We start from the raw sequence: 71,273 nt of genomic DNA, 5'->3' as shown, positions 1-71,273 counted from the left end.
TGCTGACATGAATTATGAAAGAAGAGCTTTGTGCTTAGGGTGATACAAGGGTCTCTCACTCTTGACGGTTTTGGTGTCCACAAAGGGACAGAAATATAACTTTTTCTGGGGTCCAAAGGAAGGGCTAGAGGTGTCTAATTTCTGTGGAGATGATCCCCTAGGGGTTTCATATGATACAAGAAATTGACATTAGCATCCCCTCAAATCTCCCTGCATAATTCTGATCTACTCTTCACATGGTTATCAAACTAAGCATTTCCCAACACAGATCTCTATGTGTGACTATCCCATGCTTACTAAATTTACGATAAAACAAAATAGCATGGACTGGAGAAAGGCTCAGTGGTTAAGGCACTGACTAATAATACAGGCACGAAGACCAGACTTCAAATCCCCAACACTCATGGGTGGGCGTGGTGGCCGGCCTCTAGTTCTACCCTTGGAAGGTGGAGACAAGGGATCCCCGGGTCAAGCTGGCGAGTGAGAGTTTGCTGTAGTTTAAAAGCAGGAAAACTTTTTTAGTTCAGACCCAATAAACCCAGAGTTCGTAATAACAGCACACGGACTCACAGACTTTTATAATTGAGAAAGACCTCAGAGATAACTAATCTAAGCTCCTCACGGGTTTCTGCTTGAGTATAAAATTGGACACAGCTTAGGATGCTCCAAACTCTTGTTTTATTCAGTTTGGTGGTGTGATTTATAGACCAATTACAACCTGCCATGTGAAACAAACTATCAAATTTAAATGAGTCAGTAAGCACTCTGTTCAATCTGTGAGTCGTTGTATATAAAGAAATTGTATTTCTTTATAAATATTTTACATTTGTAATATTTACTTGGTAGAAAAATGAGACCGGATTTCTGTTCTGTTACCTAAAGAGGTCTCTGGGCCAAATGAGCACACACAGCATGGCATAGACAACCTCGATCCCAAATTAAGACGAAACCCTTTTTCTTCCATCTCTCCTTTATTTGCACACCACTGCTCCATCCCATTGTCCTGGACATACGAGGAGAGAGTGTGCTTTAAAGCTTCTGTCCTCTGGTCCAGTCAGAAGGTCCCTGGCTCCCAAACCACTCAAAAGAAATAACTGGTGGGAAAGAGGACATTATTGGTGATATTGGGAGCTTTTCCTAAACTTACTTTACTGGGGGACCCTGACTCCCGAGGGGAAAATGTCTGCAAAGATACTACTGGGAGCTCAGAGGAAAATATTATGTTCTAACCTTTTAAAAATTATTCCAACTATTAAGAAGAGTCCCAACTGTATTTTCTTTAAGCCATAATCTGAAAGGTACAATGATTGAACCAAGACAAATGGAGTGCCCTAAGCAAATGTCATGCCATAGATTTACCTACGTACAAGCCATTGGCATGGTTCAGGTCAGAGGTTAATTAAAGACATTGAAAGGTCATTCTGTGATTAGGTGAAGGCAGACTTTTAATAGGGCATCAGTCTGAGCCACACTGACAGAAGATTTATGCCAGGCTCGATGACATCGCCAAGAATCCTGCTGATAACAAGAGCCTCAATGTTGGTCTGAACAGAATGATGAATGAAGCCCATATCTCCTCACACTGCTCATTACAGGCTCTTTCACTCCTGGTGGCACTTAGCGGCATTTATTTACTGGGGTTTGAAGGTGTGGGACAGCATCCCAGTCCATCTAATACTTTTAAACGTACACTTGTGATATAAAAATGAAACAAGAGATAAGATTAGGTGTTTGAATAATTGCACAGCTCTGCTTCCGGGATTATTTTCACCAGTACCAACATTATCCATCCCACCCCCCCACACACCCCATGTTCTTCCAGTGTGTGAGCAGCTCAAGAAAATTAATTGTCTGAGGCAGAAGGTCAGAGGGAAAAAATTACCGATAAGCGTGAAACACGCTATAAAACAGAGCCTTGCTGAGCCTTCGATATGTGAACAAAAGAGAATGTAAAGAAAAAGACATACACACCTCCTGCCACACTTGGCATTGCTGTTCTTAGTTGGCTTTGATTAGGGAGAGGATCTAGAAAGAAGACCCGATAAATGGAAAATAAATAAAAATCAAAAAAACATCTTACAATATGACTCAGCCAAAAGCAGATAGAAGGAAAACTAAAGCCCTGATGAATAACGTTTGCTTTTCCACGAAACTCCCTTTCAACATGTTATGTATTTATCAAACCACCAGAGTGTAAATTCTATGAATAAGCCCTATCATCTCACAGCCAGTAGACGCCGTGGAAACTGCAGCAGCAACAGAAAATGCCTGAGCACTAGAAAAGGCTCCTTTCTATAGAGTCGAACATAGCTATGTCTGCAGTTTCACAAGGGGGGTGGGGGGAATAATCAGAATCTTTCTGCTTGGGCCACCAACCAGGGCCAGGCCAAGGGAAGATCACATCCCATCTCACCCCAAGGCAAGTGTCACATTAATTCAGAAACAAGAGATGAAGAGTCCAGTAGAGGCGATGGGATTAGGAGGCAGTTGCAAGAGTGCTGTGGGAAGGTTGCTGTTTCTCCTTTGAGGTCACTAGTTTTTATATTTTATTGTAGATTGTGTGTATGTAGTGGGGTAGGGGTGCATTATGGGGGTTTGTGCATATGCGTGCAGTACCAATAGAGGCCAGAAGAGGGTGTTTGATCCCCTGGAGCTGAAGTTGAAGTTCGCTGTTAGTCACCTGTCCTGGGGTAGGTGGGCTCTTAATTGCTGAGCCATCTCTCCAGCTGGTTTAGGGCCATTCTGTGTATAGGCAGAACAAATGGCAGGTGGATTTGTACAGACTAATAGTTCTGCCCAGGACATGCATGCAACCCCTGGGAGCCCTGAGAATAAAGATAGGCACGTCGACCACACTCTCGGCACAGAATAGATTCAGTTTCTTGCATGCTTGATGTAACCTCCCCTGAATGTGCAAAAACTACATAGAAATAGAAAGCTGTCCTTGGTAGCCTTTTGAAAGGAGTCTTCCTTCAGCATTTTTGGGTTATACATGTACATGTATGCCTACACACATATGTGCTGAGGCCAGAGGTGACATCAGGTGTCTTCTTCCGTTCTCTCCACCTTATTTTTTTGAGACCAGTTACTCACTGAACCTGGCCCTGAAGACCTGGAGGATTCTTGGAGAGCTGGTCTTCAGTCTACCTTTGAAGCCCAAAGAAGCTGCCTTTAATATCAACAAAAAATGTGAAGAGAGGCAGCAAGATAGTAGGCAGACACTTGAGGGATGGTGAGGGCAAACAGGCAGGAGCATAGCTTTCCTTCTTCCATGTCCTCTAACTAAGGATGCACCCCCTCTCCCCCCATTTCACATAACTGGATCAAGGAAATCCCTCACAGGAGTGTCCTAGGGTGTATCTCCTTCTAGTTGATTCTAGAACCATCACAATGAAAGTGTAGGCAGGGCTCTTCAAGTGTAGGGGTGGGGTACCTGGGAAGTGGAAGTGGTGCATGGTGTAAAGCAAGAGAATTAAGGTGATTTATGCAGAAAACGTTTTCCCAGTGATCCCGGAGAAATGCATGGTTATTCCTCTGAGAGTCCTTTCACTTTGAGAGATGATTTGAAGCTACCTGGTGCCAGCAGCCTTTACCTACTACCCTGTTCAAAGCACTAGACCAGAACAGACAGAAAAGACATGCCATCTTTACTTTCTCTTTTATAGCACTAGGGACACCTTATAAAAGTTTTGGGTAAATTTGTCCAAATAATAATAATAATAATAACAATAACAACAACAATAATAATAATAATAATAATAATAATGGTCTTGACAAATGGCAAATGGCTCAGTGGTTAAGAGCATGGACTGTTCTTGCAGAGGACCTGCACACCATTCCCAGTGACAAGTACCTATAACTCCAGCTCCAGATCATCTGACGCTCTCTTCTGGTTTCTTCAAGCACCTGCACCCACATGCACCTATCCATACATAGATACAAATACAAACATACATCATTAAAAATAATCTATAAAAATGTGTGATGTAGAGGAAGTCAATTAATTAGCTAGGTTAGTGATAATCTATTCTGCCCTAGATGTGGCAAAGGATCTGAGAGTCTAGATTGGCTGGCCAGGGAGCCCCAGGAATCCACCTGTCTCTGCCTCCCAGTGCTGGGACTAGAAGTGTATGCCACCGCTCTGCTTTTCTATGTGGGTCCTGAGGATCCAGTTCAGGTTCTCAGGCTTTTTACTCAATGAGCTATCTCTCCAGCCTGTGATCAAGGTAGTTCTGGATGTCTGTCTTCGTTGAAGTCACAGTTTAAACCAAGTCCTCAACCAAGAGGGCAACCTTGTTTAAATGTCAGAATACTCCTCTGTGTAGATGACTTTTAAGGATGGGCTTCTGTCGTGTTACTGCACCTCCCTTTAGAGACGGACCGGAGACATTGGCAAGTTAAAGGACAAGAGAAGGATTGTTGCAAAGAAATCCTTTTTATCGTGTGTAACAGAAATCCATCCAAGGTCGGACCACAGAGCCTTTTTCCATGGAGCATTTATGAGCATCTTGTGGAATTTATTTTGGAAAATGACTTATGGAAACAAATGTGAAAGTAAATATTGCTAACAGTTACTAGTTGTGGCTTCAAGTTAACAGGAAACACACACACACACACACACACACACACACACACACACACACACGAGTAGGAGAGAGATGTAAAAACTTAAAGCGGAAGAAAGTTGGAGAGACAGTTCCTTGGTCAAAAGTGTATTCTGCTTTTGGAGAGGACTAGAGTTTGGTCTCCAACACCTATGTCATATGGCTCACAACCAATTATAATTCCAGGTCCAGGGGACCTGACATCCTCTTTGGGGGGCATTTTACACACACACACACACACACACACACACACACACACACACACACACACACACTGAAAAAAACCATTTTCTTTTAAAAAAATACTCAAAGAACTCAAGCTTGAAATAGTGATGCTTGCATGTCATTCTAGCACTCAGGAGGAAGATACAGGAGGATGAGGAGTTCAAGGCTGCATAGGGAATTTGAGGCCAGCCTGGGCTACTGAGGCTCTGTTTCAACACAAACATGCAAGCATCAAGGAAAACCCAAAGGGCTTGTGAGGCCATAATCAAGGTGTAGACTGGGCCTTTTTCCTCACTGTAGCTAATGTCTATGTACTCTACCTCTTCTTAATGTGTGGAGGGTCAGGAAAATGCTGAGCTAGAAGAGCGGGGGAGGGGGGGAAACCCACCAAAATAAACAAACAAACAAAATTCCAAGTCCCATGAAACCCGAGAATTCAGGGAGCAGGGTATCTAAGTGTGCTTTCCTCCTTTGCCTCGTTGTCATTAATGTTACACTTCTGGCTTTCCTGTCATTCAGCCTGAGCCTCCTGGAGCCACTAGTTGATGGAAAGCGTGGAGATGATGGTCTGAACTGTTCTTGGCAGGCAGGACTGAGCTGAGAGCAAGAACACATGCATGATGAACAGGAACATAAACATCCCAATTCAAGCCAGACTCCTTGTCCCTGCAGAGGAGCAAAGCCACAGCGAAGTCCATTGAATTCTCTGGGAAAGTCAGTGAGATCTGACAAGAACAGGTCAGACATGACAATCTAATTCAACAAAATCATGTTGTCTAAGAGAATCTGCGAGTATCTCCTAGCATTTCCCTTCTATTCTTTATATGTGTGCACACACATCCCTGTGTATATACAAGTGAATGCTGGTGTGCATGCATATATGTGTGCACGTGGAGGCCAGGGGTTAATGTGGGGTGTTTTCCTCAATTGCTTTCCTTGTTATTTTAAAATATATATTATATTTTTAATTGTATGCTTCTATCTGTGGGTATGTATGTCCCAGTATGTGTGGGCACCCTCAGAGGCAAGAAGAGGGCATCAGATCCCCTCTAGGTGGAGTTACAGGTCGTTATGAGCACCCAATAAAGGTGCTGGCAACCAAACTTGGGTCCTCAGCTAGAGCAGGACACACTCTTAACTGCTGAGTCATCTGTCCAACCTCACCATGTTATTTGGAGACAGGGTCTGTACTGTATCTTGTACACAAGATATAAATCATCTAGAGAGAGGAAACATCAACTGAGAAAAATGCCTCCATCAAATTGGATTATAGGCAAGTCTGTGGGGCCATTTTATAGATTAGTGATTGATGTGGGAGGGCCCCATCTACTGGAGATGGTGTTATTCCTGGTTGGGTGGTTCTGGGTTGTATAAATAAGCAGGCTGAGCAAGCCATGGGAGCAAGCTAGAAAGCAGCATTCTTCCTGACCTCTGCTTCAGCACCTGCCTCCAGGTTCCTACCCTGAGTTCCTGCCTTGGCTTTCCCTTGATGCTAGTGTGTAACACATAAGCCAATTAAACCATTTCCTCCAAAGATTGCTTTTGGTCACATTGTTTAATCACAGCGATAGAAATCCTAACTCATACAGGGCCTTTGACTGTACTGCCAGCTCGGTCATGTGGTTGAACTAACTGGCCAGTGAGCTCCAACGATCCTCCTGTCTCCACTTCTCCAGTGCTAGGATTACAAGGGTGTGTCACCATATCTGGCTCTTTTACATGCTAAGTAGGGATTGAATTTAGATCTTCATGCTTGTGCAGCAGGCACGATGTTTGGAAAGGAATGGAACCTTTAGGAGACAGAGCCTTACTGGAGGAAGTGAGTCACTGAAGGAAGGTCTTGAGGCTTTGTGCCTGGCTCCACTTCCAGCTCATCCTCTGCTTCCTGAGTGCAGATGTAATGTGACCAGCCAGCGCTTGCTCCTGCTCCTGCCCCTGTGTCTGTCTCCCCTGCCGTGATGGAATGCATTCCTCTGTAACTGTGCTGTGTCTCCCCTGTCATGACAAACTATACTCCTCTGTAACTGTAAGCACAAATCAACCCTTTCCCTCTTAAGCTGCTACGTCAGAGTATTTAATCACAACAGTTGAAAAGTAACTAAGGTAGCCTCTTACCAATTCCTTAAACCTCCTAGTTATAGCTATAACCTTTTTCTTTCCTAAAAGTTCAGATACCAGGCATTAATTTTTTGCTGGATTATTTTGGCTGTACTGCATGTTGAACAGAGAGTCTCAGCTTGACCACTGAGCTTTATCCCCAGCTCTCTGTTTCCTCTTCCCCTCTCCCCTCTTCCTCCTTTCTTCCCTCTCTCCTTCCTTCCTTCCTTCCTTCCTTCCTTCCTTCCTTCCTTCCTTCCTTCCTTCCTTCCTTCCTTCCTTCCTTCCTTCCTCCCTCCCTCCCTCCCTCCCTCCCTCCCTCCCTCCCTCCCTTCCTCCCTTCCTTCCTTCCTGTACCTTTAATTTTGAAACCCCAAAATTGGCCAAGCTGTTTGAACTCGGTTTGCAGACCAGGAAAATCTGAAGATGTTCTTGCCTCAGGTTCCTGAATGCAAATGATTTTAAATATGAACCAGTATTCCTTTAATTCTTCCACAGCAAAATCTCATCTTCCCACCAACAGCATGACCCAAGAGGAAGACCAGCACATCTTCTCTGTCTTCCCCTCTTGTGACAACTAGCTCAGAAGAAAACCAACATCAGCTAAGATGGGCAGTTATCTGGAAGAACAACTTCTCTCTATATGCCATTGAAAAATAAACGCTTTTGGGATTGAAGAGATAGATTAGTGGTTAAGAATGCTTGCTGCTATTGTGGGGGACTGGAGCTCAGTTCCAGCACCCACACCTGGAGCCTCATAACCCCACCTGAAACTCCAGCTTCAGGAGATCTGACGGCCTCTTCTGGCCTCTGTGGGCACCTTGCATGTTTGTGCATGTATACACACACACACACACACACACACACACACACACACACACACACAAAATCTAAAAGTAAATGTCTGCTTCCCATAATTGTCTAATGTTTTAGGCAAAAGCTTTCTTTCTTATATATGCTTTTTCTGTATATTGAAAATAGATGTTTTTTCACATAATGTATTCTGATTACAGTTTCCCCTCCCTCCACCCCTCCCAGTTCCTCCTCCTCTCCCCCTTCCCATCTACATTCCCCACTTTCTGTCTCTCATTAGAAAACAAATAGGCTTCTAAGAAATAATAATAAAGTAAAACAAAACAAAACAAAAACTAGCACATTGGAATAAGACAAAATAAACAAACAGAAGGAAAAGATCCCAAGCAAACAATCAAGAAAGAGATATAGATGCAGAGACCCACTCATTCTCACACTCAGGAATCCCATAAAAAAACATTAAACTGAAAGCCATAATATATGTGCGAAGAACCCTTAGGGTTAAAAGAGAGAAGGAAAAATATAAATAAAATAAAAATGAATTTAAAAATAAGATTAAGAAAGTAAAATCTCTGACACAATATCATGAGACAAGGAACCTCCAGAGATGCCTTTGAGTTCATTTTTTGTTGGCCATCTACTGCTGGGCACAAAGCCTATCCTTAAGAATAGTTGGTTTCAACAGGTGGTGGTGGCACACACCTTTAATCCCAGCACTCAGGGAGGCAGAGGCAGGTGGACCTGTGTGAGTTCAAGGTCAGCCTGGTCTACAGAGTGAGTTCCAGGACAGCCAGAGCTACACAGAGAAACCCTGTCTCAACCTGCCGACCCCCCACCCTCACCAAAAAAAGAGGTTGTTTCCCCAGGGAGACGCCTTTGGAAAAAACTAAATTTTCATTTGCAAGTGGTTATCCATTGGAGATACCTTCTGAATTAGGCACAAGGGCATGTGTCCACTTCTTTCAGCTGAAGGACCCCATCTGATGCAGACCTGTGCAGTCCCTGTGCATGCGGTCTCGGACTCTGTGAGTTCTTTCGTGTGTCAATCCTGTTGATTAGAGGGCCTTGTTTTCTTGGTGTCCTCTATCCCCTCTGGCTCTTATACTCTTTCTGCCTTCCCTTTGGAGGGGTTCCCTGAACACTGAGGGAGAGGATTTGATGTGTTCCAAGGTCTCTCACTCATTGCATAGTGTTCCCATCAGCTGCTGAGGAAGCTTCTCTGAAGAAGGCTGAGCAAGGCGCTGAGCTGCTTCCTTGGCAAGAATGTGTATGTGATTCTAATTTGAGGCGAATCTGCTTGTGTTCTCAACAGAGCAGCCGTAGACATGTCACTGATGGCTATTTAGATGGGATCGTTCCCCTACCTGTTTTTGGACTTAGCATTCTACACCCTAAGGATATTGTGGTTGTTTGGCATCACATTCGTAATATAGTTTCATGTTTTGTAGTATGTCGTGGGTATTTCTTCTGAGTGTGGCATGATCACTGTCATCATAGAGAAGAGACTGCTGTAGGGAATGACAGAGTACCTTGCACCGCCTTCCAGTCTAAACAGTGAAATAAGAGAGCACAGGGGTATCTAGGGCATAGTCATGGTGACAAAACTTCCAACACCCCCTCATAGACATGGGTGGAGTGGGAGGAGAGGATCTCTAGGATTTCATCTGAGATGCTACCCACCACCCCCTCCTGCCTTCCAGCTCCACTTGGCCTTGGTAGGACTGATACAGTATATAAGAAGTAACAGGTAGACAGGGAGGGGGAACTTTAAAGATGCTACTGCTGTGTGTCATCACCCATGTGCCTGTAAGCAGTCCCTTACTCAATGAGCTCATTAGTTCATTATGCTGGACTTGAATGGAACTGTTTCTTTGATCTGTTATTGCCCTGTCAGGGTGAATAGATGCTTCTTTATGTCTCCTCCAGAAAAGTTATGCAACAGAGCTTCTTAAAATTAAGAACATCATTAAGACTAGAAACAGGTGTGCATACAAGTGAAGTGTGTGTGTGTGTGTGTGTGTGTGTGTGTGTGTGTGTGTGTGTGATGTGCAGGTGAAAGTTTATGAGCCTTGGCTCATTGCTGATTTGCTTTGCCTGTTTCTTGCATGTGGATGGATATACAATCCCCCAGCTAACTCCTGTGGCTCTTTACTGCCTCTGTCTCCATTGTGGACTCTCCCTCTGGGAACTATAAGCCAAAATAAGCACTTTTTTCCATAAGTCACTTTTCATCATGGCGTTTTACTATATCAACAAAAAGTAAGGAATATGCTACCCTATCATGTTATGGACACCATGCCTTGCTTTGTGGCGTTTACTAGACCATGGTTTCCACGATTCAAAACCACCCCAGCTCATTCTACCAAAACTCAGAACATGCCTATCTCATAGAGACTGAACCATGACAGTGCCTGGCAGAGTCCAAAGAGGGTGATTGTTGGTAGATTCTGATTATCCAGCTTCTGAATCTGTAAATTCACATCTGAGATAAAATGGAATGCAAGGTCTAGATCCTCAGCTCTGGGCATGCCTGCTTCCGGGTTGTGACAACAACACAAGACGATGTGCAGGAAGATGAGGGGCTGATGAGATGGTCCATCCAGTAGAGGTGCTTGCTGCCAGCCGACAACCCAAGCTCGATTCCTGGGACCTCAATGGCAGTTGTCTTTGGACCCTCGTGCACACAGGATGGCATCCCTGTGTTCCCTCCACCCCTGATACCACACACAATAAAATAAACAAAAATTAAAAAATTTACAGATGTGAGAAGATGAGCAGTGGAAGTAATATCTTCGTTAGCATAATCCAATATGGAAAGGGTGAAAGATTGAGAAGTTGTGCTAATTGTCCCCATTGCTGCAGTCAAATAGCCAACCAGAAGCAACTTGGAAGAGGATGTTTTATTTTGGCTAAAGTTTAAGAAGAGATACAGTCTCACATCAGGCAAGGCATAGCAGCTGGAACAGCTGGGGCAGATGGAGCAGCAGGGGCAGGTGGAGCAGCTGGAGCAGCAGGGGCGGCTGGGGCAGTAGGGGCAGCTGGGGCAGTAGGGGCAGCTGGGGCAGCAGGAGCAGCAGGAGCAGCTGGAGCAGCAGGAGCAGCAGGGGCAGCTGGGGCAGCTGGAGCAGCTGGGACAGCTAGGGCAGCAGGGGCAGCTGGGACAGCTAGGGCAGCAGGGATAGCTAGGTCAGCTGGAGCAGCTGGGGCAGCTGGGGCAGCTGGAGCAGCAGGGGCAGCTGGAGCAGCTGGAGCAGCAGGGGCAGCAGGGGCAGCTGGGGTAGCAGGAGCAGCAGGGGCAGCTGGGGTAGCAGGAGCAGCAGGGGCAGCAGCGGCAGCTGGAGCAGCTGGGCAGCTGGAGCAGCAGGAGCAGCTGGGGCAGCTGAGCAGCTGGAGCAGTAGGAGAAGCAGGAGCTGGTCACATTGTATATGCAGCCAGGAAACAAAGACTTGATAGGATGTGGAGCTGAGCTATAAAACCTTTATGCTTGGTCTGGAGAGATGGCTCAGTTGGTAAAGGACTTGCCTCATAAGCATGAAGACCTGAGTGCAGATATCCAACAATCACACACAAAAAAAATTGGGTTCAGTGGCAAGCATCTGCAACCCCACTGTGTTTCCAGGGAAGGGGGTCAAGCAGAGACAAGTGGGCCCTTGGAGATCACTGGCCAGTCAGTGGGCTCTGATTCTAGTGAAGGACACTGTCTCAAAACCCAAAACAGTAGGAAATGGGTAACGATAGTGGAAGACGCCTAACATCTCTGGGCTCCACATTCATGGTGAATGCATCTCAAAGCCTGCCCCTAGTGGCCAACTTCCTCCAGTAAAGCTCTAGCTTCCAAAGACTCCATAGCCTTTCTAAACAGCATCTCCATCAGGGGACCACACTCAAGCACAGGAGCTTATGAGCAACACTTCACATTCAAACCACAAAAGACACGGGAACCCCAGTCACCCACCAGGCAGAGTGTGCACACAGTCTTTGTAGCTCTCTTCCTCATTATACACATGCTCCAAGTAAACCCTGTGTGTGGTCCCTGGGACCAGAAAACCTGTTACATCAAACCCAGACCGTGTCCACGAATGTCTACCCACTTCTGGGAAGAGTGAGGTGACTGGATGGAGGTGTGTATAAACTGGTGAGTGTGGTGATTGTGTGTATGTGAGGATAGCCTGAGCCACATGGATTCAGTATTTATAGCAGGTACACTCAGACACTGGATCCTATTTCTTTTTGTAGATACATATGGGGGGGGGTAGTGCCAACAGAAACTCCATTTCACACAGCAGTGGCAGCTGTACCCTCAGTGCCGATGGCAATTCCTTCAGTAGATATCACAAGGTGGTGTGTCAAGCAGAGAGAACACATTCTATTTCTGCATTGACTATAGAAAAGATCAGGAATGCCAGAGCTAGCAAGATGTTGTGGTGCAATCATTGGTATGACTGAACTCATAACTGTGATTTGATCTTGATTGCCAACTTGGTTCTCAAGTCACTTGGGAAATGCCTCTAGCAGGGTCTGGGGGACATATTCAGGAAGGACTGGTTGAGGGGAGAAGACCTTCCCCCAGAGTGTGCAACATCTTCTAATGGTGGGCCAGTTTAAAGTGTTCTAAGTGGACTAACTTAGCAGACAAGAGCAGGTGACCTGGTGTTGGTTCCCTGCACCTATATCCTGCATCCCACAACCACTTGTAACCAGCTCCAGGGTATCCAATGCTGTCCCTTGTCCTCCAAGGACACTGCAGACATGCACAAGCAGACACACACACACACACACACACACACACACACACACACACACACACACCTGCACACATAAACAAAGGTCTACGGAAAACTCAGGGTTGCTTTTGCCTGCCTGCTTTCTTGCTGGTGGTAAATGTATCTATTCTGCCGCTGTTGCTGCTGCTAATCTTTGCTGATATCAGACTCCATCTTCATCGGCTTCCAATGTAGACTGAAGACCAGCAGCTCTACCAACATCTTCTAGGCCTCCAGCTCCAGGATTGGGACTGCTGGGGTATGTGCGTCCCAGGCTGAGCATCTTCGCAGTGCACAGTCTCTCCAGCGTGGAGACTACCATTGTCGGACTACCCGGGCCTGTCTGGTGCGTGCCGATCTATTAACTCCCCTTTGTAGTATAAATTCCTTCTACTTGACCTGCGCCTCTAGAGAACCCTTCTACAGAATTGTTTTAGCATCTGGCTCCCAGAGAATAATTGGCTGACCAGGAACACACAATACTGACTTGCTCCTTCCAGAGCAGACTTCTGGACCACCTCGGAAATAGAAGCCACGTTTGTGCTAGAAGACTACAGAAGAGGAAGCAGCCGAATTGATTAGGCAGCTTACTACCTGCACAACACTCTGCATAGTTATTCAAGAGCGAGAGGCATGCTTAACTTCTTTGAAGCATTTTTTGCTCATAAAGAACAGAAGCTGTAAGAAAAAGCAATAAAGGCACATAAAAAAACTGTTTCAAGACTCTCAGATGATGCTGATAAACTCCTGTTAAAAAATATAAAATCTATTTTCCCAAAAGTGAAAAAAAAAAACCTCTATGCAAAAATAACTAGCAAAATTGCTAAGGAGTGGAGAGAGGTAGCCTTGGACTTGTGAGAATTATCAATCTGAAAAGTCTATCATCCAAAGACCTTGTACATCAATACCAGATTTGAATTATGGAGCTGGTCTGCACTTTCATTTACATGGTCCTTCCCCAAGTAGCCAGATAATATCAATATCTTGCATTTATATGACTACCGTCTTCCCAGATGGCTTCATTAAATTGTATGTTTTATGAGACACTCTTTCCGAAACGTGGTCATCTCCGAATGAGAATGATGCTCCTGGGTGACTCGGGCGAGGGGAAAATCGTGTTTTGCATTTATGCCGTCTTTCTACCCACGATCATAAAAACGTTCAGTTAGCAAGCATTGCCTGAGCATCTGCGTGGGCAGAGCCGTAGACAAGTCTGTAGACAGTGACATACGGAAGATTGAAAGGTGTGGTCCCAGAGCTCGCGAGATGCCTCGGTCAGTAATGTGCTTGCCGTGCAGATATGGAGACCTGAGCTTGGATTCCCAGCACTCACATAAAAAGCCAGGTGCAGGAGGCCATGAGGCTGGACTCCTGCCACAAAATTCCCGGAAGCTTTCGGTGGAAGCGGCACCTGGAAGCAAGTTCCAGGGAGGAATAGGGAAGCAAGAGCAGAGGTTTAATCAGATGACGTAGGCAGGTTTAGGCAGGAGAAGCTGAGGTCCCTACTTGGTACAGGAGACCGTGGGGGCTAGGCTTCTGGAGCAAAATTCCTGGGAGCTGTGGGCAGGCCTGGTGCAGGAGGCGGTAGAGCTGGGGGTAGTGTTAGCAGAACACTAATTCATCGTGGGTACAATGAAAGAGCAGGAATTCAGGCGGCGGCGGATGGATTCTAGCAGACGGCAGCGTGGCGGTGATGGGGATGAAGGGCCAGCAGAAGGCTTCACCAAAATGAACTGTGCATGAAGAAGCAACTTGGAACCTACGATCTTGAAATCCAGATAAAAACAGTTTAACGAGGGAATTGTACAACATATGCGATATGAGAGAACCGGAGAGAATACTGTGTGAAGGTTTAAGTGGGAATTGGCACAGAGGAGTAGGGGACTGGTTAACCAAAACTTAGGATATATGAAGAAGCCTTATGAAACCCCACTGTTTTGCACTCTAATTAAAAAATGTAATTTTTAAGTGGGGTGTGTGTGTGTGTGAATTCAAGTACTTAATATTAGTGAACAATGCTGTTGCCAGAAGATATCTGTTATTAAATGAAAATCTCAGTGCTGGTCGTGAATTACTTCCCTGAGATTTATTGGTCAAAGTGGCCCCAGAAGCACCAAAACAACAACAAAAACCAAAAACAAACAAACAAAGAAACAAAAAACAAAACAAAACAAAAAAAACCTTAGGGGCTAGTGCTGTCACTCAGTGCCTGCCGAAACTTGATGACAGGATCCTATCACTGAAGACAGCACTTGCTTTGGTTGCAGGACACAGAGAAGCCAATCTGGAACTGACCAGAAAATTGTGCCCGCTGGCAGCCATGCACAGTGCTGGAAAGCGCTAAGCCAGCTGCTGGGGAAGAAGAGACATCAGTGGCCCTGAATCTTACATGCTGCAATACTGACCAGCTAGGCAGGACGTACCTGCTAATGCAGTGGTGCCAAAGCTGCTTATGGATGCTTTCTTGGATGTGAGACCTGCTCCATGGGAGAGAATTCATGGCTGGTGTTGTGAACACAGCCGAAAACGTGGTTAGGGAAATCATGGGCCCTAGAGGAGAACGTTGTGACATTGTTTTTCCAAATCGTTATGTTGTCAAACCACCTTATGAATATTTAGGTGAATAACTGTAGATTTGTGCTGTAGATCTGTGCTCCCAACCTCACCAGAGAAGTTTCTTATTGTGGTGTGTGGGACCCACCAACCCCACAGCTCCCCAGAGTTTTCTTGAGTGTGAGCAGCAGGAAATATTAGATAGAAGGATTTAGATTGTGAAGATAAACAGACAGAAAATAAAGGATAGCCTCGAGAGGGCCTGGAACCTGTTCCAATGAGCCCTGACTATCTCTGCCCCAGGGTATTTATAGAGACACTAAGGGGTGGAGCAAAAGGCCTCCCCCCAGCACAGCCAAGTGCAGGCCATCTCAGACACCAGCACTCGGGCCGGTGGTCCTAATCATCCTCTCTATGCGGACCTGCTGGGTAAAGCCTCGAGGAAGCTGAAAACGGGCTCCCACAGTGGTGGATAGTGGTTAATGTGGAAGTGCATTCATTACTACTCAAAATGCCAAGAATAAGCAACAGTGAGTGCTTAGCCACACACAGGACATCTATATAGAGCCCCCCTTGCAAGGCTCAGGGAACATCTTGGAAGAGAGGACTAAAAGAATGTAAGAGGGCGGAGGATGGGGAAGAGCGATGTGAACTGCCGCCGCTGGACATGGCTTGGCTACTGCGCATGCACAGCAGATGTAGTTACATGCCCAAGATCAAGCCAGTTAGAAGCCCAGCATAGAAGACAGAGGGCGTCCTGAAGCACCACCTGCAGCTGCAGCTGAGGAGCAGTTGACAGCTGGTGGCTACTGGAGGAGAGCGTGGCCATCTGTACTTGCCCATGCCCCAGGGGATGACCCCACCCCATGCCAATGGGACAGCACTTATGACTCAGTGGGCTATTTTTTTTAATTTAATAACAAAGTTTAAAATAAATTTTTAAAAATGGGGACCTGAAATTGGGAGGGGGATATGATGAGAGACTGAGGGGAATTGGAGGAGAGAGATCAAGATAAATTGTATACATGCATGAAGTTTTCAAATTAAAAAAAATCTAAGTGTGGTTACATGTGCCTGTAATCTCAATACCAGGTAGATGGAAGCAGGTGAATTTTGGGGGCTTTGGGGCCAGCAAGCTGGGCTGACCCGTGAATTCTAGGCCAGTGAGAGACCTTGTCTCAAGGGAATAGTGGCACATGCCTTTAATCCCAGCATTCAGGAGGCAGAAGCAGGCAGATCTTCACGAGTTTGAGGCTAGCCTAATCTACATACAAAGTTCCAGGCCAGTCAGGGAGACATAGTGAGACCCTGTGTTAAAGAAACAAACAATAAGATGGAAAGCAACAGAGGCAGATATTCAGCATCGACCTCTGACCTCTGCACGAATATGCAGACATGTATGTGCACCTGCATACACTCACTACATGAACACACAAACACACATGCTTGTGCACACACAGCATTGTCCCCACCCTCCAGTGCCTCAGTTTTTATTGTGAAGTATACTCACTTCACAAATGTGCAAACTCCTGGGCAGGAGAAGTTTGGGGATTTGATAGAAGTCATAAGAAAGCAATTTTCTTTTCCAGGGTGGGTCTGATACACTTGGACACTACCATCTGCAAATGTTAAAAAGTATATTTCAAACATATACCACGTTTTAAAGTCGAGACTGTATTTACTTAAGAAAGGGAAGATCAGCCCTCTAAAAGGAAAATGAGAAAAGGGCCTATTAAATTATCAATATGTGTTTGTCAATGTTCCCAAGTAAATAGAATTCTGGTCATTATGGTGGAGGAACAAGAACTCTGACCCAGATTAGGTCAGCTGATTTCAGAATTAAATCAATCTTGTAAAAAAAAAAAAAAAAAAAAAAAAGCAAGATCTGGGGCCTGTGAGATATCTCAGCAGGCAAAGTAGGCAAAGGAGCTTAGTGGCAGGTCTCATGCTCTGAGTTTGATCCTGGGACCCATATGATAGAGGGAGAGGGCTTATTTCCACAGGTTGCCTTTTGGAGAGAGAGAGAGATAAATGTTTTAAAAAAGAGGAAGCAAAAAAATAAACCAAAACAAACCCTCTGTTAGCTTTTATCTAGGAGTTTCTCCCTAATCATTCCTATTCTTAACAGTATTTGTTATTTTGGGAGTTTTTTTGAGTATAGCCATTCTGATGGGAGTAAGATAGAATCTCAAGTTATTTTTGATTTTCATTTCTGTGGTGGATAAAGACATTGGACATTTTTCAAGCCTTTATTGGCCATTGGTTCTTTTATGGGTATACTACTTTGAGTATATGTGGGTATACATCTATGGGTCTGCATTAGAGGCTAGAGGACAACTTTGAGTATCATTTCTCAGGAACAGCACCCATGTCCTTTGAGACAGGGTGTCTCATTGGCCTGAGCTCACCAAGTAGAGTAGGCCAGCTGGCCAGCAAGCCCCAGGGATCTGCCCGTATCCACCTTCCCAGCCCTGCACCACTGTGCCTGGATATTTTGCATGGGTTCTAGGCACTTTATCAGCTGAACCATTCCCCCAAGGCCCATTTCTTCTTTTGAGAAGTATCTGTTCAGTTGATCAGCCCATTTACTGGTTGGCTTATTTATTCTTTTGGCATTTCATTTTCTTATAAATTCCAGATATTAATCTCCTGTCAGATGACTAGCAAGCAAAGGTTTTCATTTATTCTTCATGGCAGGTTGTCTCTTCTCTCTTCACACTGCTGTTTCCTGTGGTGTACAGAAACCTTTTTACTGTGGTGCAATTCTATCTGTGTCTTCTTTGGATTATTTCCTAAGCTCCAGAGCTAATGATTCACAAATCATTTCCTATGACAAAGGAAAGTTTACACCACCTCAGATTCTGCTATTCAACCCAAATCAGAACGATGGGCCATCTGAGCAAGGGGTGTGTGTGGCTCTGATGTTTACTTAGCTTGTGGAAGGCAAGGGATAACATCAAAGTCCAAAGGCTGTGTCTCTTTCTGGAAGCAATTCTCAGTTGTTTTCAACGTATTAGTCAACTGATGAAAACAGGAGAGGTTCCAGGATGTCAACTTCAAAAGACTTCATCTAATCTCAGGCTGTTTTCTAGTATTCTAAACCTTTGCTTGCCTAAACGAGGACTTTCTTCAGACATGTCTAATATAGTGTTTTTTTCTGTAATAAAACTTAAGTTTTAGCTTAAAAATGAACCATCTAGGTCTGGGGACAGAGCTGAACTGATACAGTGATTGTCTAGCATGATGGAAGCTATGGTTTCAGTCCTAGCGCTGCGTAGACAGGGTGTGGAAATGCAAGCCAATCATTCCAGCACAGCACTCAGGAGGTAGAGGCAGGAGGATCAGAAATCTAAGGTCATCCTTGGCTGTATAGTGAATTCAAGGCCAGCCTAGGATATAGGAGACCCTATCTTAAAGGCAAGCAAGCAAACCAGCACTCCAAATGAAACTGTAACCTCTCAAACACTCGAAAGTCTAAAAACCCTCTCAACAAAATTAAAGCACTAGATTATATACCAATACTGCAAGTGCTGTAGGAATTCAGAGAAGGAAGGGTGTCGTGGTTGAAGACAACCAGAAAAAAACTTCAAGGTAGAGAAGGAGCTTGAAGTGGGCCTTAAGGAATTCTTAGATTATAATAGTCACTGAAAGAGGGCTTTAACCCTAAACGTATCTTAACAAACGGCAGGACTTCCAGAGGCAAGTCAAAGGATAATTCCAACCCAGCATGAAGTTCTCACTGACTTCTCAGCACAAAGAAAAGCAGAGAACAGTACCTTGACTAAGTCCTAGTGATTAAACCTAGTGCAAAGACTGTCCTGAATTCTGAGATAGAGCTCTCTGGTTTAGAGGTAAAATGTCTATTTGAAGAGATAGTAGTAGGCTACAGCTAGTAAAGTGCTTGTCTTGCAAGTGTGAGGACTTGAGTGTTATCCCAAGAATTCATGCTAACAAGCTAGGCGTGGTGTGCACACTGGTAATCCTAGAACTTATGAAATGGAGACAGGCAGATCCCCGGGCTCTCTGGACACCCAGCTTAGCCTACTTAGCTCTAAGTTAAGAGGGAGGCTACCTGAAAAAAAAAGGGGGGGGGGGAAACTGGGTTAAGGGGAGGAGGAAAGAAAAGGAGTTTGGATGGTGCCCAAGAAAGAACTTGTCCTCTGACCTCCACACACATATAAGAGGTGATATAGCAGTGAATGAATAATAGGTGCTTTTCTTTTGTGGAGTAATAACATAACATTTATCTTCCATGTATGTGGTTCTATTTGCCTATCTACCTCTCTACCAACCTGTCTATCATCTATCTGCCTCTATCTATCTATCTATCTATCTATCTATCTATCTATCTATCTATCTATCTATCTATCTATCTATCTATCTATGTGTCTGTCTGTCTGTCTATCTATCATCTATCTATCAATTTATCTCTTATCTTTTCTCTACATATTTGTCTCTACATTTCTGCCCTTTGAAACTATATTAGCTAATAAATCCAAAGACCTGGAACATTCCAGTTGGCTGAGCTTTCTGGTCTGTGGACTTTGCTGTAGCCTTTATCAGGTAGGCTAGGAGGTCAACAGCATCACTGAACTTTAGGGTTTCAGTTCCCTGTCCCCTGCTTGGTCACAGTAGGCAGTGCTAACCAGACTTAGCTTATAATGACGTAGTTAAACTCCAAGGGCTAAACCCAAAACCCAAAAGATCTAGGTCTCAGCACCCAGCCAAACAGTATCTGCTCTGTAGACTTTTCCTTTGCTTTAGAGTCACTTGACACGTTGGCAGCAAAGTAGATGTCAGGCTGTTTACCAGTGTCCTTGCTTGGCAGTGATTAAATAAAGGAATAGTTTCTCGATCCTTCCTCTCTCTATTCAGGCAGTGTGAGGAGGTATTTGGAATGTGACTCCAGCACAGGCAGGGTGAGTTTCCTCCTCAGAGGTCAGCCTTACGTATTTAAAGTCCTACTTCGCTTCTGGATACAGGGTGGAACTATCCCTCTCGGTCACCAAATACCCTCCTCTCAGAACACTGTGGGGAAACAGTGTTGTGGTACAACATGTTAAGGTTTTCTGTTTCCAAAGTTGCCATGTATCTCCTGGATCCTTATTAAAAAATATTAAGGAAACATTTTTGAGGCAGTAAAGGCTGATATTCAGTAAAATATAGTAAGAAATGGGATCAAGACTAAAAAAGAAAACAGTGTTCTAAGAACATCTGCCAGCTATAAAACTGCCAGAATATTACTTTCTAGAATATACAAAGAATTCAAAAACTTAAGCATCAAGAAAGCAAACAATGCAATTAAAAAGTACAAAAAACTTCTCACCAAACAGAGCGTTCTCAAAAGAAGAAATGCAAGTGGCTAAGAAACATTTTAATAAGCGTTTACCATCCTTAGCCACTAGGAAAATGAGGATTAGAAGTACTTGAAATCTGGGGCTGGCTGGAGAGATGGCTCATCAGTTAAGAGCACTGGCTGTTCTTCCAGAGGTCCTGAGTACAATTCCCAGCAACCACATGATGGTTCACAACCATCTGTAATGAGATCTGGTGCCCTCTTCTGGCCTGCAGACATACATGCAGACAGAACACTGTATACATAATGAATAATTCCCCAAAGCATGTCTTCTAAAAAAAAAAGTACTTGAAATTTCATCTTACTCCAATCAGAATGGCCAAGATTAAGACAACAAGAAGTGCTGGTGAAGAAGTGTGGAAAGGAGATCCCTTAGGCACTGCTGGTGGGAATGCAAACTGGTGTATGAAGATTACTGTGTCATTCCTTAGAAAGTTAGAAGTAAATTTACCATATAACCCAGCTATACCATTCCGGGGAATATACCCAGAGGACTTTAAATCCGACTACAGAGACCCATGCTCATCCATGTTCATTGATGTTCTAGTCATAATAGCTAGGGTAGGAAAACAGTAACTGGGGTGACAGGAGATACCCACAGGTGCAGTTGTGGTATGGATGGTGTGGTGGTAACTAACCCCTTTATGATGGGATTTAAGGCCCATTCCCCAGGAGGAAATACATGCTCAATACTCTAAATACTGTCGTGAACCTACTACTGTAATTTTGCTGAGTGGACACAGATTGTTTCAATAGAAACATAGATTAATGTCTATCAACTGATGAATGGATAATGAAAATGTACTTGCAACTGGCTGTTATTCAGCTATAAAGAAAAATAAAACTATGACATTTTCTCATAAGCAGATCCTAGCATTAAATTTTTAGATCTGTATGTTTAATTTGGAGTATATATGGAATACAGGCAACTAGAAAGGGGAGGCTGGTGGTAAGGAGAAATTGATATCTTAGGGGAGCAGAGGTAGTAAAATGTTGGTTACATGAAGGAGAATAATGAAGAGACAGGTTGAGGTTGGGAAAAGGATGAGAGGGTAGGGTAGAGGAAGGGGTAGAGAAGGAATAACTAACATTAAGGACATTTGAAAAAATGTATGAAAGTCCACTATTTTATAAGTGTCATAAATGTATATATTCATATAAAAGTTGAATTGGAATCACCCTACATAGGCTCCTAACAGATGTCATAAGCTGTTACATAAAAATCTCAGTACCAGGTGTGGCATACTTCCCCTTGAGTTGTTGGTCAAGGGTGTTCTAGACACCCCCCGCCCCCCACACACACAACAATATAGGCCATGCTCTTGGTTGCTGACTAAAATTTGATGGTAAGTCCCTATTTCTGGGAAAAAACTAACAAACTCGAACTTTGGTCATAGGGTTTGGAGGAATCAAGATGGTCCTGACCAGGAAGCTTTCCCTATTGGCTGTGTAGCTGCTGGGGCAGAAAAGTTTTTGGAAGTCTTTCCCAGATGTGAACTCTGTGAGCTACAATAACAACTGGTGTGGCAAATATGACCATAGCCACAGCAGTGGCATGAATGTTACAGGGTTAGCCAATCTCTTTCTCAGTCAGAAAGATTGGATTGAAGGCCTACGCCATAGGAAGGAACAAATGCTGGAACTGTAAATCTGGCCGAGGACCCATTACTGGGGAGATCATAGGCCCCAGGGTGAATCTATTATTACTATTTTTACTAACTGGACATTGTATCAAACTTCCCTCTGAATTCACATCTCTAAACCCAGAAATCACTGCAGCATCTAGACTTCATCAGAAAAGTTCCTTTGTGCAGTGGACAGTGGTTAATGCAGAAACTCAGAAATGGACAAAGTAAAGAGAATCCATGACTGTCAGTGTTTAGCCACAAATGAGACATCTTTAACATAGTCCTTCCCCGACAGTGCTCAGGCACCATTGCAGAAGAGGGGACAGAAAGATTGTGAGAGCCAGAAGTCAGGTAGGACCACAGTAAAACATTGTCTTCTGAACGTGGTAGGCCCTCTGCACTCATGAATTCCCAGAAGCTTAAGTTGCCTACACAAACCCTGAAATGAGATGAAGCCAGTCAACATTTCAGTATAGAAGGTAGAGGGGCTCCTGAGCAGCTGTGGACAGTTGATGGGTTCTAGGGATGAAAGTATCAGTTTTCTTTAAGAGTATGGTCCCTGGTAGGTTGGTCATGTCCCAGTGAATGGGCTGTACAAATAGGACTCTCTGGGTTATAAAGGGAAAAAAATGGAACACAAAGCTGGGAGGAGTGGTTTGTTGGGTGGTGAATCTGGGAAAATCTGGGGGAGAAGTAGGGAATAAATATAATTAAAATACATTACAAGCATGAATGAAATTTTCAAAGAATTAATGAGAATATTGTATTTTCTAAATCCCATGCTCTCTCCCATGTATGTACCCCAGTTTTGGATGAATATTCATGTGTATGTACATAAGTAGTGGATGTTGGTATAGGTTATGAAACTATAAAGGAGACCACAGGAGGGGAAAGGAAGCATTAGAGAAGGAACAGAAAGATCCACATGATATATGGAGTAGGTACTGTTGGAAGCTAAAATGGTGGAGACCAGTGAGGGAGAAGGAGGGGAAGAAAGAAAGATGTTTGAAAATGCCCTAGTGAAACCTAATACTGTTATGGTGGAAATCGGGGTTCCCTTTGTGGTTCCTTTGTCTTCTTGATTAAATAATTTAAAAGTAGAGTCAGAAAATTTACTCCTTTTGAGTTGGAACTCGAAGAGTAGGCAGTCTTAGCAGGGAGAGCTATAAGCCACTGCAGGAGGAGGGCTTCAGGGAGGTGCAAGAGCATTATCTCATTTAAGGGATAATTATTCCTCCCATCTCCTTGGCATGTCTTCAGGTAGAACCGACCTTCCTGAGGGATGGTCTGTAGCTGAAGTTTTCCTGTGTCCCAGTCGGGACAAATCTCTCCCACTCACGTCCCCCAAATAAAAACACAGAGACATATTACTTATAAACTGTATGGCCATGGCAGGCTTCTTGCTATCTGTTCTTATATCTTAAATTAACCCATTTTTATTAATCTATAAGTTACCACGTGGCTCGTGGCTTACCTGTATCTTACATCATGCTTCTCCTTGTGGCGACTGGCAGTGTCTCCTCACTCAGCCTTCTTCCACCCGGCCTTCTCCTCTCTCCTTGTCCCACCTACACTATCCTTCCCGCCTGGCTACTGGCCAATCAGCATTTTATTTATCAATAAATCATAGCAACAGTGGTCTCCTGGCCAGATGGTTGAATGTTAGTTAAAATTATTTTTTAAAAAGATATTGGGCTTTCTACATTTTTATTTTGAAGCAGGATCTCACATTGCTCAGGCTAGCCTTGAATGTATGTAGCTGAGTTATCTTGAACTTGTGATCCTCTTGCCTCTACCTCCTAAGCGTTGAGCTTATGGTATGTACCACCGTATCCGTATCCAGTTTTATGTGGTGTTGGATACAGAACTCAGGGCTTCAGTCATGTTAGACAAGCACTCCATTACTTGAGCTATTTCTAGACTATTTTACATATTAATTTTAAAAAAATTGTGTTTATGTGATGTGTGTGTGCATGTATGTGTGTTTGAGTGCATGAGAGGGGAGGCGGGAGGTACCCTCAGAGGCCAGGGGAGCCTGTAAGGTCTCCCGGAGCTAGGATTACAGTTGTTTGTAAGCTGCCCATCACTGAATTCAGGTCCTTTGGAAGAGCAGCAAATGCCCTTACCTGCTGAGCCAACTCCTGTTTTCCACTCTTTAAGTGGCACATTCTTTTTTATTAGCTCATGAGCAGCTGAGCTGTTTGGGGGAAAAATTGAAAGCACAAATTCTATTTTTCATCTTACTTCATCTGAAGAGCTGGGAATGAAGGCCCAGGTTGGGAGGTGACTGGCTGAAGGTCACCTGACAAGTCAGCCACTGAGCAAGGACATGAAGCTGATCCAGCATTATCACCCCTGCCTCCCTCCAATACCCCACTGGAATTGAAATCACTGCAACAGCCATTGCCAAGTGCTGGGGATGACTATTTGATAGTGGTCCTTTCAGTCTGCATGGGATGGTGCTCAGCTTTTCACTTCATCAGCACCGGGAGACAAGGACACAGCTCCGAGTAATATTTCATGCTTAGCTCTGGGTTCCCTCGGTTTTATATTTCTGAACCTTCTTCCAGTTACTTGTAGGGCTTTATGATATAATTTAATTTCAGCTTATGGCTGGCATTGGTACTCAGAAGAGCTGTAATTTGTCCTTTAAATTATTCACCCAGGGGAGTCAATGTTCTTAGAAAACGAGGAGCAGGAACCTATGAGCTTCATCCCAGAAGAGGGACACATGACAGTGTTTCCTCTCTTGCTTGTTCTTTCCCACAATGCCTTATCTCTCGTGTTCAGCCCTGGCTGCTATAATACCTCCTCTTTCTGCAGAACATTTTCCGTGAACAAATAAAGCAATTTATGGAGTATTTACACATTGACTAGTGACTAATTATACACCTGCAAGCCGTGCAAGCATTCTAGACAAGCAACATTCCTCTACATCAGTGTCCCTTAGGAAGGTAACCTGGAGCTGATGGCAGAGGGAAACCATCTGGACAGTCGGTTCTGGCTCTGACATTCAGATCATTCAATGTGGGAGCAGTGTATCATCCGTATGTGGCACCTCTGGGCTTGATTACCTAGCAAAGCTTTTACAAAAGCAATGGCCACCACATGTGGTATTATGAGGTCACTTGTTGGGTAGGTTTTACATAGAGCCAGAAGGGGGTTGTCATGGTTTCTAGTAGAAATGATTAGAGATGAAGTCATAACTGGTCCAAATCTGAGAATAAGTGACTGTTGCCTGCTCATGTCAGGCCTGGCAAGGCTCTTGGAACTCTGCGGAAGAGAGGGAAGGAAAACTGTCAGAGCTGGGGGATATGGGGGGGGGGTAGCTGCAAAGTACTGTCCTCTGGACAAGCTGGGCCGCTGCACACATGAGCACAGCAGCTGTGGCCATCTGCACAAGACCAAAAGAGTCAGAATCCCAGTACGGATGGGAGTATGGATGAGAGATGGGCACGCGAGTCACTTGTACCGCTGGAGAGCTATTGCTTTTGATGGTGGCTGGGGTGGGCGGGGCGTTTTCTTTAGGGGTGTGGAAGGTTTTCCGTGTCCTAATGAGAGCCCCATAGGCATTGGAATGTGGGCAGCACTGATTGGACTCAGTGGGTTATTTAAAAAAGGAGACAGAATGAAAGCGGGAGAGGGATGTGTTAAGGAGTGTGGGTCTATTGTGAGCGGGAGGGGAAAGCTGGTGCAGATATAATCAAGACTCACTGTATGTGCATATGAAATTCTCAAAGAGCACGTGCACATGCGTGTGTGTGTGTGTGTGTGTGTCTCCCTGTGTGTGTGCATGTGTGTGTGTGTCTGTCTGTCTCTCTGTGTGTGTGCCTCTATCTCTCTTCCCCCCTCTCTCCGTGTGTGTGTGTGTGTGTGTGTGTGTGTGTGTGTGTGTGTGTGTGTGTGTGTTGGGGCAAATCTGAGTTCAGAAGGCACCTGCTGAAGCTTCCAGGTTCTGTGTTCCAACATTGTTCCAGGGACACATGGTGAGATAATAGAAACAGAGACAGTCTCTTAAGAAAGAGGAAGAGACTCTGAGAAAGGGAGTGGGCTAGAGAGATGGCGAAAGACTTATATTCAAAGACACTGGGCCACGAGGCTCACCACCCTTTATAGGTCATGTCCATAGCATTCTCCTCTTGCTTTTGTGTGTCTTGGACTTTTCTCACACATGCTCTGTCTGTTTCGTGTAGCCAAGGTGGGGAAGGGCTTTCTGCCTTTGTCTGTGTCGGCTGGCTTCTGCCACAGGTTATTGTTGATGCTGCAGACTCCAGTCCCCACTTCCCTGCGGCGTGCGTGCGTCTGGGCGCGAGTATGCTCAGTACTTTTCTGTTGCTGCGATAGGATGCCTGACAAAATCATCTTAGGGGAGAACGGGTTTGTTTTGGCTCATGGGTCCGTAGGTCCATCATTGTGGGGAAGGCAAAGCAGAAAGAGTGTGAGGCCAGCCTGACACCTAGAAACCGGAGCGAGAACAGAAAGTGGGGCCAAGTTATACAACCTCAAAGTGCACACCGTGGGATGACGTAATGGATTTCCTTAGCAAGGCTCCATCTCCCGAGGTTCCATAATCTTCCCAAACCTAGTTCCCAAACTAGGAACCTTCAAGCTGTGTGGTGTGTGGTGTGTGTGTGTGTGTGTGTGTGTGTGTGTGTGTGTGGTGTGGTGTGTGTGTGTGCGTGTGTGTGGTGTGTGTAACAAGCGATGAAGACAGAAGAAAAGGATTGATAGTACTACATTTACAAGGATAATAAGAAAAGGAATTAAATCCTTTCAGCATTTCATTTTTGGCACCAGATAAGTTAAAATGGATTCAGAGGTGTTCTTGGATGAATTCAAACAGAAAATAGACAAGCTATCACATTTCAAGACAGAGTGGCAGCGTAAGCCTGTTAGAATATTTGATGCTGGTGTCCAGAATGAAGTGAGCGGCATGAAAAGTGCTAAGTTAGGCAGAGTTAAAGGAGCCCAGTCTGGAATACCTGTGTTTTGTGGTACCTCAGTGCAGCGCTGTGCAGTACTCAGGCTCTCCCATGATGCTTTTCACACTTGTGTGCACATTTTCGGATGTGTCTCTTGTTGAAGGGTGAACCCTCACGACACTTGCCTTGACGTCTAGGCTCAGCTGAAGAGTTTGAGGTAGGAAAATGGGGCAGGGAGGATCAACCAACATAAAGGAGTTGGTCGGTCACGGGATCCCGGAGGGGTGGGGCGCCGTCCAACATGGTTCTCTAGAGAACTCTGCCTTGATCTGCAGCACCAGCATCCAAGACCACGAGGTAGCCAAGAGAGAGCGAGCCAGAGCGTATTCATCCCAGGTCTTAAGGGGTCCCTGTTTTGGCCACGCTCCCCGGGGGGCAGGTACCTAGCTGTTACCTGCTGTCTCCTAGGGGCGGTGCTTCAGGGTACAGACAATCACCCCTACAGGGAGAATCTAATGACACAGGGCGTTTGAGACTCAGACCTGTGCCAGTTCTCCAGACACCTTCCATTCTCAGCAATCCCCTTTTCTTTCTTAATAAACTGTTTATATTTCTACCACTGCGTGTCTCTGGCCCAACTCTTTGCTCCAGGATGTTGATCTCAGAAGTCTCAGAAGGTGCCCTCTGGACTGATCCACTCCTGTAACATTTGTTGACTGATAAAGTATAGCAGGAGGGGTGATGGGTGTTGTGAGGTGATTCGGATGCTACTTGGTTAGTTAGGTGCATAGCAGAATTGGATCATCCAGAAAGAACTCCCGGGCCCAGAGTATGTACCCAAATGTAAGAGCTCATTTATTGAGGTGTGGTGTTCATTTTTGGAAAACAAAGAATCGGGTCAAAGCATGGGAAGTTGTCTTAGTTAGGGTTTCTATTGCTGTGAAAAGACACCATGACCACAGCAACTCTTATAAAGGAAACTATTTAATTAAGATGGTAGCTTACAGTTTCAGAGGTTTAGTCCATATCATCATGATGGGAAGCAAGGCAGCATGCAAGCAGACGTGGTGCTAGAGAAGGAGCTGAGAGTTCTTACAATTTGATTCACAGGCAACAGGAAGTGGTCTAACACACTGGCCATGCCTTGAGCACATAAGAGATCCCAAAGCCCACCTCCACAGTGACACACTTCCTCCAACAAGTCCATACTTACTTCAATAAGGCCACACCTCCTAAGAATGCCACTCCCTTTTGGGGACCATTTTCTTTCAAACCACCAGAGAAATTGAAAGCAAGAGTGGAGGAAGAGTAAAGGAAGTCATGAAGTCAGACTGGGAGCTGTCTCTAGAGCAGGAATATTCAGAAGCACACATCTGAACACCAGGAAGGTAACTAATCCAGGAATGTGATAACTCATCTTCTCAACTTGATGGGAACAAGGCAATGTTACAGCCCTTGCTGGGATGACCTGAAGGACGCCAGTGAAGGGAAATCTTCACAGTAGACAAAACTCTGGATAGTGCACATATGCACACATTTTGCTTGGAAGGAGAAATGGCCAGATGTATATCTGTATACTGATTCATGGGCTGAGGCCAATGGATTGGCTCGATGGTCAGGGACTTGGAAAAAGTGTGGTTAGTAAATTGGTGAGAATCACGTTTTAGGGAATAAGTATGTGGAAAGATCTCTTTAAATGGGTGAAGGATGTGAAGATACTTGTGCCCCATGTAAATGCTCATCAAAAGGTGACTTCAGCAGAAGAGTTTAATAATCAAGTCAGTAGGATGACCCCTTCTGTGGATAGTCAGCCTCTTTCTCCAGTCATCCTGATAGAATGGGGACTATGAAGATACAATCACAACACCAGTTAGGAGACAATAGCCTGGAGGGCTGAGGCAGCGTTCTCCAGAAGGCAGTATGTGCTTTGAATAAGCATCCATACATGGTATTACTTTTCCTATATCTCCTATTCACAGGTCCAGGAGTAAATGGGTGAAATGGGAATGATTCCACTCATTATCACCCCTAGTGACCCACTAGGAAAATTTTTGCTTCCTGTTCCTACAACCTTATCCTCTGCAGGCCTAGAAGTTTTGGTCATGGGTAGGAGTACCCCTTGTAGAAGACAAAACAAATGTTCTATTGAGAAATTAATGCTCAGGCTTCCTCCTGACCTTTGATGCCCTTAAGTCAACAGGCTGAGAAAGGAATGACAGTGTTAGGAAGAGTGAAGGGAGAAAGTGGATTGCTTCTCTACAGTGGAGGTAAAGAAGATTATTATGTCTGGAGTACAGGAGATCCTGTAGGGTGTCTCTTGGTATCACTGTGTCCTGTGATTAAAATCAATGTGAAACTATACCAATCCAATCCAGACCCTTCAGGAATGAAGGGATGGGTCTCTTCTCCAGGATAAGAGGAGCCAAGACATGCTGAGGTACTTGCTGAGGGTGGAGGAAAAACAGGATGGGTGGTAGAGGAAGGTAGTTATAAATAGAAGCTAAGGTCACATGACCAGAAATGAGGATTATAACTGACATGAGTGTTTCTGTCTTATTTTGTTGAAAACATATTGATTCTGATATTTTCATTTTCTTTCCTCTATTTCTTTATCATGTAATGTAACATCAGCCGAGATAATAGCGATGGTTAAGTGCTATTAATTTATGTTATCATATTTAAAAGACTAAGCATTCCACAGGAACTTTGCCACTTATTCTACAAATACACCATGCACTCTCAGTTTTACGTATGATAGTTATATTATGTTAGGCAAAATTATGGCCCGGTTATTGTTTTCATCTGGAAATTAAGCATGATGTAAGGAGATACAATTGAGTGTCAAGTTGACGATGGTTAGCCTTGGGACAGCTGATCTTCGTTGTCAACTTGAGTGTATTTGGAATCAACTAAAGCACAAGATCCTCGGCACTCCTGGGAAGGATTTTCTTGATCAGATTGTTTGAGGTAGGAAGACCCACACTAAAGCTAGGTGACCCTGTTGGTGGTAGCCTACATAGACGAACATGAAAAAAAAAGCTTTGCTTTCTGCCTGTTTGCTCTCACTCTCACTGGCAAGTTCATCTGCTCTGCTGCTGCTGCTGCTGCTGCATTCCCTCACTGGTATTAGAACCTAGTTCTTCAGGCTTCCAACATCAGCTAAATATCAGCAGCTTTAGTCTATCTCCTGGAGCCCTCCAGGCCTTCAGTGCCACACTGGGACTGCTGAGATGGTTAGCCTCGTGGACTGAACAAATACAAGATTCTTGGCCTCTCTAGTCTGAGACAGCCATTGTAGGACTATACAGACTACATCCTGTTGCCAGTCTAATAAGTACCGTGTGTGTGTGTGTGTGTGTGTGTGTGTGTGTGTGTGTGTGTGTGTGTGTGTGTGTTTACTCACTTTTGTTCCTTTTGAGAACCCCGACTAACACAGGACTACTCCCTAGAACTGAGGACCTACAGAAACCATTTTTTCCCCTTAAGTTACTGTTTCTAGGTGTTTTGTGACAGCAGTAACATCACAAAGGCTCATGTGGAGAGTCGTGCAGGCACAGGAGGTGAATTTTCTTGCCTGGAACAGGAATGTCCTCAAGGTGAAGGAGACTGGTGGCCTCGGCCATTTTCAAGGTCAAAAGGAAAGAGGAGGGATGTAAAATGACTTAGCTAACCCTAGTCCTCTACAGTCCAGCTCTCCAGATAGGGAGGGGCAGCCCATCAATGGTTTGTAAACATTGGTGGGTGCAGAATGTGTAAGAAAACACTGGCTACTATTCAGGATGGATTTTGCTCAGACCTAGCTGAGTTGTATGTACTAGACCCTAAAAGGTCTTTGGGTTAAGATATAATTCTTGCCATTAATATTTGAGGAGTTTTGAGAATTAAGCAAACTGCCCAAAGTCTAATCTCATAACAGAAGTGAATGCTGTAATCTCCAGGTAGGTGAATCTGATATTTGGAACATCGTCTAGTCCAAGTAAGAAAGAGATGATTTTCGTGTCTTCAGAAAAAGAGTTCACATGAATCGATGAAGTGGTTAGCTTGGATTTCCGTATGAATGCGTCAGTTTTTAATGGTGCTGCCTTGCATAGGAATTGGCTGCATAGTTGGAACAGCTGTACGGTAAGCGCTCTTTCTGACAAACGTCATTATATCCTCCTAAAGGCAGGCCTGCAGATTCTCCTAGCGCTCTCTGTGCTTGGTGCTGCCATTTCTAAATCTACCAAGACCCTGGAGTAAGTTTCAAGTAGTCTCACAGCATGCTGATGTAGCTGCAGACACATACTGGCCAGTTTTAAGTAACTTACCACAATCTAGAATCACGTAGGGAAAGACTCTCAGCTGAGAAATTATTTGCATCAGACTGGCCTGTGGGCATGTTGGTGGGGGTTGTCATGGTTGTTAATGGACCCAGCTCACTGTGGGCAGCTTCATCCCTTAGGCTGGCCGCAGAGCCGCAGAGGGCAGGGAAGAGGAGGCGAGTGCTAAGCAGCAGGCAGAAGGATCCATGTACTTATTGTCTATGATCTTGCCTGTGGATGCTGTGCTTTTAGGTCCCTGCCTTCACTTCTCTGCAATAACAGAGTGTAGCCTAGAACTGTAAGCCGAATAAACACTTTTCTCCCTATACTGCGTTTCGGCGGGCTATTTATCACAGCGACAGAAATGAAACTAGAGCCATAAAGCTAAGAGGGCCACTGGGAGGTTGAGTGATGGACGTCACATCGCAAGACTCTCAAGAGGTAGTGATTGTAAACATGTTTCAAAATGAAGAAATTCACTAGGGAAATCATAAAACTCCTATTTAAACTATCACCCCTTATCAAAGATTTCACCCCCTGTTAATAAAAAAGCAGAAGGGAGAAAATGCAGTAGGAATGATTCAGGAGTTGTCTAAATTTGTGGCTGGAGCTCAGGGCATGCACACGGCATGTAGACATACATGTAGGCAAAACACCCACACACAGAAAATAAAAATAATAAATAAAAAACTTTTAAACAGTTATCTAAATTTAACAGTTCACTACAACTTGAAAGTAGGACGTGACTGTCAAAAATGCTGTTATAGAGCTGGAGAGATGGTTCACTGATTAGGAGCATTTGCCGCTTTTTTTTTTTTTTTTTTTTTTTTTTTTTTGGTTTTTCGAGACAGGGTTTCTCTGTGTAGTTTTGGTGCCTGTCCTGGATCTTGCTCTGTAGCCCAGGCTGGCCTCGTACTCACAAAGATCTGCCTGGCTCTGCCTCCCGAGTGCTAGGTGTGCACCACCACTGCCCAGCCATTTGCTACTTTTCCAGGGGGCCAAAGTTTGAGTCTCAGCATGCACGTGGCAGCTCACAACTCAGCAACTAGGGAATCTGATGTCGTTTCCTGGACTCCCTGGGCATCACATGCCTGTGGTGCCCAGACATACTTGTGGTAAAACATCCATACAAATAAAATAAAAATTTTAAATTACCTTTTAAAAAGCCACTGCTCAATCATACCACAAGGGCACTTGCTCAGCTATGTTCATATCAGCTTTGTTTGTAATAGCCAGAACTTGGAAACAACCTAGATGCCCTTCAACTGAAGAATGGATAAATAAAATGTGGTACATATACACAATGGAATACTACTCAGCAGAGAAAAACAATGACATCATGAGGTTTGCAGGCAAATGGATGGATCTAGAAAAAAATCATCCTGAGTGAGGTAACCCAGACTCAGAAAGACAAACATGGTATGTACTCACTCATAGGAGGATACTAGATGTAAAACAAAGATGGCGAGACTGCTACTCACAATTCTAGGGAGGCTACCTAGAAAACAGGACCCCAAGAAAGACACAGGGATTGCCCAATGACAGAGAAATGGATGAGATCTACATGAACAACCTGGACGTGAGTGGGGGTAATGAAGGGCAAGAGTCGAGGGAAAGAGAGCTTAGGGGAGCGGGAGATCCCAGCTGGATCAAGAACAGAGAGGGAGAACAAGGAATAAGAGACCATGATAAATGAAGACCACATGAGAATAGGAAGAAGCAAAGTGCTAGAGAGGTCCACAGAAAACCACAAAGATACCACCACAATAGACTGCTGGCAATGGTCGAGAGACAGCCCGAACTGACCTACTCTGGTGATAGGATGGCCAAACACCCTAATTGTCATGCTAGAAACCTCATCCAATGACTGAGGGAACGGGATGCAGAGATCCACGGCCAAGCCCCAGGTGGAGCTCCAGAAGTCCAATTGGTGAGAAAGAGGAGGGTTTGTATGAGTGAGAATTGTTGAGACCCAGGTTGGAAAAAGCACAGGGACAAATAGCCAAACAAATGGAAACACATGAACTATGAACCAATGGCTGAGGAGCCCCCAACTGGATCAGGAGGCCCTCTGGATAAGTGAGACAGTTGGTTAGCTTGATCTATTTGGGAGGCACCCAGGCAGTGGGACTGGGTCCTGTCCTCAGTGCCTGTGCTGGCTATTTGGAACCTGGGGCTTATACAGGGACACTTGGCTCAGCCTGGGAGGAGGGGACTGCCTACCTGGACTGTCTACCAGGTTGATTTTAGTCCTCGGGGGTGGCTTTGCCCTGGAGGAGGTGGGAATGCGGGTGGCCTCGGGGGAAGGCGGGTGGGTAGATGGGAGGGGGAAGAACAAGAGAATTCATGGCTGATATGTAAAATTAAATTAAATTATAAAATAAAATAAAATAATAAAATAAAAAAGCCACTAAAATGAGGTACTGTGTTAAAAGAAATATCCAGGATAAAAGCCTATTGCTTGCTCTGGAAACACCTCTATGGAAGGGACATTGAAGAAATTAGATGTCGAAATACAGGGATAAAGACTCCCTCGTGGAAAGGGGCTAAAGAAGTGAGTAGAATCTATGGCGAGAGGAAGGAGACTCGCACAATTTAAAGGCTGTCATTCATGTACAAAGGAATGGGTAGGAACCATAAGGAAGCTGAACCAGGGAACCCTAGGAGAGACTCCCCTACTGGAAGTGTTTTCCTTGGGTGAGGAATTCCCAGTTCTGGTGGCATTCAACAGGGATGGGAAGGTCATTTGTCGTGGATACTATCAAAATGATTAAGCTCAATACCCATAAAGCTATCAGCATTTATCACTACTCTATCATATTTATTCCTTACAATATGAAGTACGCTGTGTGCATGCACATATTTGTGTGTGGGTATGAGCAATCTATGAAGACTGGAGGGTCTAATCCTCAGTCATTCCGCTTTCCACCTTATCTATTTAAGATTTGTTTTATGTGTATGTGTGTATATGTACATGTGTGTTCAGGGGCCCTCAGTGGCCAGAAGAGAGGGTGGGATCCCCCGGAGCTGTGGTTACCTGCACTTGTAAGCCCCAGGCAATGGGTGCTGGGAACCAAACTCAGGTTCACTGCAAGAGCAGCACACTCTCTTAACCTCTGAGCCACCTCCTCAAACCGTGCCTTATCATTGTTGTTGTTATTATTATTTGAGACAAGGTCTTTCACCAGGTGTTCATAGATTTGGCTAGGCTGCTGTCTATGGAGTCCCAGGGATCCTCCTGTAGGGATCTTCCTGTCTCCACTTCCTCCATGCTGGGATTACTGTCCACTGCATCTGGCTTTTGTGTGTGTGTGTGTGTGTGTGTGTGTGTTGAGGATTGAACCCAGGTCCTTCTGCTTGCACAGCAACCACTTTGCAGACGAAGTGACCTCCCCAGACTCATCACAGGAAGCAGTTCAGTGATGAGGAAGGGAGGATCAGAGATGTTCACTAACTTGACTTGGAATACCTGATTGATTGTAGAGAGAGGAGACTAGAACCCAGATGTGCCTGATTCCGAATGAGTACAGGCTACAGCACTCCCCTTACCTTCCTTGTGTAAGAGTGGAAGGCAGGGTATAAACTGTAAAACAACAGAGGAACAGTGAGAGCTAAGACTCTACAGGATGCAAGAGATGTGTGGAGACTATCAAGCATTTTCATGATTCCCCAGGCCACCCACAAGCTAACAAACTCCTTCTCACTTCTCTGATTGTTCAATACTAAATTATTCTATAAACCTGAGGTACGTGTTTGAAAAGCTTGAGTTCTCTTAACTCGCGCCAAAACATGAATCCCTATCCGTTTAAAAAGGTGATGATTTTCAAATTATGAGGGAGTTCAGTTCAAAGTCATTTCCCGGTATTTTCTTTATTTCCATGGGTAGATTTCTGTTTTGGGCAAGTTCAAATCCCAGAACCAATCTAAATCCAAGTCCTTTTGTTCCTGTGATGTGAGCTATGTCCATCACATCATCTGGTTTTTACACATATCCTTGGGGGAAGTCTAACTATTGGATTATACGTGTGCCCTGTCTTCTATCAAATGAAATCTTTATATAGATTCATACATATTTGGAAAAAAAAGAGGGGAAATCCTCTCCCATGTCTGTCAGTGTTTTATAAAGACAGAACTAGAGAGATGGCTCAATTGGTAATGTGATTGCAGCATAAGGACGAGAACTTGAGTCTGATCCACAGAACCCACAAAATGCCCGGCATGGTGGTGCATGCCCACAATGCCGGTGCTGGGGAGATACACACAGGGGGAACCCTGGGGCTTTCTGACCTGCCAGTCTAGCCAGTTGGTGAGCTCCAAGTTCAGTGAGAGATGCTGTCTCAAAATGTAAGGGGAAGAGTGACTGAGAGAGACACCCTACATTGACTTCTGGCCTCTCTACACAGTTCGCATGTGTGTGCACACACCCACACACATGGATAATGTCTACTTTTGGCCCACGAAGAGTTTAGGTTCAGTTAGGGATGAGAGACCCAAAGACTTTGTAAGCCCCGTGGTATGAATTCAATTTTAAAGGCTGTGTACCCAGAGATCTGTACCCAGCAGGACAGACAAACAGCAGGCCAGAAACCTCAGAGGACACCTTCTTATGTTTTCTTGGCCTCAAATTGTGTAGGCTCTTTTGGTAATTACAGCTAATGTGGCCTCTGTATTCCTGGTCTCTGTCATGGCTTCCCTGACAAACAGTTTACAATGTGTAATCTTCTGGTCATCTCAATGACTTCTTGTTAGAGTTTGCTTGCTCATGCACAGTGACCTGGTTTCCTTTGAGCTCTGTTTGTTGAGTGATGAGCCATGCCGGGCCTCACAAAGATCATGTGACTTGATTTATTGGTTTTAATTATCACTGCTATCTAAAATAATCATCTGAAAACACCCGAATTACAACAGTAAAGGGTAAATGCCCTCACCACCCTCTTGTTTTAGAACCTTAGTGATTCAGAGAGCCCTGACTCCTAATCCTCGCCCTCGAATGCATGGCTTTTATTTTATTTTTTTCTGTAGCCAGTATTGCCCTTAGCAATATTCAGAGACTGGGGGACCACAGGTCATGGGATTCAGCTGGGGTTGCCTGCTTGTGACTAGATCAATTTATGAGTACATCTGCCATTTTTGTTGTGTTTCCCCTCATGGTTTGTTAGAATTGATAAGTTTTGAATTCCCAGTTATTGGGTATCCACCATTGCTAATAAGCCAATCTTATTAGCATATAATAAGCCAATCAAACAGAATTAATAAATTCAGGTTTAATGAACAGAGCAAAGCAACTCCTGGGTGACCCCAGGAGGGCAGGAGAGGAATCATGTGGCAAATACGGCTACCAGGTCTTAAGTGGCCTGTAGGCATGGTCTGGAGCAGGCCCTGGGGGAGAAGTTGACCCTTGGTGGGCTTTTTGAGGGGACAGGGTCTGGAACGGGAAGAGTGAGTCCTGATCATGTAATGGGCCCCAAGCTGGAGATCAACCTCCCAAACCTTTTGGATATATAGGGATGCTGATAGGGCTTCCACCTAAACAAGAATGTGGTCCAGGTTACTAGCTCAAACAAGACTAAGGTCAGTGACAGCAGAAAATATTCAATGACTTCATCCAATGATTTTATAGACTTCTCGGAGACTCATCCAAGAACGTACATTTCCTCATTATAAAACCAGTTCACATTTGTAGCTCCTAAATCAGGGAACTTTGATATATTTTTATTGTCAATTTAGCATGTTAAGACAATCCTGACAGATGGGTCTACATGAGAACTCAATGTAGCTAATCCCTCATTGAGGTTCTCTTCCCTGGTGATTCCAAGTTGTGCAGACAGTTAAGCTAAGCATCACCCCTAGGGTAGTGCTTCTCAAAGTGCTGTGGTGGTTTGAATGAGAATGGCCCCATAGGCTTCCATAGTTCAAGACTTCATCCTCAGAAACTGAGAAGGATAAGAGATGCGGCTTTATTGAAGGAAGTGTGTCACTGGGGTGTGGGATTTGAGGTTTCAAAAGTCTTATGCCATTCACAATTAGCTCTTTCTGCCTCCTGCTTATGGGTCAGGGTGTGAGGTCTTAGCTGTTTCTGCCACCAGGCCTTTGCTCTGCCATCATGGACTCCAGCCCAATGAAACCATAAGCCAAATTAAACACTTTCTTTTAAAATTTGTCTTAGTCATGGTGTTTTGTCATAGCAATAGAAAAGTAACTAAGACAGTGGCCTTTGTAGCTTTTTTTTTTTTTTTTTTTTTTGTGGGCAGGACTATATTCTCAATGTTCCACAATTTCACAAGCCAATCTTGAAATGATATGATTTGAACAACATAACAACCTTCAAATATTAGCTGCTCTGGATCATGTAGAATCAATTTGAACAAGATATTGCCACATAGTTTCTCTGAAAATTGGCTTCTAGCCAGGCCTGATGGCATTTGCCTTTATTTCCAGCACTTGGAGGCAGGGGGATTACAAGTTCAAGGCCAGCCTGAGTAACACAACAAACAATCCTCTTTTCAAATGAACAAATGAACCAGATGAAGGAAAACAGATTTTTTAAGGGAATGTAAATTGCCATGTGTTTTAAATAAAGACCAAATAACGGTCGGGTAGAGTGTGTGAACAAGGGTTTGATAAAGGGATTGGTGAGAGATCAAGCCACCACAGGGCACTGGATGAAAATCACCTTTTATTTCCAAAGAATCTAGACAAGACCTGTTACTTCAATATTCACGTTGCACAACGTCATGAAAATGTCTTGTACATTAGTTATTTGAAGTTTCTATGTGCTTCATGCAAGTGCTCTGAAAGGGTTTCTATATGTTTATGAGCTTAAGCCTAAGAATTTTTTTAATCTAAATTTAAATTTAGAGCAGTGTCACTACAGTAGGTTTAAGTAATATTATAATCAAAATAGCTTAAATCAAAACTATAAAAGTCATTCTTGTGGAAACACTAGGGGACAGTGGCAGGACATTTCCATTATATTTCTGAGTGCATTGTGCAGCATTCTTAAATATTAAGCTAGCTTTTAAATTTGTACTCTATGGCTGTGTATCATCTACTAAATTTGCAGTGACTCCAGGGTCTGTCTTGGAAGTATTAAAACTCGTACGGGTAATCATGAGTTGACTGTGTTTAAAATCACTGCAGCTAGATAATAATCTTATTGAAATATTTCAGTATAGCAAGGTCAGGAGTTTTTCCTTCTTTATTTATAATATCTTTTTCTTAAAAAAAATTATATGTAGCATGCCCCTGGTACAAGGTGTGGCTTCAAAAACCCACTAATAGCCAGTGATTCCACAGCGTGATATCTCCACCCCCTCCGCCCCCCCCCCCCCCGTGTGTGTGTGTGTGTGTGTGTGTGTGTGTGTGTGTGTGTGTGTGTGTGTGTGTTATATAAGGAGGCCAGAAGATATCCTCAAATGTCAATCATTCCGGGTGCTTTCCACATTGCTGCTTTGGAGGCAGAGACTCTCATTGGTGTGAAGCTCTGTAATTCAGCTAGGCTGACTGGCAGTAAGCCTTAGACATCCACCTGTCTCCACCTTCCCTGTAAGCACATGCCACCACACCTGGCTTTTTATGTGGGTTCTGGGGCTGGAACTCTGGTCCTCAAGCTTTTAAGTCCAATGCTTTACCAACTAAACTATCTTAGGATCTTAATTTCTGGGCATATTTGCTCACTTGAGTTGTAGATTCACATTTCCAGGGCTCTCGAGGGCATTTCAATCTGAACATTCAAAGTCCTTCAGAGTCCTTCAGGCCCGCCCTCAGCTCTGACTTCTTGATCTAAACCACCAGGGCTGTTCCTCTGAGCTTCTCTGGCTCAGAACTCGGAGGACACTTCCACTCAGTTCCCCTTGTCACTCTAACCTCCGTGGCCAGTTAGCACTGCCAACCCTGTGACCTCTGCCATTGCCTCAGTGAATGCTTGCACCATCTCCCAGCTGACACTTGCAATCCTGCCACCCTCCATGCCCTGCCATTGGTCACCTTCCACACCGGCCTCGATTAAAGCAGCGCATGTCTGCTCTCCGGGGGAGCTCTCAGTTAGCTTGTGTCTGTTTCTGTGAGCCGGACCGAGCCAGACCGGCTTGCTTTACTGACAACTCTGCTTCCCTAGGCGATCTTATCGAAGGTAAGAGCTCTCTCTCATTTACTTCTGTGTCCAGGTGAGTTTCCGGCTGCTCACTGTATGCGGTTGTTGACAGGGCTGTGCAGAGTAGCTAAGAACACAGGCACTGGAACTGAACGGATGTGTGTTCAATTGCTGCCTCCTCGGCTACCTTTTCTATTGCCAAATAATGCCAGACAAACTTAGACGAAGCCAGGGCTTCTGAGTTGTGCCCGCATTAGTGTTTCTTCAGAAATACATTAGGATTATACAAGGACTTTATTGAAAGAGCCCAGGTCTGTCCTTCAGCTAATTAAATTGGAATACATAGAGGGTCTAGCTGGGGTCCTAAAAAGATGTCATGCACAGCACACACACATTACTTCGATAAATTTACAGGTGGTCCTAATACACAGTCAGGGTTGGGAACTACTCTGGTATCTAATTCAGAAGGTTTTGAACACATGGTATAAGAGTGAATTTAAAGGCTGTGGAGATGGTTTGGTAGTACAATGCTTGCCTTGCAGGTGTGAGGAGGAGTTTGATCTGAATAGAAGTAGTTACTGAATAGAAAAATGGACATATTCTGTCTTTAATGTTTGGGTGCTTTTAATTTGGGTAAGATTTCCAAGTGTCTGGTTCGCAGAAACTGAGAATCTGGCTTAGTGAAGCAACACCAGGAAGCAATGATTAAAGTTAAGTGGACCAGTATCTCCCTCCAGTGACCTTTGCTGATGTTTGCTTGTATTAGGTACAAAGTTTTTATTCTTTCTAACTTGCCTAATGGTCTGTTCCATTGAAAGAACAAACAATATGTAACATAGGGCTGAGGGAGCAGAACTATCATATCACTGATATTTCTAACAGTTAAAAGGACTTTAAAAGCCAGGCATGGTGGTGCACACCTTTAATCCCAGCACTCCAGAGGCAGAGGCAGGTGTATCTCTGTGAGTTTGAGGCCAGCCTGGTATACAAAGCAAGTTCCAGGACAGCCAGGACTGTTACACTGAGAAATCCTGCCTCAAAACCAACCAACCAACCAACCACCAAAACAAAGAAAAAAAGAACTGTAAAAATCACCGGGATCATTATTTCACTTAATAGCTATAAAAAAGAAAAACCTAGAAAATGGACATATTGGACATGATTACATACATGCAGTCAGTGCCTAGATACAGCTGAGGTTACAAAAAAAAAAAAAAAAAAAAAAAAAGAATCACCAGCAACCCAGTGGCACAGAAGTAACTTCAAAGTAATCCAAAGTAAGTATGATTTCACCACCCACTTAATTCATATCCTGACAGCAGTTCACTTGGGATTGAACTTGGCAAAAGAATTTTAGGGAGGATGGGTTTATTTTGGCTTACATTTTGAGAGGACACAGGCCATCACCATAGGAAAGGCATGGCCTTGGGTGTGAGGTCACACTGAATGTGCAATAAGGAAACATGAGTGTGGATGCTCAGTGAGCTTTCTCCTATTTATTCAGCTCAAGCCCCCACTTCAAGGAATGGTGCTGCCCACATCCAGTGTGCTTCTTCCTTCTTTCCTTAAACATCTCTGGAAATTCCTCTTTAGACATACACCCAGAGGTGTTTCTATGACGATTCTAAATCCCGTCAAGTTGACAAAGATGATTAACCATCACTTGTGTGTGTAAACAGAGGCGGAGTTTTCTGTCCCGATCGCCCAGTCCCATATAAACACACAAAAGCTTATATTAATTACAAACCAGTTAGCTCTGGTTTATTATGAACTAGCTCTTACATTTAAATTAACCCACTTCCGTTCATCTATGTATTGCCATGTAGTCATGGCTTTACCAGTCCTCTGGTATCTAGCTTCTTGGGCAGCTGCCTAGCGTCTCTCCCTCAATTCCACCCTCCTTCATCCCAGTCCTCAGTTTGATTGTTCCACCTAACCTTATCCTGCCTTGCCACAGGCCAAACAGCTTTATCAACCAGTGCATGTCAAACATAATCACAGAGTGCAGAAGGATCATCCCACAGCATGTGTGCTTTTATTTTTCCTTATAAAATTCTTCATCTGTACAGCACAATTAGCTCAGATCTTCATATACTATGCATTAAAAACATGCAGGGATTAAATTAAGAGTTAGAGAAAAACATTAGAAATATAAGAAAGGTCGTATTAATACATGCTGAGAATGCTGGGCCAAGTTTAGTTTCTCTCTTAATTTTCAGAAACAAACGTGATAAAAGGGCCAGAAACAGTAAAAAAAAAAAAAGTACATCTGATTGTTTGCCATTTCAAAGAACAACAGCACAATAACAAAGGCATCTAACGAATAGCAGTTACTTTAGGTGCATATTTCCTACAAAATTCTCCTTAAGACCAACGTAATCAGACTACAGCGGTAACATATTTTTGGCCGGGCCCTCAAAAAAGTGGAACAGCCCAGTGAGGGGAGGTAATCAAGACAGATTTTGGTATTGGGTTTCAAAAACACACCAAAGAGGAATGTATTGAGGGGCAGGGAGTATGATCAAAATACATTGCATACATGCATGAATTTTTCTTTTTGAAATGTGATTTTTTTTTGAGGATTTCATACAATGTTAATTTGATCATATTTATCACCTACTACCTCCCCACATCTCCCAGATCCACCCTCCACGTCCCCACACGAACTTGGAGTCCTCAAAATTTTCAAGGAAATAAAACAAAACAAAACAGTACTTCCCTGTATCATTTTTCTTCCAAAGCAAAAGTTCATCTGCACAGTCTCCAAAGATCTGCTCACCTTCTAATGACTGGTTCCATTTCTAAAAGGAAGGTCTGGCAGGCAGCTCTCAGTGAGGCCAGCCTGGTCTACTTAGGTGGTTTCAAACCAGCTACATAGTGTGACCCTGTCTCAAAAAGAGGATGTTCTTTAATTCAAAGGAGATGAGGATTTCGACAGTTAAGGGGTGTTAAGGTTTTGTGTTGCTTGTTCTTTGGTGCAAATCTCTATAGAGCCGGGCAATGAGAACAGCTGCCTTTAGTACGTGCTCAGAAAGGATATTGAGGCCCGACTCCAGGGAGGGAGGGAGCGGAAGGCGAAGTGTGCAGAACCCTCCACCTTGCTCGCCAGGGAGGCCCACGCAGAGGGCGGGGTCTCGGGCCGCGCGTCCGTGCGTGCGTCTGTGCACGATTCCCCTCACTCCGCCCACAGAGCCGAGGCGCCCGTCAGAAACCTTGACTGCGGAGTCCGCCAACAACAGCCGATTCCGCAGCTTCGCATCCCAGACAAGGTCCCCGCCTCCCTCCAGCCCGGAGTGTCCCGCAGACCGGAAGTCCTTTTGCCCCGTCTTTAGGGGCGCGCAGCCGCAACCGGAAGCTCCTCTGCCCCTACCTTCTGCGCGCAGCGCCCGGTCCGCGCAGGCGCAGTGCGGCTCCGGCGGAGCTGTGGGAGGGGAGTAGGTCCGGGGGCCGGTCCCTGAAGATGGCGGAGGCGGGGGTGAATTGGGGGTCTCCCGGCGGAGCGCAGGTGAGCTTATCTGGAAGGGGACGGCTGGAGGAGCGCGGTGGCTTCCGGGGAAGAGGAGCTGTGTCTGCTTTGACGTTGCAGGCTGGGCATCCTGGTGGCAGGTGTTGGGGGATCCAGGACCCGCAGGTGGGGCCTGCTGGGCGAGGGCACCCGGTTTACCTGGAGAGAGGTCGGCGGGCTCTAGGAGGGGGCAGCGGGCCCGGGGTGGGGTGGGGGGCAGGCTCGGGGCAGGGGCTCCGAGGTCTCCGGACGGAGGAAGAGTGCCCGAGTGGAAGACGGCTGGAGGACGGCGGGAAGGGTGACCCTGGAGGTCTGTTTGGGGACAGAGATGGGCAGGCTGCTGTCTAGCGTACACCTGACAGGGTTTGGATGACTTGTAGCCAGGGAGAAAGACTCGGGCTTGTCGAGGGGATGGGTCGAAATTATTAGGTAACATAATCGTAGTGAGTTTAGAATCTACCGACACAAGAGGACACTCAGTTACTCAGAGTAGGGATTTGGGATCGGAAGTGAAACCCTTTTAGGTGGATCAGTGGGGTCAGCCAGAGAGAGCCCTTGCCAGGGCCTCGGAAGTCGGTTGGTGACAGTAATTGGGGTCTTAGGGTCGTTCCGTGGGGATGAGCAGCCTGGTAAAGGAAAACAGTGCCTTGCTGAGGATGGGGCTAGGGACGTGGAGAGGGTGTTAAAACTTGAGTGAAAATAACTCGAGTCCGGTTAATGTTGGGAAAAGTTGTTCGGGGGTGGTGTTAGCTATGTCGTGTGTGTGTGTGTGTGTGTGTGTGTGTGTGTGTGTGTGTGTGTGTGTGTGTGTGTGTGTGTGTGTGTGTGTGTGTGAGATAGACCCTGAAGGGCTCGCTGTTTTGTAGGATTGGTGAGGAAATTCTTGGAGCTAGAGCAAATAGGCTTGACAGTTGGGCCCCTGAAGCTGGCTAGCATCGGCATCGCAGGGAAACTGACCGTGCCAATGAAAGACAGGCTCCAGTCCTGGGTACAAAAAAAAAATAAAGGCTGCCATGCCATGTGTCCCGTTTCTACCCCACCCCCCTCGCCTTTGGGGTTTGGCCCTGATGGTGAACCACTGAATGAAAACGAATAAAGGGGTGCCCCTTACTCATCAGTGCCCCGTGGGGAAAAAACAATGAGCTGGTGTTCTCCTGTTTTCTTCCTCCATTCTTTTTCTGGATTTGTAATCCTAGTGGTTTTATTTGTTTTCATGGTACTCAGCTCAACAATCTCTTATGGAATGACCAGTCTGTGAATCATTTATTTGTATTTGGGGAAAAGGTTGATGCTTTTTAAACTGATAATTGTGTTTTTAGATGAGGACATTGAAAAGGAAAAGACAATGTGCAGTTCAGTAAGAATAGTGTTTTCACTGTTTCTAGAAAATTACACTCAAACAGTAGAGTGACATTTTCAAGGACTAAACTTTCTGTTTAAAGCAGTAAGCTATGCGACTGTTGCTTGCCTAGATTTTTCTGTATTTGGGTTTTAATGTGGAGAGAAAAGAGCTTCGATAGACTCAGGGAATACTTTTTTCTCTCCAGAGTTCAAATGCGTCTAGGCTGAGAGTCTTATCTATGTCCTTTTATTTAAGGAGGGCTAAACCATGTGGTTGAATTGTGTTTTTGTAATGCTGGTGCTTGTTCTGTTTTGTGAATGTTGTTTTAATGAGCGCAGCATGTGTTGAAAAAAAAGGGCGGTAGTAATTTACCTTTATTGTTTGGTGATGTGTCTGACTCGGTCCCTGAAGAGGCAGTCATCAGCGGATGCAAAAAACTTACCTATGTGACCACTAATTTCTGGAAAATGAATAATCTTGTTTGCTTATAATTGTTAAAAATCAAATGGTTCTTAAGTTACTAGATTTTAACCAGGTGTGAGGGTGCATGCCTGAAATCCCAGTTCTTGGGAGATGGAGGCAGGAGAATCAGAAGTTCAAGGTCATCTGTGGCTATGTATTGAGTTTGAAGTCAGCCTGGGCTAATGAGACCCTGCTTCAAAGACAAACAAAACAAAACAAAACACAACACAAAACAACAAAACAAAACAAAACAAAAACAAACAACAACAAAAACAAAGCCTAGACTCCAACTGGTTGTTGCTCTATTTCGTTTGTGTGGTTTTTTTTTTTTTTTTTTTTTTTCAAATGCTTATTACCTGTAAGTTATTTTGGGGGCCACCATAAACTTCTATTTACTTGTAAAATGCCTAGAGTTACTTATGCCTCTCTTTTGTCTGAAAGTAATGGCATCAGTCCACTAACACGAATCACACGGGACAGTGTTTTTCCAGCTTTGATAATTTGTCATGGATCTTGCCCAAACTGTGTGAACTATTATTCTGTGTTCATTCATATACTTTATGGGAATTGCAGATCAGGGCTCAAGGTAGAATACTGCCTCTCCTCTGGTAAGTTTTCTCTTAGATTGTGCAAAGCGTTGTTTTTTAGTTAATAGTAGCTCATGAATAGGACCTTAAAAGCAGTTTCTTGTGGGTCACCTACGTTGTTCATGAGGTGTTTGTGAAGGGCAGAGGAGGGGACTCTGTTCACGGAGGCTGCCAGGTTGGCCCGAATATGGCTACCTGGTAACAGCTTGACCATCTTGCAAAGTTACCCAGCCTATTTGAAGCCTGGTTTGGTGGCCCAAGTCTGTAATCCCCACACTCTGGAGGACAAGGAAGGAGAATCAAGAGATCTGAGGTCAGCCTTGTCTACATAGTGAAATCTTGTTTTAAACAACAAAACAAAACTATAAATTAACCTATCTGACTTTGTACAATGGGAATTAAAAACACCTGCCTATTTATTAACATTGACTCATCAGGAGCCGTTGAGGTATTATGCTTTAAAATTATTTGTAATAATCTAAGTTTTTTGATAAAATTAAGAAATTCGGAGAACCAAATTTCCATTTGATATAAGTATAATATTTAAATACATGGCTACATTTGTTTTAAGAAAATGTGAATTGCTAAAGGAACTTTAAAATAAATTATGCTACATTTGTTCCCAGAGCCTTTAAAATACCCCACCCTCCTAGTGCAATACAGAGATTATAAGCATGCTTTTTTAAATGTATTTTAATTTTTTATTTATTATTGCTGTTATCATCAGTGTATCTGTGGGGGAGAGACAGCACACGTGTGGATGTTGGGACAACTTTTGAGGAGTTGATTATTTTTTTCCACCTTGGGCTTCTGGATCTGTTACCTCGGAGCCACCTCACCAGCCCATTAAACATGGTTTTCTTCTAATAGGAACCTCACTATTGTCTAGGAGGTAGTGGAGATTTTTCTGGGATTTCCTGTCTCTTTGACCAACCTGGTTATTGTACGTATTTATATGTAATTGTCATGGAAAGATCCAGAAGCGGCCCCTGCTCCCCGAATGCGGTGCTGCACTGCTCTTGGTTGTGTTCTGAGGCAGTGCCTCATGCCTCCATGTCTAGCTTTGAACTTACTGTGTAGCTAACAGCAGCCTTGAGTTCCAGATCTTCCTGCCTCCACCTCTCAAGTGCTGGGATTGTATCCCTGCACCAGTATGCCCGGCTAAATTCACTCTTTCCTGGAGTTGTTAATTCACCTGAAGACTTTGGGACTCTATTGAAGTGAGTGAGAACTGTTAAGTTGATTGTGTTCCCCTCCTCCCTCGCTCCCTCCCTCCCTTCCTCTCTCCCTCTCTCCCTCTCTCCCTCTCTCCCTGCCTTCCAGCCTTCCTGCCTCCCTCTCTTCCTCAACAGGTTTGGGCCACCACACCGGCCTGCCTGCCTGGCTTGATAGCCCATTGTTGACTGTGGATACTGGAGAATTTTGAGTATGTGTATGAACTCTGAAAAAATGCATACATATACATTTTTGTTTTTACTTTGCATGGACTAGATGGTCTCCTGGCCCCCTTCCAGTCCTTAAATTTTAGGACATTGATGGTGAAGTATTGTAGCCTTTATTTTTGTCCCTGGTAATTATATATCATTGTGCTGTGATGTAACCACAGTTAGTCCTTTGGTTCTGCTTCAAATAAACATGAAACAAATGCTGTGTTCTTTTTCAAGAAGACTTGTGGGGGTGAAGTAGGAACTGGAGAAGGGCTGCCAGGAAAGGTCAAATAAACAGCAGTGGAAAGAACACAAATGAACGGCTCCCAAGGTCTTCAGGAGACCGGCAGGATGAGGAAAGAGTCTCTGGTAATCAGCAGCTCCATTGGAGGACAGAACCTCCCTCAGGGGATTGGGAAATACTGTGGGTACAATTTTGGGTATCACAAACCGGGGAGGCCTGCATTTAGTGGCCAGGAGCCAGGGATGCTAAATAATATGCCAGGCTCAGAACAGTGTCCACACAGCAAGAGATCGCCTGACCTAAACTCACCAAGGCTTCACTGGCAGTTTCTGGCCAGCTCTCTCTGGAAATGGATGGGACTAGCTAATTAAAGTAATTAATTTTTCTAAAAATACTGTTGAACCAAAGGTATATGTTGCTGTTAATTCCAGTTTGGAAAGATTCATAGGCAGAACAAGCGGTTTCTTGACTGTTACTCATGCTGTGTGGAGGGCTAAGATGGCTATACCTGTTTAGAGTCTAGGCAGGAGAGTGGTTGGTCGCATGCAGTGTGGAAGGGAGCCATTTGTGGTGTTTTGTTTGTTTTCTTGTTGTTATTTTATACTTTAAAGCATCTTTTTCACCTTGATGTAGAGATGTATATTTCTATTCCATAGGGCTGGAGAGATGGTTCAGATGGAGTGGACTTGAGCCTCAGCACTGCACAGTTGGATTTGGTAGCACATATAATCTCAGCTCCAGGAGTAGGGGTACATTCATAAGGGGGTTGGTGGAGGTGGGAGGATTTAAGACCAACCTTGGCTAGCCTGTGCTATGTGAAACCCCACCTTAAAAAAGAAAAAAACAAAAAACAAAGCTTATTGTTTAAGTGTTCATTAAATGGGATTGAAAATTATAGGTTTTCTGTTTCATAATAGCAATTTCTTTAAAAGTTTCTTATTACACTTATGTATTGTGTGTGTGTCTGTGTGTCTGTGTGTGCTTACATGTGTGGGTATGCACATGCCACATGTGTGTGGAGTTCAGAGGACAGTGTGCAGGAGTTGGTTCATTCTGTCTACCACATGGATTCTGGGAACCAAACACTGTCATCAGCCTTGGTGGCAAGACCCCTTACCTACTGAGCCATCTTGCTGAGCCCATAATGGCTGTGGACCATATATAAGCACCACTCTGAAATTGAGACATGGAGTTTTGTTCCAAAATTTATGTTTAAGGTAGTTTGAAAATTAGAAACTTAGAGGCAGTATATTTTAGATGATTAGATTTGCCTTTTCAAAGGACTTCTGAGCTGAGCCCAAGAGAGTTTGACCCTAGAAGAATGAACCTGACTTCACCTATGTGGTGCACCTATCCCTGTGGGCTAAGCAGGAAGATTGCTGCATGCAGAGATACAGTGGGGATCTGATGGTGAATAAGAGCGATGTAAAAAGTTTATAACCCATAAAGCAGCTCTACAGATAATGACGAGGTAGCTGTTGGAAGTTCTGTCTGTGTGAGATGGCTCAGCAAAGCTAAGCCTGTGCTAAGTCTGACAACTTGGGTTTGATTCCGCAGGACCCACGTGGTGGGAGAGGAGCCCGGCATCCACGGTTGTCCTCTGATTTCCACATGTGCACTGTGGCAAGCCTGCCCACTCACATAGTCACTAGACGTGCCGCTTAGGTACTGACTTAGAGAGAAGCCCAAGATACAGTGTAGTCGATTAAGATGAAAATAAATGAAAAAGCAAAATGCCAACCTAGTGTTTTCACATTTCAAAACTGTTAGCATTCAGTGAGAGCAAGGTGCATGGCCGTTTGAGAAGCTCACCGTCATGGAGAAAGCAAGGGAGTTGGACGATGGGTTTGATTCAAGCTATGCTTCTTACCAGGTGCATAGACTTAACCTTTCTTTGCTTGCCTCACTTGTAACTATACTTAGCTCTCAGGGTTGTTGTTATTATTTTAGTTTTTGAGACAGTGTCACAGCCCAGGATGGTCACACGATCCTCTAGGGATATTGTGAGGGTTAAGTGAGTCACCTGTGTCAGGTGCTTGGAAAGGGACATGCAAAGTCTCCCACGTGATTTAACACAGGTGAAGGATCACTGCATTGACAGATGAGTTTGTGTTACTGCAAGGAAATACTGAAGGCAGGCTAACTTTGTAGGAAAACAGGTTATTTTATTCACCATTCTGGAGAGCCAAGGGCACATCTGGCTAGCACCAGTTGTGCTCTGGGAAGGATCTTGAAGGCAGGAGTGTGGGAGAAAGGGTGAGATCACATTACCAGCTAGGGAGAAAAGGGGCTGAGGTCTCAGTCTCTTCCCTCCCAGGGCAGTGCCCCCAACTAGCCCAAGAACATTCTTTTGGTGTGTGTGTCTCTTTAAAAGATGTCTGATAGCCCGGTTTGGCCTCTATAGCTTTCTATGGAGTTGAGGGTGACCTTGAATTCTCGATCATCACCATAAATGTGCCAAAGCCAGGCTGCCCCACCACCACCTCTAGGTTAGATCTTACCTCTTAGAGATCTCATCATCACAATGAGGCCTAAACTGCCAACACAGCAGTCCTGGAGAGACCCCAGCTGGACCCCAGTAGTCACTTTTGTTAAGGAGTGAACGAACACTGAACCTTACCCTCAGAAGTAGTTACTGGGTTGTGTTGCACATTTGATGCCTTTCCTTGGCTTCCTCGGCTTCCTCATCACAGTTACCCCGTGGTCGCAACACTTGGCTGACCACACTGCTGTGGGTTGGGGGCACAGCTGTGGTCCTGGGAAGAGTGGCTGAGGTCTGGCTTTCCTGGCTGGTATATGTGTAGGTGGGTGCTTGTTGGGTTGGTTTTCAAAAGACGCTTCGGTGCAAAAATTCAGCAATGTAAGCATTAAACACGGGGATGGGTCCTTTTGTTCTGTGGACACTGTCCTCATGAGCAAATCACATTTTATTATCAAAAACTCCATTGTCTTCAGTCAGAATATGTTGGTTTTTGGGAAAGTATAAGATATTAAGTTGTGCCGGGTGATGGTGGCACATGCCTTTAATCCCAGCACTCGGGAGGCAGAGGCAGAGGCAGAGGCAGAGGGATCTCTGTGAATTCAAGGCCAGCCTGGTCTACAAAGAGAAATCCAGGAAAGGCGCAAAGTTACACAGAGAAACCCTTTCTTGAAAAACAAACAAACAAACAAACAAAAAGATATTAAGTTGCAATTGATGGGGTGGAGTTTAGGCATCTCCGATGGGGTGGAGTTTAGGCAGACAATCTGGAGATGCGGGTGTTCTTGTAGATCCCAGTAGAAGTATTTTGGATTACCTGGTTGGCTATTCTCTGAGGTAGGGAAAACTTTTTCTATTATTTTAATGCTGAGGGGTAGGGGTGTGTGTGTGTTTAGACGTGGGGTATCTTCTGTTGTCCTCCACTGATATTTTGAGATAGGGGTAGGCCGGGCAGCCAGTGAGCTCCAGGCATCCTCTTGTCTCCCGGTCTCCACCCCTGGCATGCATCCCAGGTACAAGTCACCACACCCAGCTTTTTCCGGTAGGTGCTGGGGATCAGACTTAGGGCCTCATGCTTTTACTCTAAATTCTTCACTAGCTGAGCTGTCATTTCAGACAGTGAAGATTTGTTTGTATTTTATGTTTGTGAGTGTTTATATGTGTATGTGGACCACATGCATGCCTGTTGTCCACAGAGCCCAGAAGAGGGCATCGACTTGTCTGGAACTGGAGCTACAGGCATTTGTGAGCTGCATGTGGGTGTTGGGAAGCTAGGTTCTCTGCAAGACCTCCTACTGCTGAGCCGTCTCTAGCTCTCTGGCTGAGGTCTCTTAAGTCACCTGTTGTATCCTAGTAAATATACATGTAGCACTTTTTGTTTTATTTATTTATTTATTTTTTTGGGGGTTTTTCGAGACAGGGTTTCTCTGTGTAGCTTTGCGCCTTTCCTGGGACTCACTTGGTAGCCCAGGCTGGCCTCGAACTCACAGAGATCTGCCTGGCTCTGCCTCCCGAGTGCTGGGATTAAAGGCGTGCGCCACCACCGCCCGGCCTTGTTTTATTTTTTTACAGCATGCTTATAAAGGCTCTTTTAAAGGGATTTCTTATTAAGTAAATAATTTAAATAAACTAGTGTACGAACTTGTTTCATTCTGTATCTGCCTACCTAGTACTGATGTGTGAAAACTTGTACAGTCATGTATCAGACACAGGCTGATTGATTTTTTTCTTCTTTTCTCTTGTAGGATTTCTGGTAGGTTCCACGTTCAGACAAGATGTGGTACCATTGAAACATTGGTCTGCTTCGATTCACAGACAATTCACCTTTTCCACTGAGAAGCCTTATTTTATTTTACGGCTTAGGCCTACTGGACTTATGAAACCATGGCGGAAGGAAAGACCGAGTCACCTGGGCCCAAAAAGTGTGGCCCCTACATTTCCTCTGTCACCAGCCAGAGTGTGAATGTGGTGATCCGAGGGGTGGTGCTCTTCTTCATTGGAGTCTTCCTTGCCTTAGTGTTGAACTTGCTCCAGATTCAGAGAAACGTGACACTTTTTCCACCTGATGTGGTCACAAGCATCTTTTCATCTGCATGGTGGGTACCACCATGCTGCGGCACAGCCTCAGGTATGTGTGAGGCATTGTGTTCTGGGTTGCTTACAAATGGATAGGGTGTTGTCTAAGTGACAGATGGGTGTCGGGGGTTGAGGGTTGCACATGTGTGTGGGTGTGCTGCATAAACGTGTGTGCCTGCACGTTGAGGCCAGAGGTCAGTGTTGGGGGTCTTCCTCAGTTATTCTCTAAATTGTTTTCTGAGACACTCTCTCACTTAATCTGGATGCACCAGTTGGGTAGACTGGCATCTTGCCTGTCTTCATCTCTCCAGCACTGGGATTCTAGGTGTGTATCACCACAATGACTTTTTAATAGGTGCTGAGGATCTGAATTCAGGGCTTCACGCTTTTGTGGATAGCACTCTACCCTCTGAGCTGAGGATAAATAGAGTGCAGTGGACTCTGTGAGTGAAGTTGGATATGTTTGGCACATGTATGCCATCATGTAGTGTGCCCCCCCCCACTCCCCAGCTGTGGAGCATTTCTGTCGTTCCCAGATCCTTTTGTGCTCTCTTCCGTTCCTTCGTCCCCCAGCCTCAGGCTGCAGGGGCCCTGCTTTCTGTCCTCTGGGATCATCTCTGCCTTCAGTGCTGTCCCTGGGGTCATCCAGTAGGTACTCTGGGTACCTGACCCTGCACCTTTCAAATTTAACCATAAAACCAATTCTCGTTTGCTTCGGGGTCGGCAGTTAACATCTTTCATTTTTCTCACTTCATCTAAATATTACTAAGTTATTTTGGTAATAATTCAGGGTTGTTTAAAAGTTTTGATGTATGGGCTATAATTTTATGTTTGAAGCAGATAAAAATTTGATAAGTGGAATAATTTTATTCAAGTTGAAAACTTAATGTATTTTTATTTTTATTTATTTATTTATTTATTTTTTTGTTTTTTTTCGAGACAGGATTTTTATATATGCTTTTATTTTTGCTGCCTGGTTTTTAAATGTACCAGAAGATTAGTAAATATTTGAACAGATCAATGAGGTAGACTGTCTTTGCACAAATTCTTGATAATCCTGTTAGTGACTTTGACTATTTTCAGTAGTGGCCTGTTGATGGCCAAGTAGAGCATTTCCAGATGCTCAAATGAGCTCTGTAATGGACAGCTCTTTAGTTGTGTCTAATGACAAGGTCAATAGGTCAACACTGCTTTATATAATACAGTAATAGAAGGTGGTCATAGGCATGTGGAAGAAAATGGTTGTAATTCTGTATGTCTGTACTTAGTATACAGGAGTACTCTGAGACACAACGTGGACACTCTTTGCCCTACATCCCAGAGCTAGAGATTGCAGGTGTGTCTGTCCAAGATCTGAGGTTGACTGGTGGGATGTCTTCAAGTAATGTCATGAAACCTGCTGGACAGTAACGTAGCCCTGCTATGTGGACAGTCAGATTCCACGTGGCGCAGGTAGCCTTGGAACCTTTGGAGCCCTCAGTTAAGAGAAGTCCTCACGGTGCTTCATCCTGGGTTTCCTGGGTAATGGTCCAAGGAGAGAAGAGAATGTGTATCTTCTCACTCTATCTGCTGACCTACCTGTATTTTCCTTCATTTAAATTCAGAAGAGAAAACATTTCCCAGTAACTTGTAGTTCTTGTCTCCTCCAGGATGCAGATCACTTGGGTTCTAGATCCAGCAGCTATCCACTTCAGGGTCTCATCCTGTTTACTGTAAAGGAACAGGAGTCACCCATCCCTGTAGTGTGGTCCTGGGAAGCTGATGGCTTCTTGAGGCACTGCTGGGGAGTCTCACGAGCTTCTGTGGATCACACTTCTTTCCTCTCATCATCTTTTTTCTTTTTTAAGAGGATTTTTTTGGAGAATTTCTTTAATTTTTTTTTGAAATTAAAAAATATTTTTCCCCTTCCCTTTCCTTCCTCTAGCCTTTCCCGTGTACCCCACCTTGCTTTCTCTAATTTGTGGCCTCTATTTCTATAATTGTTGTTTTACACACACACACACACACACACACACACACACACACACATACACACACACACACACACACACACACACACACACACACCCCTACCTAAATATGTAAGCACAACCTGCTCTGTCCACATAATGTTACTTGCATGTGTATATACATGTAAATATTTGTGTTAACTCTTTGAGAATTTCATACATACGGAATTTTGCTTTTTGTTTATTTGTTTTGAGATAGGGTGCCGCTGTGTAACTCTGGCCTGGAACTCACAGTGTAGCTCAGACTGGACAAAACTCAGAGATCCACCTGCCTCTGCCTCCTGAGTGCTGAGGTGAAAGGCTTGTGCCACCACACCCATCCCGTCCAGTGTATTTTGATCAGATTCACTTCCTATTCCTCCCTTACCTCCCACCCCCTTCCCACATCCTCACCTTAACCTCCTTTCTGAATCTCACAGACTCCAAGTACAATTTGTACTTCCCCATATGCTGATGGATGTGGAACTACCATTGGGTAGTGGCCACATGCTTACAGAAAACTGATTCTTCCTCCCTCAGCAACCATCAGCTGTCAGTAGCTCCTCAGCTAGGGGTGGAAGCTGGACCGTGTCCCCTGCTCCCTGCTGGAATGCCGACAGGCATCATCTTGTGCAGGCAGCCGCGGCTGCTGTGAGTTCACTAGTGCCACAGCCCTGTAATGTCCGGAAGTTGTCTCACCAGGGTCCTCCCTGACCACTGGTGCCGACGGTCTTTCTCCACTATCTTCTTGGAGTGAGGGGCTGATACAGATGTCCCGTTTGTGCCTGAGCGCTCTGCAGACTCCTCTCTGCGCTCTCACGGCTGTATGTTTCTGTGCTGACTGCCATCTGCTGCACAAGGAAACTTCCCCAGGGAGATGTGATAGCTGCGCTGATCTACGGCCACAGAAAGAGGTTTAGAGGGAGCTTGAGAGTAAGTCCATTTAGCAAAGTAAGAGGAGTAGCTTCACCTCTGGGGGTCGTGAGCTCCCTAACTCTGGGTTCTTGGCCAGGTTTATGTTCTCGGCATGCGTTTTCTTGTGGGCATCGCCCTAACATTCTTGCCATCATTGTACCCATGGGCACATCTTCCCATGCCAGTTACTGCAGCTCACAGGCTCACAGCTAAGTAGGACTGTTGATGAGTCACCATCCTGTCCCCACCCCCTTGTCCCCCGTTCCCTCCCCCCATCCGTTGCCTGCACAGCACCTTTAGTATTATGAAAGCTAGCCAGCACGGAGGAAGCTTCCTGTCAGCACCAGCTTGATTTCTCCATGCCTTGTGACCAAAGTGTGTGGTGTCTTCACCACAGAGGTCTAAACAAGCTTAGGAAGGCCGGTGTTATGTGTGGTGCACCAGAGCTGGAATTGGAAAATTTGTGTCTCTGAGATCATCAAGGAAGCCTTCTAAAGGATATCTTCTTATAGTCTTGTTATATTTGAAACCATAAAATAAAAATCTCATGCATCCCAAGCTGACCTCAACTCACTCTGTAGGTGAGACTGGCCTTGAACTCCTGATTATCCTGCTTTCGCTTCCTGGGTGCTGGGATTAGAGGCTTACTGTTACTAGCGCCAAAGAATAAATATTTAAAATACACAATTGCTGTATTGTGGCTAAAAGAAGTAGAGAAGTTGTCTCCAAAGTCACAAGTAGCCAGACCTGTGAAAGTCATATGAAGGATTCTTCTCGTCAAGCGGTCCCTTACCTCTTTCCTAGTGAGGTCTCCATCTTCCCTGTCCCACCTCCACGGTGAGCCCACACAGCTTCACAGGGTTCCCCTTGGTGGACCCTCCTCCCCTGGCCCACCTCCATGGTGAACCCGTACAGCTCACAGGGTTCCCTTTGGTGGACCCTCCTTCCCTGGCCCACCTCCATGGTGAACCACACAGCTCACAGGGTTCCCCTTGGTGGACCCTCCTCCCCGACCCACCTCCATGGTAAACCACACAGCTCACAGGGTTCCCTTTGGTGGACCCTCCTTCCCTGGCCCACCTCCATGGTGAACCACACAGCTCACAGGGTTCCCTTTGGTGGACCCTCCTCCCCGGCCCACCTCCATGGTAAACCCGTACAGGTCACAGGGTTCCCCTTGGTGGACCCTCCTCCCCGGCCCACCTCCATGGTTCCCTTTGGTGGTACTGGTCCCGCCCCCTGAGCTTGGAGATACTAGTCATTTTTTTCTGTCCTTGTTTTGACCCCATCCCGCTTCCATGTTCTGTTGAGCACTCTGAGCTGTGAGAATGATGGCCTGTGTCTGACACACAATGTGGTGGCATGGTTTTCCCAATCTTGTTTTTTTTTTTTTTTTTTTTTTTTTGGTATTTTGAGACAGGATTTCTCTGTGTAGCTTTGGAGCCTGTCCTGGAACTCACTCTGTAGCCCAGGCTGGCCTCGAACTAACAGAGATCCGCCTGCCTCTGCCTCCCAAGTGCTGGGATTAAAGGCGTGCGCCACCACCGCCCGGCCCAATCTTGAACATACACAGGGTTAAAGCCTTTGTGACATACTTTGGGCTGTTTTTTTAATACCCTGAGCCTTTCTGGGCCCCACGCCTCCCTTCATGCTCAAACCTTACAGTTTCCTGGTAATGCTGCTTGTCTCTGGTTGTGCTTTGGTTCCTTCAGGCACCCCCCTTTGAGGGGAGAATTGTTTCCATGCCTGCCTGCAGGTCACTTCTGTGGAACTTTCCAGACAGCCCAGCACTTTACCTTGCTTATGTGCGGGAACAAGATGAAAGCCCTCAGCAGCTTGTCAGCTGATGAATGTGTACGTGTCTGTGTGTGGGTATGTGTGTTTGTGTGTGTAGGTCACAGGACAGCCTCAGCTCTTCTTCCTCAGATGCCATCTAACTTTTTGTTTTGTTTTTTGAGACAGTCTCCTATGGGTGTGGAACTCACCAAGTAGGGAAGGCTGGCTGGCCAGGAAACTCTGGGGATCTACCTGTCTCTGCATCTGTGTGTGTGTGTGTGTGTGTGTGTGTGTGTAATGTGTGTGAAATGTATATATATATATATATATGTGTGTGTGGTGTGTGTGTGGTGTATGTGGTGTGTAGTGTGTAGTGTGTATGGTATGTATATGTGTGAGAAGTGTATATGTGTGATGTGTGTGTGGTGTGTGTATGTGATGTGTGTGTGTGTGTGGTGTGTGTGTGTTTTTGTATTTGTGTGTGTGGTGTGTGTGTATGAGATGTGTATATGTGTGATATATATGTGTGTGTTTGTATGTGTGTGGTATGTGTGTATTTGTGCGTGTGTGCGTGTGTGTGTGTGGTGTGTGTTTGTGTGTGTATATGTGTATGTGGTGTGTGTGTATTTGTGCATGTGTGTGTTATGTGTGGTGTGTGTGGTGTGTATGTGTGTGAGATGTGTATATATATATGTGTGTGGTGTGTGTAGTGTGTATGGTATGTATGTGTGTGAGATGTGTATATGTGTGATGTGTGTGGTGTGTGTGTTTTTGTATTTGTATGTGTGTGTGGTGTGTGTGTGAGATGTGTATATGTGTGATGTATATGTGTGTGGTGTGTGTGTTTGTGTATTTACGCGCGTGTGGGTGTGGGTGGTCTGTGTGTTTGTGGGTGTGGTCTGTGTGTTTGTATATGTGTGTGTGTGGTGTGTGTGTATTTGTGCATGTGTGTGTGTGTGTGTGTGTGCATGGGTGTGTGTGTGGTGTGTGTGTGTGTGTGTGTGTGTGTGTGTGTGTGTGTGTGTTTGTGTTTAAAGTAGATTCTGGAGCTCAGACTCCAGTGCTTGGGCTCACACAGCAAGCATCTCACCGACTCCGCCATCTCCCCAGCCGTCTTTTTTCCCTTTTAAAATCCCCCGCAAATACCAAGAGCAAGATCCATTATGGGGCTTAAGTGTTGCTGAGTGAAAACATGATCTGCTTCTGCTGTGTCTCCCGTGGAGGAGTGTCTTGCTGAGTGGTCTGGTGTCTTCAGCCCCTCCCTGCTGGATGTCTAATTTAACTGTGCTCCTTTTCCTGCCTCGCTGCGCTGAGCACGCCACCCTGAGAGAGTGACGGCTTACTACTGGTGCTGCACAGACTCCTTTTGTCTCTGCTCTTGGCAGATTGTTACTGGGAATCACTTAAAGATATCAGAAGACACGTGATTTTACATCAGAGAACCATCTGATTAAGCAGGATTGTATTTGCATATGATTTTACACAGCATGATTTTAAGCCTCTTGTTTAAAAAAAAATGGTGCCGAGAGAAGAGGAAGCCCAGACATACTCCACTGAGCTCTCAGACAGTAGATCCTCACTGCGCTGTGTATATTCCTATCAGACTGCCATGCTTTTATTTAAAGGAAGGAAAGAAAGACATTTAATGGGAAGTGACAAGCTTCCCCAAACTCTCCCTCTCAGTGAGCAGCTGAGCACCGTGCATACTCAACGGACTTGGTTTTTTATTGGCAAATCCCAAGGTTGGCAGCATGGCCGTTTAAATTCCTTCTTTGTGTTTTCCCTTTCTCTTCTTAGTTGTCTCTCACTTGCATAGGAACAGAGTCAGTTTTACTTATTTATACTTGTGCACGTACATGTCAGCATCTCTGTATGATAATTCTTTACCTGTGGCATCAGCTGCTGAGGAAAATTGACTTGGAATGCCTGCTCTGGTTGGATTTTTACTCAACCACAGGCAAACAGGAGAGAGATGCAGGGGATGGAGAGAATTAATTGATATACAGATAGATGATAGATGATAGTGGATGATAGAGAGTGGCTAGGTGATGATAGATGGTAGATAGGTGATAGGTAGATGCATCAGCATCAGTATGCATCTGTATATGTATGCATATGTCCTATAGAGAATAGTGGAATGGCAAGGCAAATGAGCTGTTTGCGATACCCCTTGAGGAAAAAGTGTCATTTAGACATGTTTCAATTATTAGGCATGCTTGTCATTTTAATCATGTAGAAATTTAGAAATGCTGTCACTTCATCCTGTGGGATTTTTCAGTAGTGCGTTTTAAATAGGACCATAACACGGATTTTCTTTGTGTGTGTGCATGTGTATGTAGAAGCATGTGCAAGTACACACGCATGTATGTATGCGGAGGCCCAGGGATAACCTTGGCTGTCACCCCACAGACACAGTCCACCTTAGCTTTTCTTGTTTGGGTTTGCACTCAGTTCCTTGGGCTCGCAAGGCAAGCACTTACAAACTGAGCTATCACCAGGCCCTGAGACTTACATTTTCTAGCAGCCATTGGAGCTCTCTGCATTGCTGAGCTTTGGTCTCGGGATGGCCTGTGAACCACCTGTTCCCAGCTAAGCTAAGGTGTAAAGAGCATAGAGCTGGTCATCTCTTTCCCACGCTGCTTCATTGTTCTACTCGCCCGTGGCTTTTGAATACAAGTTGGTTTCCAGTGTTCATTTTTTTTTTACTCTTTTAATTTATATTTAAATTTTAAAAGGGTGCGTATTTATGTGGAGAGATGGTGCTTACTGTTCTTTCAGAGGACCTGAGTTGGAAGAATTGGCTTACAACCTCCTGTAATTCAGGGGATCCTGGGTCTTCTTCTAGCCTCCATGGCACCCAAATGCACATGGGTACTAAAAGGCACACATGCATACATACACACAAATTTAAGAAGTAATCTTTAGCAAATAAATACATTTTTCCTGTGGGCTTGGGAGCTGGCTCAGTCAGTGAAGTGCTTGCCTTGGGAGCGTGAGGACCTCTGCTTGACCACTCATCACTCATGTTTAAAAGAAAGAAAGAAAGAAAAAGCTGGACATGGTGGTCCGTGCTTGTACTCCAGTGCAGAAGAGGCGGATGCAGGTGGGTCCCTGGGGCCCACTGGGCCACTCACCTAGTTCCAGGCCAGTGAGAGACCGTCTCAAACAGCAAAGTGGTGGTGGCTGAGGAGTGACAGACAGCTAAGCTTGGTCTTTGATCTCCACATGTTCCAGAACACATTCCTGAGCATGTACAAAACATACACGTAAATGTTAAGTCTTCTAAGTGAGTAAAATGCTGAGATTTGGTAAGTAAAGCTAGTGAAAATAGTTGAGGTCTTAGTCGTGGATATCTTATACACAGGTACTGTATTAATTATTACTTACCCAGGTAGGAGTCAAGATGTTATTTCCCAAAGCAAAAACCACACTGAGGTTTTCTTCTTACTTTTTAACAGCAGACTTACATATTATCTATAAATTTGTAGTTTTTTGTTTGTTTTTGAGACAGGGGTCTGACTATGTATTAAGTAGACCAAGCTGTCCTTGAACTTTTTCTCAGTGCTGGGATTAAAGGTGTGCACTGTCATCCCTAGCAAATCTGTCATTTTTGTGTACCCCGTGCCCTTCCTCTTTTCTGTGTGTCGAAGGAAGGACTGTGGCCTGCAGCCTTTTGTTGTCATTGGAGCAGTGCTATGAGAAGGAAGGGGTGAAAGACTGTCAGGAGAGAGTGCTGGGTCGGACAGGAAGTGGGTAGGGCAGGCAGGGCAGGGCAGTCAGGACCTTGGGAGCCTGGTGTGTAAGAAAGGCTGCTGTGTGAGTTCACAGGCCGGCTGCCTCGCTTCCCTTAGATTCTGCTTGTGATAAGTAGCATACTTAAGTGAGGAGAGAGTAACCATGGACCGACTTGGTGCTTTCAAGTCTCGAAGATGCCGTTAGGAGCTACGGGAGTTAGTGTCTCTGGCTCCTTGTGAGTCGCCCCCACCTCTCCAATGTGTGTAGCCTTGAGAGTGCTGCGGGTCTTCAGAGCCCTCTGCAGGGCTGCTGCTCCTCCTGTTTCCTTTGGAAGGTAAGTTTAAAGATGCCGGCATCGCTCAGTCATTCGGATGCAGTTTTTTTTTTGAAGAGCCTTGAAGGCAGGGCTGTAGTGATTTGTGTAGATAATGCTGCCCTGCGGGGCTGGTGCTGACTGACTTTTCTTTCTTCTTTTCACAGCTGTGATTGGGTTGTTGTACCCCTGCATTGACAGGCATCTAGGAGAACCACATAAATTTAAGAGAGAGTGGTCCAGTGTCATGCGCTGCGTGGCGGTGTTCGTGGGCATCAATCATGCCAGTGCTGTATCCTTTATGAAACATGCAGTGATGATGGCCGGACTACAGCCCCTGTAGTCCACTCTGGTTTCCTCACGTTGTCACAACACGGTGCTGACCCAGCTGTTGAGACCCCAGGGTAGCAAGTGTGCGGTTAGCGGAGGGGTAGAGCCTGGCTTAAGCTCCTTTGCACTTCCATGTCCAAACTCTACTCTCGAGGCTGCTGATTCCTTACATGTAATTTTGTTCATTCAAAGATGAAACAGGTGCATTTTCAACATCCCATCCTTCTTTCTTCTCTTAGGATTTGCGAGTAAGATAGTTTTAGGTCCTCTTTTAAAAGTGTAGTCTTAGAGAAGGTAACTGACACTTACTGGTTCTACTCAGCACCGGAAAGCACCCTTGCTCCCCCAACTTCATTACTAGACCGGGTCTCTCTATGCTAGCTGACCCCAGCTGGCTGTGACTTCCCGCCCTTCCGCTTTAGCCTCTAGCGTAGTTTTCTGTGCGGTTGTTGTTTGTTTGGGGGTTTATTTCCAACATTTCTGTTTTGTGTTTTTCATTGGGAAACAGTGTGGTCAACTTGCTAACCTGTATCAATGCAGTCTGGATCCTTACCAGTGATCTTCAGCGTCTCATCCTGACATCTTTCTTTTTTTCATTTTAATACTTTCTATTGAGTTTGTTCTTGGACAGTTTCATACATTGTGTGTGCAGCACACTCTGAGACTGCGACCCCACCCTCTCTTTATTATCTTTCCTCTCTGCAAGTCCATCCCCCCCATCCTTGACTTGTCGAGTTTTTTTTTTTTCTTTTTATTTGTTTTGATGTCCACTGAATTTCACCGGGATCTCACCCGTGTGGCAGTGGATGTCTCCTTTGGAGGTATCCTTTGGAGCTTGTGGGCTCCTCAGTGTGTACACACCTGAAGAGGATGACTTGCTCTCCCTCACAGTCCATCAGTAGCCGGGACTTCATCAGGGACAGGTGGAGGAAGGACTCCGTGAGCCTCTCTCTAGCCATGACTGATTTTCAGTAGGCCCGTTGTAGGCAGCCATGCCTGTGAAGTCATGTCTGCATTAGCTGTGCCATGTCCAGAAGACAGTATTCACGGCCTGCCCTTCTCCTCACCCTCAGGCTCCTTATATCCTCTCCACATCCCCTTCTGCAGTGGCCTTTGAACCTTGCAGGGAGAAGTATAGAAGTCCTGTGTAGGGCCAGGCACTCACTCATCCCTTACTGTTGGCACTTGGAGCAGCCATCTGTCTTTGTACTTACCCCCCCATTTATTTCATTGCAAAAAGAGACTTACCTGATTAAGGACGGATGGGGGTAGCATTTATCTATGGAGCAAATGTAAACGTTTAGAAGACAGCATGGCACCATGACAGCTTGACAGCAGCAGGATCACCTCCAGGACCCGAGTCCTCCACAGCCTTGGGGTTTTGACGGCCTTTAGTACAGGTATGAATCTTCTCTTGTGGACTGAGCTTGGACTCTGAGAAGAGAGTGCTTGGTGCCCACATAACCGGGGTACCACTATTGCACCTGTGCACATACCTTGCCTAGCAGGTTGGTGTTGTAAATCATAGGGCTCACAGGTTAGTAAGATGCCTTTTCTCCCCACCAGCTAGTATAGCGCCTTCAGCTTTATGAAAGCTAGCCAGCAGGGGCAAGCTTTCAGCTGAGTTGTGGCTTGATTTCTAGTCACCTTGCAATTATATATTACACCTTACGTTATCTTCAGGGTCTTATCACCAACTAGTTCTGGTAGGTAACCAAGAGGAATAGCAAGAGCCTGGATTGTCTTGGAAGCCTCTGGGGCCTCCTTGGCCAACAACTCATGAGGAAGTGTCTCACACTTGGCACTAGGGTTTTCATTTAGTAGCTCTCGGCTCTCAGGCGCAGCATTATCCAGACATGCAGGATATCGCCCTTCTAATTTATTCTCTTTCTAATTTAAAGATTTAAAATTGGCTTACAAACTGCCAAGCGTCTATATGACTTTTTCCTACATCTTTCCCTGCCTCTCCCCACAGCTTTCCATGTGGGTGCTGGGATCCTAGCGGGTCTCCCTGCCTGCACAGCAGCCCATTTCCCCACTGAGTGTCTCCCCAGCCTTGTTTTGCTTTTTAGGTGGAGGAATTTGAACAGCCCCTTTCTACAACTTTAAAAGCCATAGCATTTAATATGTATTTTTGGCTTTGTTCCCCTTTCCCTTTGTTTCTACGTGAAATACTTAAACATAGCAATCTTAGCTGTCATTTCTACCCTTTAAAGAAAATAGAAGATGTTTACAAAATTTATAGCAAAGACTTTTCATATTAGGTTACTTAGGGTTTGGAAAAACCACAAGGTATAGCTTCTGAAATTGATATATTTGACTGATTTACCCTAAAAGCCTGCTTATTGTGCTAAATAACTTAATCTAGTTAGCGAGATGGACCCCGTTACTATTGTCTCCTGTTTATTTATGTGAATGCCTCTTGCACAAAGTGCTGAGAACCTTGTGTTTAGAGTGTACATACAAGGACAGCTAAAAGAAGAGAGAAACTTTCCCAGATGGACTGCTAGTTCCTTGATAAATCAGCCACTCACAAGGACTGATCTCTAGAGAGTGGCATACAGCTGTCCTCAGAGGCTGAGGACTTGGCAAGCGGGGCTTTTGTATGCTGCTTTAGTGAGAACGTGGGAATGGTGGGGGAAAGTGTGATATCCCTGAACTCCAGAAATGGCTTCTTAGGCATGTTTGGGGGGGCAAAGAAATGAGAGACTTTCGTAGTACTGACAAGGCCAGTTAGCTTGGTCAGATCTCTAGTCCAACAAGGAGGCAGTTACAGAGCCAAGGTAGAGCCTTTGAGGCATAGAAAATTCCCTTTTAATGACACTCAGAATTAATTTTCTTAGTGTAATCCTTTAGCAAAAAATAAAAAATCAGAAAATTGAATTCATAAAGCTTCATTCTGCTTAGAGATCTTTGAGTAAAAGGGGCCATATATTTGTGAATAGATGCTTAAGTGTGTGCCAGAAATAAAATATCATCAGAGCAAAGTGCCCCGCTAGGAAGTCGCAGGCACTAGAATCCTTTGGCAGGGGGAAGGTAATGTTCACTTCAAGGCTTTATCCTCAACAAATTAAAACCAGAGCAGTTGACATAATAGAAGGGATGCTATGTCCTTGGTGCTCTTGTTCTGAACTGCATTATTATAAAATGTGTCTGTCAGTAAATCACACAGCCAGTGTGGGACCCTGTTAATAGCTGTCAGCTCTTCAATTTCCAAGTTCCTGTATGATTTTCAAGTACTTCTAAACGTTTTTGAGAAGTATTATTGGTTTTCTTTTCTTTCTCTCTTTCTCTCTTTCTCTCTTTCTCTCTTTCTCTCTTCTCTCTCTTTCTCTCTTTCTCTCTTTCTTTCTTTCTTTCTTTCTTTCTTTCTTTCTTTCTTTCTTTCTTTCTTTCTTTCTTTCTTTCTCTCCCTCCCTCCCTCCCTCCCTCCCTCCCTCCCTCCCTCCCTCCCTCCCTCCCTCCCTCCCTCCCTCCCTCCCTCCCTCCCTCCCTCCCTCCCTCCCTCCCTCCCTCCCTCCCTCCCTCCCTCCCTCCCTTCTTTCTTTCTTTCTTTCTTTCTTTCTTTCTTTCTTTCTTTCTTTCTTTCTTTCTTTCTCTTCCCCCCCTCTGTCTCTGTCTCTGTCTCTTTCTTTTTTAAAGGTGTGTTCTCTTAGCACTACAATCCAGAGTGCACAGTTACATGTTTAGCCACGAAGGCACTTCCTAAAGAGTGCCTGACTTTACAATTAGGAATGTGTGTAGCCTTTTTTTTTCTTGGATGGGTTACAAGAAGTACTTGATGTTACTTTAACGTCATGTGTTGTGATAAAAGGTTGAGGACGTTCCGGAAGAATCAAGTCCCTCCTCATTATAGAGTGACTTCTCATTGTGGAGAAGTGAACAGTTGGTGTCACCTGCTTCCTTAGTTTGTGATGGCTCCTTAGCACGGGTCTCAGAAAGTAGACTTTGACAACAGCTTCCAGTTTTCTCTCACGCTGGCTGCACTGTCAGTAGGGCTGTGGTGGACTTTTGACAGATCCCGAAGTGGTTTTGGCCTTGGCGTTGGAATCGCTTTCTTAGCAACTGTTGTCACCCAGCTGCTCGTCTACAATGGTGTTTATCAGTAAGTATTGACCTTCTCGTTACCTGGTTGCTATGTAAACAGCAGAAACTGCATTCAGAATTGAGGATCTCGATGGAGTTCATCAGTTTAATGTGCAGTATCACTTACTCTCGTTATGCTTGTCTTCAGTGCCCTTATTTCTGCTCCATGGGTTATTAAAATATTTCTGTTGTTCTAGATACACATCTCCAGATTTTCTCTATGTGCGTTCTTGGTTGCCATGCATATTTTTTGCTGGAGGCATAACAATGGGAAACATTGGTCGTCAACTGGCAATGGTAAGCTGAGGCCCATGCAGTGTGTGAGGTGCATGATACCATTCCTCAAAATGGCCATCGGTCAAGGGAACAAGCATCGATGAAGACAGTGTTCTTTGAACTCTCTTGTACTTTCATTGAAATAAATCATTTGGAAGAATTTAATCTGAGGAGTATTGATACTTAAGGAACAGCTGGAGAGAAAAGGAAAACTAGGTTATGGGTGGTGTGGTAGAATTTGTTAGCCATATAGTGATACTTGATTCTTGTTGCTTTGTTTTTGTTAGTTTACAGTTTTCTAGTCCATCAACAAAGAACAATTTCTTTTTTTCTTGATTCAGAGTCTCAAGTAGCCCACCTTGTCTTGAACTCACTATGTAGCTTAGGATGGATGACCTTGAATTTCTGGTCTTCCTGCTTCCACCTCTTGAGTGCTGGGATTATAAGCCTGCACCACTACCATAGGATTATGTGGTCCTGGAGATTGAACCCTGGGCCTTTTTCATATTCAGCAAGCATTCTTATCAATGGAGCCACGTCCTCAGCCCCTAGTAAAGGAACAGTTTTGAAAATGAAAAGGACATATTATTATAGTGTTTATAAACTAAGACTATTTCAAGCTGATCAAGATGCTCATTTTAGTTAAGAATGAAAAAGACTCTGATAACCCTGGTCATGGGGCAAGAGTTACACAGTGACATTGAGAGGCCACAGCAGTAATTGCTCTTGCTTGAGTTTGGCCAGCTGGGAGAATTGTGATTGACCTGCTGTCCTTTTGATAATCTGAACACCCAGTTCTAATGCTGTGTTTCTTTTCCTTTGAATTTCAACTATTCATTTTGGTAGCTATATTTTTAGAAGATTGTTTTAATTTTGATCCTTTTTATTATAATGTATTTTTTTTTTTTTGTTAAATCATAGAGTGATTTGAAATAATGATTTGAATACAGCACTGTCCTGAAGCTCATGGCTTACCTTTGGCTGATCTGTGAGCACAGAGGAGACACACTGTGCCTTTCGTATTACAGGCTTTCCCTGCATCACCGGCTCCTATAGCCTGCAGTATGGAAATTATGTTTTCTTGTGTCCTCCACTGCTGCCCATAGATTTTTCACTTTGAGAATGCCATTGTGTAACTCTTCGTTGTCTGAGGAATAAAGTGAACATATTAAGACATTCATTTTTATAGCATTGTAATTTATTTGGAAGTTGCAATTCACAAGTGATTTTAAATCTGTTAACTTTTGACCTTTTAACTTTGCAGTATGAATGTAAAGTTATTCCTGAAAAATCTCATCAAGAGTGAAGAAGGCAAAAATCAGTCTTTTCTCTAGGAAGCCATGGGAAAGCGGCGTGTATATGATAGGCACACCAACGAAACTTTGGACTGTAAAATTGCGAGGATGCAGTTTTTCCTTGATGGTGTGTGTGTGTGACACACACGTTTCTGCAGTCTGTGATTGCTTCTGTAAATCAGTTACCAACCTTTCGGTGTTTGAGTTCAATAAATGTAAGATATATGTGCACTACATAAAAGACATGTTTATGAGTACATGAAATTTCTAAATTTTTTAAACATACCATGCATTGTATCACAATGTTGATGTGCCAAACTATGCTGTTACTGTCACAGAGAATAAGAATGCTTTGAACAATTTAGAAATTTAGTGAAACAGAAGAAAAAGCTAAAAAGAAACCGAACAGAAAGCAAATGGGTAGCTGGTCTTACCTCTCACTGACTGTCGTGCCTTTTCCTGTTTCTAAGCAGCTGTGTGTGTTCCGAGCACTCCGCGCGGGCTTGGTCTCTGTTTCAGAGTTTCGCTCTTACTGTGTTAGCGATGAACTTCCGTAGATGGTGTTAAACTGCAGTACTGCAGGCATCCAAAGACTACTTTTCTATGTTGACAGACTACCAGAGGTGTATGTGATGTCAGGGGCGTTACCAGCATTAACCTACTTTGACTCGATTTGGAAAAATGTAACTAAAAATTAGGGGATTTGACTAGATAAATGTGTTGGGGGAATACTGTGTGGCCTTTATTTCTGCCACAGAAACCAAAGTGATATTAGCTGTTACTTGGTTCTGAAGCTCACTGCTTTAGCACATGGATGATTAAGGAACACCCGGCATGTAGATCAAAGTGAAGGCTCTGAACTACTGGGTGGAGAAAGCAGGCCATGCTGGTGGGGCCGGGCCGTGGCACCGACCAGCTCTGGCAGGCCTGCGTCTGTTGCCTTCACAAGTGCAGTCCGAGGATGGTGGACGCAGGACTCCTTGTGTGCTGATGTCCGCTGCTGAGTGGTTCCATCCTTGGAGAGTGCATCGAGAGAGCACTCACAGAGCTTCCTGGCCCATCTCATTAACAACTCCTGCCGTTTACTTACGGTTTAAGTGTATCAGCGGACTTCCCACTCGCTCTTCCTTTCTGAAATTGTTAATTAGCTGGCATACGAGGGTAAATGATTCCGAGTACTGTGGTGTGCGTGTGCTTATGTGTTGAATGTGTGAGAGAAAATGTATACATGTGTTTGTGTGTGCATGTGCCCATGCGTTCCTACAGTGTCAAGTAGATATTTTAAATCTTTTTCTTTTAAAGCAGTACTGAAATCTTGTACACCAGAGTGTAATGTGCTTTGTGTTCTCAGGCTAAGGGTGTGAGCATCCCAAGAGTGTCCATGTGGAATATGTGTACGCAAGGCCAATGACAGGAGTGGAGAGCACACCACTATCGTTTATTAGTCTGTCTTTCAGATGCTGTTCATTAGAATAAATAAGGTCTATTTTTAGAATCAAATTTGTAAACACTATAAAATCTTTAATAAGTTATAAGGTCTATGATATGTTTTCTTTGAAAATTGCTGTTGAAAGCAAGATGTATTAAATATGTAACTATCACCATGTGTGAGTCCTTTTTCTTCATGATAAATATTAGGATGTGGGACTGTAGGCTAATCTTATACAATTAATACAGGTGGTTGGATATGCTAAGAAATGATGAAAGAAAACTCAGCAAATCAGTTGGGATAGAGGAGTTATCAAATGAAAATGATAAACAAGAAAGGCTAATTCTGGCAAAAATAAAATGGTTTTTATTATTTTGATAATCACACAAATCTTTCTGCACTTAGAAATATGGCAAACATTGTCATTGGTGTGTCTCTGCTCTCATTATTTGAACTTGTAGGAATTTGGGCCTCTGAAAACTGAGACTAAATTCTGAGAAAACTGAAAATTCCCATGTGGAGTCCTGCTGATTCTTCACCGAGTCGTCTTTCTCCTGCCTTTTCCTGGGTTCTGAGGACCCAACTCAGGTTGTCTGGCTGTGAGGCAGGTGCCCGTCCCTGCTGAGCCACCTCTCCCTAGCCCTCGCTAATTCTGTGCTTAAATGTTAGTTTACACCGATCCCCATCTTCCTCCACTGAGGCCCGGGGAGTTCTGGGTAATGCAGACGTTTCAGGAGGTGAGATGCAGACAGAGTCAGTCTAACTGAATCCTCTGCACTCATGGCTGCTCACTTTCCTGAGGTCCGTGCGTGCTGCACGAGGCAGTGCTCTGATGCCTTGGACAGTCATCTCAAGCCCTGCATGGCTGGAAAAGCCCTTCCCAGGCTTTGGAATTCTGGGTCCACCCTTTCCTCCCTTCTCCTTTGGCACTTGGTGTGTTTGGGAGTGTGCCCCTGTGTGCCACAGCCTGCAGGAATCAACTCTGCTTCCACCATGCGGGTCCCTGGGGTCAGACCCAGTGTTAGCCTTGCCGGCAAGTACTGGTACCCTACTGAGGCATGCCACTGGCCCTCCCGTGAAGATTTTCAACCCTGTCCCTGTGGTCTGACACTGCAGAAGATGAACCTGCCCGTGTTCTCAGCGTGATTCTTGCTTTGTAGACAAGCTTGTCATTCGCTCTGGGTGTTTTAACTTGATTTTACTCCAGCGCCCCCCCCCCCCCCCACACACACACACATACACATGCTCTGGTTTCTTTCTTCTAACTTGGGATTCAGTGTGCATTTTCCATTTGTGGACCTATGCCTTCAGTTCTGGAAAACTTTTTTCTCCCTTTTTTACTTGCTGTTTCAAGTTGCCCAAGCTAGCCTTGAACTTGCTATGTAGCGAAGGATGACTTGAACTTCTGATCCTCCTGTAGCTCTCTGCAAGTGCTGTGTGCGGGCGTTCACCACCACACCTCGACTACAAGGTGCTTGAGGAGAGAGGTAGGTGGTATTTCCTTAAACCTAGAGAGGCCTGCAGAGAAAGCAGTTAGGGGGTTGGCTGTGATGTGCTGAGAAGTTTGTAAGGAGTATTTGGAGAAATGCAGACATTGGCATTTGGGTGACTGTGTGTAACAAAGGTGTCACCTGTACATGACAATAAAGGAGACTGTGGGGATAGATGGGATTACCTTGGAGGGTGGGGGTGGGGCATTCTAGAATGTGGGCAGAGAAGCTGGAGAACGAGGAATCTCCTTTGGAATAGGGGGAAGCCAGAATGTGCCTTGATGGGGTGGGAGAAGGTTTGGGGCAGTGTGCAGCAGGCCTACCATCGGGAAGGGTTAATTAACTTTGTAGATAAGGGAGGTGCTCACTGATTTTCTTTCTAGAAAACCATCTTTCTAAGGTGTACATTTCTCTGTGTGTGTGTCCACATGCATGCGGAGGCAAGGTGACAGACAACCTTGGGTATAGTGTCTCCCCAGCCACCCCACCCTTCCTTTTTGAAGACAAGGTCTCTCATTCACCTGGAACTTGCCTGAAAAGCTAGGCTGGCTGACCATTGAGCTCAGGGACCTACTCAGCTCTCTCCCCAGAGCTGGAATTATGAGCACATACTGCAATTCCTGAGTGTTTGTTGTATGGCTACTTGTGGATCCAAGTTATGGCAAGTTCTTTATCAACTGAACCATCATATCTTGGTAGTGCTTGTCTGTGATTCCAACGTTCAGGAGGCTGAGGTAGGAAGATGGCCAGTTTTTGATCAGCCTAAGCTATACAGTAAGAACCTGCCTTAAATAAATAAGCAAATAAACCAAAAAGAAAATATTTCACATACACTAATACCGTTGAGAAAACCTTCTCACAGTCTGGGTCACTGTTGGGAAGGAGGAGATGGGCAGGCAACAGGAGAGCTTTGGAGTTTGGGGAAACAGCTGGGAAAGGACAAGAAAGGAAGGAACAATTGCCAGCCAACATTGAGGCTGTCAAGGACCAAGCCAAAGGGACATCATTGGCACTAGAGCCAGTGGGTATGGTTGTGCCATGTGTGGATGGGCTCATCAGCTGAGGAATTTAAACCACAAGAAAGTAGGTTTGCTATATCAATATTCGTGGGTCAGCTTGGCACCAGCCTATGTGAAAGATAAATGGAAGGTCCTAAGGTTGGATCAAGACAACTGTGATGGACCCAGGCAAACTGGGGAAGAAAGCTGAATCACTAGTGCTGTCCGAGAACATGAAGGAAGAGGGTGAAGTCAAGATTGCAAATCTGAAGGAGATTTATAGCCTTGTCTGGCTGGGCTTTGCAATCTCCTATGAGGCAGGATCTGGGTATGTCAGTGAGGGTGTTTCCAGACAGTAATAAGAGTGTCACTGTCCCACAACTAGGATCTAGGACTGAATAAAAAGGAAAAAAAAAAAAATAAAGCTAGGCACCACTATTTATCTCTCTGCTTCCAGACTCCGGCTGCCAGGGGACCAGCTACCTAATGCTCCTGCAGTGATAACTACCTTCATGTCGCCCTGAAGTCAAGCCGAAATAAGCCAACCCTAAGCTGCTGCTTGTGGGGCATTTGGTTACAACAATGGGAAACAACCAATACCCCTTGTTTTCCGAAGCAGCCTGTGGGTCTGCAGGCTGACAGGAACTCTTGGACCATTTCCAGATCTTGATGAGGTTCAGGGGATGACTGAAACAATTGTTTACTGAGTTCCCTGGAGTAGGTGGAGGGGAGCCGCAGTGGACATACACAAGGGTGAGATAGATGTTCATGCTGATAGAGATGTTGCCTGGGATGGTCTCCGATCAGATGCAAAGAAAGGTCCTCATGTCTCCCTTTGTCAGTGAGTGACGTTATTATCTCTGTCTGCATAGTATTTTAACCAGGGTTCTTCACATCGTCTATTTACTTTGTATGGTATCTGTCATTATCCTGGTTGTTCTGTTCCTTTCTGTTGTGGTGATGAAACATTGACCTGAAGCTGAGGGGAGGAGAGCTTTATTTGGCTTAGCTTCCAGGTGACAGTCCATCTTTGAGAGAATTCTTGGCAGGAATCAAGCAGGCACTTGGAGGCAGAAACCACGGAGCTGAAAGGCACTTGCTCCCAAGCTCATTCTTGGCTAGCTTTCTTATGCAGGCCAGGATCATCAGTTAATAAGAGAGTGCC

General features: G+C 44.7%; 1 protein-coding gene and 2 long non-coding RNA genes across 5 annotated transcripts; 2 read left to right on the top strand and 1 right to left on the bottom strand.

Annotated features, from left to right (window-relative positions):
* The first annotated feature begins 6,675 nt into the window (after nt 1-6,675).
* LOC143267768 (uncharacterized) lies at nt 6,676-7,604 on the top strand. The gene is made up of 2 exons (XR_013043201.1): nt 6,676-6,810; nt 7,425-7,604. It is a non-coding gene; the product is annotated as an uncharacterized LOC143267768 (long non-coding RNA).
* Nucleotides 7,605-10,622: 3,018 nt separating this feature from the next.
* On the bottom strand, nt 10,623-25,142 carry LOC121821222 (uncharacterized). Its single transcript, XR_013043200.1, has 4 exons — nt 23,515-25,142; nt 16,567-16,675; nt 12,601-14,269; nt 10,623-11,279 (listed from the first exon to the last, which is right to left on the bottom strand). It is a non-coding gene; the product is annotated as an uncharacterized LOC121821222 (long non-coding RNA).
* Nucleotides 25,143-39,254: 14,112 nt separating this feature from the next.
* Insig2 (insulin induced gene 2) lies at nt 39,255-67,792 on the top strand. Of its 3 annotated transcripts, none has more exons than XM_015999389.3 (6): nt 39,255-39,394; nt 51,147-51,529; nt 60,372-60,496; nt 64,473-64,639; nt 64,818-64,917; nt 66,161-67,792. In XM_015999389.3, the coding sequence occupies exons 2-6, from the start codon at nt 51,286-51,288 to the stop codon at nt 66,200-66,202; spliced, it is 678 nt and encodes a 225-aa protein (XP_015854875.1). In that variant the 5' UTR covers nt 39,255-39,394; nt 51,147-51,285; the 3' UTR covers nt 66,203-67,792. The 3 variants fall into 3 exon arrangements, with proteins under 3 accessions (XP_015854875.1, XP_076403364.1, XP_042113949.1); XM_076547249.1 differs by lacking the exon at nt 39,255-39,394 and adding an exon at nt 42,729-42,860; XM_042258015.2 differs by lacking the exon at nt 39,255-39,394 and adding an exon at nt 42,884-42,986.
* Nucleotides 67,793-71,273: the final 3,481 nt, after the last annotated feature.

Source organism: Peromyscus maniculatus, chromosome 11, assembly GCF_049852395.1.
Source record: "Peromyscus maniculatus bairdii isolate BWxNUB_F1_BW_parent chromosome 11, HU_Pman_BW_mat_3.1, whole genome shotgun sequence".
In the NCBI taxonomy this organism is placed as follows: domain Eukaryota; kingdom Metazoa; phylum Chordata; class Mammalia; order Rodentia; family Cricetidae; genus Peromyscus; species Peromyscus maniculatus.
Note: the sequence above shows the minus strand (reverse complement) of the source record. Positions and strands in the feature narration are given on the sequence as shown.

Coding starts and splice junctions, on each gene's coding strand:
- Insig2 (XM_015999389.3), top strand. CDS start 51,286: ATGGCGGAAGGAAAGACCGAGTCACCTGGGCCCAAAAAGTGTGGCCCC. Junction 51,530..60,371: donor ATGCTGCGGCACAGCCTCAG/GTATGTGTGAGG, acceptor TTCTTTTCACAG/CTGTGATTGGGTTGTTGTAC. Junction 64,640..64,817: donor GTCTACAATGGTGTTTATCA/GTAAGTATTGAC, acceptor CTGTTGTTCTAG/ATACACATCTCCAGATTTTC.